This window comes from Calidris pugnax, unplaced genomic scaffold (genome assembly GCF_001431845.1).
Source record: "Calidris pugnax isolate Ruff unplaced genomic scaffold, ASM143184v1 scaffold140, whole genome shotgun sequence".
NCBI classification, from domain to species: domain Eukaryota; kingdom Metazoa; phylum Chordata; class Aves; order Charadriiformes; family Scolopacidae; genus Calidris; species Calidris pugnax.
In genome coordinates this window covers 1,091,129-1,154,051 of record NW_015090896.1, presented here as the reverse complement: position 1 = coordinate 1,154,051, position 62,923 = coordinate 1,091,129, and the positions used below count along the sequence as shown (strand labels likewise).

General features: G+C 49.6%; 3 protein-coding genes across 3 annotated transcripts; 2 read left to right on the top strand and 1 right to left on the bottom strand.

Annotated features, from left to right (window-relative positions):
* Positions 1-3,690: 3,690 nt before the first annotated feature.
* PAQR8 (progestin and adipoQ receptor family member VIII) lies at positions 3,691-6,925 on the top strand. Its single transcript, XM_014948394.1, has 2 exons — positions 3,691-5,729; positions 5,769-6,925. The coding sequence occupies exon 1, from the start codon at positions 3,767-3,769 to the stop codon at positions 4,823-4,825; it is 1,059 nt and encodes a 352-aa protein (XP_014803880.1). The 5' UTR covers positions 3,691-3,766; the 3' UTR covers positions 4,826-5,729; positions 5,769-6,925.
* An 8,858-nt stretch (positions 6,926-15,783) lies between these two features.
* Positions 15,784-38,058, top strand: EFHC1 (EF-hand domain (C-terminal) containing 1). Its single transcript, XM_014948382.1, has 11 exons — positions 15,784-15,861; positions 22,473-22,694; positions 23,965-24,252; positions 26,957-27,106; positions 29,198-29,390; positions 29,646-29,866; positions 30,763-30,903; positions 32,104-32,317; positions 33,308-33,455; positions 34,302-34,518; positions 37,429-38,058. Exons 1-11 carry the CDS (start codon positions 15,799-15,801, stop codon positions 37,498-37,500), a joined length of 1,929 nt encoding a protein of 642 aa, XP_014803868.1. The 5' UTR covers positions 15,784-15,798; the 3' UTR covers positions 37,501-38,058.
* Positions 38,059-39,397: 1,339 nt separating this feature from the next.
* Positions 39,398-57,280, bottom strand: TRAM2 (translocation associated membrane protein 2). The gene is made up of 11 exons (XM_014948377.1): positions 57,131-57,280; positions 53,259-53,322; positions 50,513-50,622; positions 50,166-50,282; positions 48,232-48,290; positions 47,584-47,668; positions 47,388-47,458; positions 46,189-46,293; positions 45,893-46,051; positions 44,286-44,449; positions 39,398-43,757 (listed from the first exon to the last, which is right to left on the bottom strand). The coding sequence occupies exons 1-11, from the start codon at positions 57,278-57,280 to the stop codon at positions 43,684-43,686; spliced, it is 1,158 nt and encodes a 385-aa protein (XP_014803863.1). The 3' UTR covers positions 39,398-43,683.
* Between the last annotated feature and the right edge of the window lie 5,643 nt (positions 57,281-62,923).

Here is a 62,923-nt window from a genome sequence, read left to right as displayed (position 1 = left end):
AAAGAGTGGTCGGGCATTGGAACAGGCTGCCCAGGGAGGGGGTGGAGTCCCCATCCCTGGCTGTGTTTAAGGGCCGTTTAGATGCAGTACTGAGGGACATGGTGTAGGGGAGGACTTTGTAGAGTAGGGGAGATGGTTGGACTCGATGATCCCAAGGGTCTCTTCCAACCTGAATGATTCTATGAGTCTATGATTCTATACACTGAGCTCTGGGGATGCAAGACCCTGGCAAAATCCTGGCGCCGGCACACACAAGCCGGAGCCAGCCTGTGCCTGGTACAGAAGCTGCCTGTCTCTCTGGTGTCCCTGTCAGCATGCAAAGCAGGCAGGCCAGGGATGGTGGAAGGGGTGAGGTGCCCCCTCTCTGCCAGGCATCTGTACACCCAGGCTTTATCGCCGTCTTTCCGGGTGTCTTCTGGTCGCCTTTGCTCTTTACGGACAGGTTTCAGCGTATTTCTGCCTCTCTGTAGGAGGTGAGCACTCCAACCCTGCTCCTGTGCAGCTCACCTGCCCAGTCTGTGCCATATCCGAGCTGGTTTTTGGTTCCTAATGTCCTGAGGTCCACATTGTCTTACCCTGTGTTCTCCAAGAGGTGGGAAGCTTCCGCATGCCTTTTCTCCTTATACCTTGCCACTGTGATCCCTGTCTCCAACATAGAATCATAGAATGGTCTAGGTTGGAAGAGACCCTTGGGATCATCGAGTCCAACCATCTCCCCTACTCTACAAAGTCCTCCCCTACACCATGTCCCTCAGCACTGCATCTAAACGTCCCTTAAACACAGCCAGGGATGGTGACTCAACCCCCTCCCTGGGCAGCCTGTTCCAATGCCCGACCACTCTTTCAGTGAAAAATTCCTTCCTAATGTTCAATCTAAACCTCCCCTGTTGGAGCTTGAAGCCGTTCCCTCTCGTTCTGTCACTAATTACCTGTGAGAAGAGACCAGCACCAACCTCTCTACAGTGTCCTTTCACGAAGTTGTAGAGAGTGATGAGGTCTCCCCTCAGCCTCCTCTTCCTCATACTAAACAGCCCCAGCTCCTTCAGCCGCTCCTCATACGATTTGTTTTCCAGCCCCCTCACCAGCTTCGTCGCCCTCCTCTGCACTTGCTCCAGCACCTCGAGATCTCTCTTGTATTGAGGTGCCCAACATCAGCACCTAAAAACCTTTCTGGAGGGTTTTCCAGCATCCTGCTGGGATGAATTGGGATGAAGATGCAGCACTGAGCCCGCTGCAGCAGGCCCAAATCCTTGGACCACACTTAGTTAAAGGGAGATGGTGAGTGGGGGTCCAAACCCTCTTGCTTGGGTTTTATCACAGCGAACGCTGGAATTGGTGTAAAACACATTATGGCAGGTTAATGGACAGGGCAGAGGAGCTTAGGACACACAAAGCACTTTAGATTCTGTACTCACACCTCTGCCAGGGCAAAACTTGTAGGTAAGGCCTGGAGATCATCAGCTGGAGATGGCAGATGTCCTGGCATTGCAGTGAGGGAGATGCAGTCAGTGTGGGAAGGGAGCTCTTCGTGCATCTAGACCAGGAAATCAAACACTGTCTTAGTACAGACACATCCATAAAACCTCCCTGTCCTTCCCACCCCAACGTGCTTAGACTCCAGCCAAGTTCTGGCCAGATCACCCAAAGGAGATACAGGACAATACAGGGTGAATACTGCAGTGCTGCAAAGACAGGGATGGTCTCCTTGCCTGGCCTTTGCCTTATCCTGAAGCTGAGGTCTAGAGTAAGTTGGATGAATGAGCTTTTCTTTCTCTGTTGGCTACAAGGAGCCAGAATAAATGGGCTGTTGCCCCTTTTTCACACCATCTCCTCATAGGAGTACCCCAGAGTCAAAATTTGCCTTTCCTTCCTAAATTTTGGCATTTATCCCCAGAGATCTGCAAGCTGCTCAATGAACTGTGTCCCCCCATCACAGATCTGAGCCCCACAGACTCTTAGGAAAGAAAAACAAAGTCTTTGTGAACGTGCACAACGTCAGTCCCCCCAGCAAGGGTGCTATCTTTGGGCTTAGGCATCTGCAAAACTGAAATACCATTTGCAGAGACCATCTTCTGCCTTTTGTTGCTAAGGCAGCTCCATCAAACTCAGCAGGCAGATTCCCCTGGGGCAAACAAGGTGAAAAAACAAAGCCCAACCCTGAGAGGTGCTGAAGGAGAAAGCCTGGGAAGCGCAGGGAGAAAAAGAACTGGCTGGAAAATGTATTTCTAGGTTATGACAACTGCCATCTGCTAGAAAACGGAAGCGACGTGAAAACATTTTGTCTGTTATCAGAGGCTTTGGGTTGTGAGAGGAAGTGGGATTTGCAACCTGGTGCAGAGTCTGCTCTGACTTTGCTCTTTGTGCTGCCTCACCCTGGGATGGTTTGGTCGGTCCCATCTCTCTGCTTTCACTCTCTCTCTCTCTGGGTGTTTAACAACCCTCCCATCCTCTGTATCTCCAGCCTAGTGTGCCTGTCTCCCATCGTGTGCCTGTGCAAAACTATTCCTCTGTCTCCCCTCTGGCAGCAGCTGGTACCTGATGCAATGGAAGAAAAATAAGCCATTTCCCACACTCAGGCAAAATACTCATTTGCATGTACTTTTTTTTGGCCACCTTCATCCACCGCAGCTCTTATTGGGCACATATAAGCTTAAGGAGGCAGGCTCTGCTCCTGCAAACGTCTGTGTTGGCTGCACAAGGGTAACCACAGCCCTACAGAAACTGGTGGGGCTCCATCAGCATCAATTTCAGTTCCAGCATGAGCATCTGTGCGACGAGTTCTCCTCTTTTTTTTTTTGTTTGTGTGGCAGCAGGGAAGAGAAATATCTAGGGTAGAAGGGAAAGGGAGGGTATTGGGAGTGAATTCAATGCTCTGAGGTGGCCTCCAGGATCCTGCTGTGCCCTGAATCTGAATCTTTCCAAGCAGAGCTTAGCAACTCTGGAGGTTGCCAAGGAGCAGAGCAGGCAGAGGAGTGCCCAGTGCTGGGGTTTGGCTGCTCTGAGCATCCAGGCACATCTCGTCCTTGCAGCCCCTCAGCACGGCTCCACGGATGCTCCCAAGGCTTCCATGCTGTACCCAACCTGCAGCCTCTTGTTTCTCCATCACCTCCCAGTCCTGCTGCTTCTTACACGTGGAGGGAGGAAGGCTGCAGGTTGGGGACTGGGGACTTTTCCCCTTCTCCCTCTGCCCCAGGCGTGCAACCCGTGTGGGAGCTGTGTGGCAGGAAGCCCAGCTTATTTGCAACCTCCACGATTTGGTTGGGACCCTCTTCACGCCGGTGCAGAAAGGCAGGTTGTCCCTTAGACAAGTAATGACACCCCAGTTTTTATCCCTGAGCAGTTTGTTCTGGGGAAAAGGGGTGAAAAATCCCCTCTGGAAATCATCAGGTGCCTTCTTGACGTCTGACTGCTCCTTGCACCCCCTTATTGGCAGCTCCTGGCTACTCCTGAACGTGCTCCAAGCTGAGTGGCCAAGGAAGCGGGGAAGAAGGGCAGGCTTGTGACATGGCTGTGCCATCCTTCCCCAGGCTGAATTTAGGTCTGCTGAGTCAAGAAAAGCCCCTTTCCCCCAAGAGCAAGGCCAACATCTCAATAGCACCACGGCTTATCCCACCCAGGAACGGCAACACGTTCTTCTCCTTGAGGCATCACTGTTAATGTCTCTTTTTTTCTCCCCTCCCTGCAGGACAACGAAGAGGACATTTCCCCAGAGCTTGGGAGCTCCCCTCCCTGCAGGACAACGAAGAGGACATCTCCCCACAGCGAGATGACAGCCATCCTGGAGCGGATCAGCACGTTGTCCCTCAGTGGGCAGCATCTCAGCCGCCTCCCCAGGCTGCTGGAGGATGGTTTCCCCAAAATGCCTTGTACGGTCAAAGAGTGCGAGGTACCACAGCTCTTCCGTGAGCCCTACATCCACACCGGCTACCGTCCCACCGGCCAGGACTGGAGGTACTACTTCTTCAGCCTCTTCCAGAAGCACAATGAGGTGGTCAACGTGTGGACTCACCTCCTGGCAGCGCTGGCCGTGCTGCTGAGATTCAAGACGTTTGTGGAGGCTGAGGAGCTACCCGTGGACGCGTGGTCCTTGCCTTTGCTCATCTTTGTCCTCTCCTCCGTCACCTACTTGACCTGCAGCCTCTTGGCTCACCTGCTCCAGTCCAAATCGGAGCTGTACCACTACACCTTCTACTTCGTGGACTACGTTGGAGTCGGCATCTACCAGTATGGCAGTGCCCTGGCTCATTTCTACTACAGCTCCGACCAAGCCTGGTATGACAAGTTCTGGCTTTTCTTCCTGCCGGCAGCTGCTTTCTGTGGCTGGTTGTCTTGTGCCGGCTGCTGCTACGCGAAATATCGGTACAGACGGCCTTACCCCATCATGAGGAAGATGTGCCAGGTGATCCCAGCCGGGCTGGCCTTCATCTTGGATATCAGTCCTGTGGCTCACCGGGTGGTTGTGTGCCACCTGGGGGGCTGTGAGGAAGATGCTGCTTGGTACCACACGTACCAGATACTGTTTTTCCTCATTAGCGCTTATTTTTTCTCCTGCCCGGTCCCTGAGAAGTACTTCCCTGGCTCCTGCGATATTGTTGGCCATGCCCATCAGATCTTCCACGCCTTCCTGGCCATCTGCACCCTGTCACAGCTGGAGGCCATTCTTTTGGATTACAAGAACAGGCAGGAGATTTTCCTGAAGAGACACGGGCCTTTCTCCGTTTATCTCGCCTGCATCTCCTTTTTTGGCCTGGTGGCTTGTAGTGCCATCACAGCTTACATCCTGCGATGCAGGATCAAGGCCAGCCTGGCTAAAAAGGACTCCTGAGGAGTCACCAACGTGACAGGTGTGACATCACCAGGGTGGTGAAAATCAAGAAGAGGGGCATAACATATTAGAGACTGTCTTACTTGCCTAACACGCTGTGACTAACCAGGACCCTGGGCTCGGGTGGAGGGCTGGAGACTTCATGCTGGATGCATTTTCACAGCAGGGAGTGCCTTTCGCCATCCAGGGGGGACATGGGGAGTTTGAAGCCAGAACAATTCATTTAACCAAGGATGCTGGAATAGGCAGAGGTTTCTTGTTCGTTCTGGTAAACCTGTGGGTGATAATCTTGCTGAATGTCAGTCAGGGAGGGCAACCTGAAGGCTGTGGGGCTGTAGAAGGGTCTGCCAGGGCTAACAGCACAGTGGAGAACGCACTGTGAGGACCACAGCTGGATGTGATGAGACCTCTCTGGGTTTTGCCATTTCTGGGAAACCTGTTGCTATCAAAGGCAGTAGCAAGGTTTCAGGAGGAGTCTGCATTTCTGGAGTTCAGCTGCAAGGGCATGTGTGACACAGTGGCTGGTATAATCCTTCTCTTGGTCCACCTGGGCTAAGCCTGGTTCTCTCTACTGTCCCCTTGTCAAGTATCTCAACACCAGGTTGCTGAGGTGGCTTTGGCAAAGCATGGTTGAAGACTTAGGCCTGACCTGGGGTCCTCTAGGAGGAAATGGGTCTGAACCTGAGCCCTGTGTCTGCTGGTGACTGGTGTGGGTCCAGCACAGAGATGTTAGGTCAGTTCCATCTTCTCTTTCTGTATGACTGCACCATCTACAGTGGAGCTCCTCAAAACCAAGGAGTCACGCCGTCCCAAGGATTACTAACAGGAGATGGGGTCTTTCTCAGCATGAATTTGATCTAAGGTAATGTTAGTCCTGATGGCTGTTTGATAGCCTACAAGACAGGTCTTCAAAGGTTCCTAATTTTCCTTTTAAGCAAGACAGGTCTTCAAAGGTTCCTAATTTTCATTTTAAGTGCTTAGTTGCCTTTGAGGAGCTGGGTCTGAGTCAGGTTGGAGATGGTTTTGAGCCCTCCTCAGTAGCAGTGGCAGAGGCTGAGCACCCCTGAGGCCATCCTGGCCCTGAGAGGAGACATGCTTTTGATGCTGGGTGCATCATTTTGGCTGTCTGTGTGATGGGTTCATGCATTCCTTCATGGATTGACTCTATCATCTGTCTAAGGAGTCTGACTGCCCTCCAACGCTGTCCATGCAGTGTAGAGCAACTTGGGTGTGACCTGTCTGATACAGGAAAGGTTCGGGGCCGTGGGCCTCCAACAGCCCTATTGTGGTCATGGCCAAAAGGGTACGAAAGTGAAAGGGTGTGAAAGGGTATGAAAGTGTGAAAGTCTTTATTCCCCTCTCAGTGGTGCTTTTCGGGACACCAAGAAGTCCTTGGTGGGCCTTGTGGGAAAGCTGACCTTGAAGCTGCAGGGTTACTTTTCTCTGACCAATGGGGTTGTGAATCTGGCATGTTTTTATCAGCATTAGAAGAAGGTAGAATGGCTAAAGGCAGGAGCAGGGTGATGGTATTAGGGTCCTATGCAACCTGGGGACGGGTTTGTCCTTGAGACTTGGTGATTCCTGTGTGAAGTAGCAAAAATATTGGTCAGGGACACTTAATGTCCATGGGTCAGTCCTGCCCAAGGTATAGAAAGGGTTGGTTTACTGCGGCCCCCGCTAGATGAGTCTCTTCTGTGCTTGTTTGTGGGGGAACATCAGATGCTGAGCCACACTGTTGCACTGAAGTTGGCAGCACTTGCAGGTCAGGATGCTCAGAGCCAATGCAGAGATATGGTCCGTGCAGCCCAGACACCTTCTGCTTCACCCACTGCTTGCTTTCCACGGTAAATCCTGGCATGGCTCCTTCCAGCTATAAAGACCCGCAACCTCAAAGGCCTTGACATCTGGCAAATTCCTGAGAGGTATAAATTTTTGTGGAAAGCAGGGAAGCCATGGGATCTATTCCAGCCACAGATTTGTCTCGCTGAATCCAAGGGCAGGCAGGTGAATTGTGGTCGCTGGTCTGAGCAGGCAGAGTTTAGAGTTGGGGATATGATTCGTCACGATAAGCACTGATTTCTGCACTTGATCTGTTTGTTTTTTTTACTGAGCAGGCAGAGTTTAGAGTTGGGGATATGATTTGTCACGACAAGCACTGATTTCTGCACTTGATCTGTTTTTTTTTTTTAAACTTTTGAGGTGTGTGTTTGTGTATCTGTGTGCGTGCACATGGTTTATTATCCAGAAAGGCTTTCCCTTTGGCTTTTCCATCTGTGGAGACTTCTAGTTGGGTCAAAATTAGCCTGAAGGAGACCGTAATGTGGTGCTGGAGGAGCAAGGTTGGCCAGACAGTGGCATCTCTGCAAACAGATCTGTTAATAGGTGGTTTGCTGTGTCAAATTTGAAACTCATGACCCTATTGATAAATATTAAAGATAAGGGGGAGGGAAGTAAGTTTTTAGTACAGGAGAAGAAACCATAGGAACACCTTCAGGAGGTCATCTAGTCCATCCTTTCACATCACTCTAGGCCTCCTGGTTTACATCCAGTCCAGCTCAGTAATTAATTACTTCATTTCCTGCAGTGTATTTTGATGGTACAGCCATGCTGACCTAGCAGCAAATTTGCTTCGGGGGAGTGGCAAGTGGGGATAGTCCCACTTCCAGCTCCTCATTCCCCTTGCCTTGCACAGAAGGTCATCTCACCACAGAGCGAGCCAGTGCCGGGCACTGGACCAGCAGAAAACCAATCCTACTGAAAAAAAAATGTCAGTAATTTTCTGCTGGTTTTAGCTTTCAGCCAGCTTGGACAACGCTGCTGCCTGCAGGGAAGGGCTGGAGCAGAGGCCAGCACTGCTGCCAATAGCAAACCCTGCTCTGCTGCTCCCTAGAGTTCCACTGGTACCAAAGGAAGAGATCACCCAGCTGTTTCCTTCTCCAAGGGTTTGAAAATAGATTACATGTCCTGCCCTTGTCAAAGGAGGATGAGTACAGTAATGCCATCTAGTACAGGGAAAGGGAGAGGACGTGCCCACATGGTTCTTCTGAGGTATTTCTGGTCATGGGTCTTCTCCTCCCTGGTCTGGCAGAAGTGAAACTTCTCCTTCTGGAGCAGTTGTGTGATAGTGGTGGTCAGTTTTTACATATTCTCACATTGCACCTCAGGTGATGCCACTCACATCCCCGCGTGGCCCTGCACTCAGACCTGGAGCTGACCTCCTGGTTACTATGATGGGTTGGTTTAACAGGGAATTTCAATGCAGATCACTGCTGCTGTGAGGATGCACCCTTGTGTCACAAGGGGCTCACCAACACTGGAGCTTTCTTCATCCCTCTCTCCATCCTCCTCCTCCTCTTCCTCCAACCAGCTTATTTCTTTCCCTCATTCCCAGACTTTATCCATTGTGCCTTATGCACCTGGCTGCCAACCTGGGTGCTGTGCACCTCAACCAGTCCAAGACTGGAAAGATGCCCTCCTGAAAGCCCCGCCGTTGATCTAGAGGAGACCAGGGCTGTGTCCCAAGAGAGTCAAAGTGCCTCTGTGATAAATGCTCAGCTTGTCTGAGAGCTTCTCAGGGCCTTCTCCTTGGACTCACTGCTTGGAACATACCTCCTTCCATCCTGGTATTCCTCTAAGGAGGCATGGCTTGGTAGGGGTGTACCTGTGGCAGGGTTGGTGAAGAGCTGACCACCAAAGGTCGAACACATCTGAGATCCTGAGGGGACAGAGGTCCTAACCCTCTCCCTCAAGAATCTCTGGTCCCGAAATAGGATTTTTGCAGATCTTGCAACTTGGATCTGAGCAGGACAGCTCCTGAAAATTCATCCCGATGTGCCTTATGCTATTCCTTTTTTGGGATTCATGCTGAAGGAGCCTGAGGCTCAGAGGCAGCCTCTTTGCCATCTGCTGGTCGATGGTTGCTCTGAACAGCTGATCCCCACCCACAGGATTTGCTTGGTGTCGGGAGCAGAAGGGGAGAATGGAGAGAGGTGCCTTAAAACTTGTATTTATGCCTAATGATTTGTGTAACAAGGCAAGGAAGGGTTCATCATGTGCCTTGCAATTTACATCTTTTACTGACAAGATGATTTTGAAGCACTGTTTGTTACTAAAGAGAAGTACAAAAGAGTTTGTATTTTTTTTTCCCCTGGGAAACAGGGAAGGGTATGAGTGTTACTTATTAACCCTCCCCTTCCCAACTCCCATCTGCTGACTTTGTATTGTTGAAAACATTGACAAAATTTTAAGCTTTGTACTGTACTGATCATTATTTAAAAAAAATAGTGAAAAAAAAAGAAAAAAAAAGAAAACTGTAAAACGATTGGTGTGGTGTGAAATTCCCAAATGCACAACTACAGAAGGTTATGAGTCATTAGGAAGAAAAGCAGATAATAATTATAGAGTGGATAATAATTATAACAATAACGAACACTAGGGTGTGGGTTTATCTGTGCATTTCAAAGAACTTTCCAGGTTTCACAGTAACAGTGATTTTCGTTCCCTTTTCACAAGGGGGGTGCAGAATGGCTGCTCTGACACTGACACATCATCCACAAATCTATTTTGGTGTCCTGTTTTCCTTAATTTCTGTCACAGGTGAGTATGTAGTGATTTGATGGCCTGGCCCAAAGCATTGCAGTTTCAGTAGCCAAGTTGTGAATAGATGTGTCCATTCAAGGACCCTTGTTGGTCAGTATGGTGTCCAGCAAAGCACCTCTCCTTGTTAGCTCCTCTCTCACTTGGAGGAGGAAGTTATCACTGCACTCCAGGAACCTCCTGGCTTGCTTATGCCCTGCTACATTGTCCTTCCAGCAGATACTGGGGTGGTTGAAGTCCCCCATGAAGACCAGAACCTGTAAACGTAAGACTGCTCCTATGTGCCTGGAGAAAACCTCATCCACTTGTTCTTCCTGGTTGGACAGCCTGTAGCAGACACCCACTACAGTGTCACCCATATTGGTGACTTTTGTCACATCATTCCAGGCCCTCTGCTCATCAGCCTTGTCCATCACTCTGACAGGGCTGCTGGTAACTCTCTTCCTCTCCAGTCAACTAGTTTCAAGCCTTCTTTACCAGGAAGATGATCTGTGATCACACACATACCCTGTCCCCCAGGATATACATTCGGTGTGAATTTCAGTCCTCTAAAACCCTGCTCTTTTTCCTTCTATTATCACCACACTAATAACTTTAATTAATATTTCTTAATATGCAGACCAAGGCTTCCATACCGTTATGTTTTTACCCACCAGAGGGCGAGATGTCCTCATCTGTGGCCACAGAGAGGCCTCCAGTGCCACGAAAGCAGAGAAAAAAATGCTCCCTTTCAAGGAGGCAATCGGCCAACTCTGCAAAGAGCTGCATTTCTGAGCGAGGGATGTGCTTTGCTGACGTCTCGCCCTTCGTGCAAGCGACAGGGATTTCACCAAAGGAGTTAGGCCAAAGTTTTAAGTTTCCGTGAAGTAAAAGCTACAGAGGAATGGGAGAAAATAACCAAATATAGAAAACCAGGGCTGTTAACTTTTTAAACTAGAAACAAAAATAGAGACGTGTGGTATGCTGAGAAGAAACCACTTGGTGATAGTCTTTTAGGGAACATATTTACTACAAGCCCGTTGTTATCTAATATACTCACACAGCCTTGATGCACGAAAAGCCAGAGAAGGTCCTTAGCGAAACAGGGAACTGGCCTGTCCAAAGCATGTGAAGCCAAATGCAAGAAGTAAAAGAGCTTCAAAGTCAGAGAAACAAGGTATTTCGTTTTGGTCATTTTGTGTGTCACCAGCCACAGAGGAGAGACTGCGAGAGAAGGTAATGATTTTTACTTCAAGCACCAGATATTGCCTTAGCGAGTTGCCTCAGAAGAGGTTCTTTTTAGCCAACGGCAACCTTTATCTGGTCTTATCCTTGCTGCTCGCTGATAACGTGGGCTGAGGCAGAGCGTTACCAAACAGCTCTAAGTGAGATGGTTCCTTCTTTGTTCTGTTAACCAGCTCTTGAAGATGGTCTCAAGGACTGGGTCAGGGAAAGAGTACTTCCCAGTGTTTCCTGCTGCTCCTGTTGACTTCAGAGAGAGGAGCCTTAGCAGCCCTGGAGAAAAAGAACTGAACATGCCCAAAGTTTAAGGCATGAAGCTGCCTGCTGTGTCTTAAGTTCTGCAGCTGTTCACGGTGATGGCTTATCCGTTATCCTGTAGTTCTTTGCTTTGTTCTGGCTGAAGGTAAGACCTACTCTCAGTCCAAAACCAGTTCCTCTTGCTGGGAAGTGAAGACTGCTAAACTCATTCCTTAGCATTATCCCTTCTAACACACCTGTACTGAGTATTTGGCCCTTGGGTGCCAAGAGATGGAGTGGAAGAAAGGAAAAAATCCATCCTTCATCAGGGTGTCTCGTTGGACAAATGCTGGCTACGATGACAAAGCAGTGCAGAAAGTGGTGTGGAGAGAGTCCCTGAATGTTTCCTGCACATGTGGATACTTGGGTAGCAAATTTGAGCCTACTGCCAACAAGCCTGGGCTTCTAAGTGTTTTTTAAGAGACCTCCCAGACCACAGACGGGGCCTACAGAAGCATCTACTCTTCTTGCACGAGGAGACACAGGCCGGACTTTTTATTGCTGTGTATTACAGTAGCTTCTATACACATAATAGCACAGTCCTTCCTCTAAAATACATAAGCCTTAAACAGATAAGAGATTGGCAATCTTGATAAACAGACTTCCTTTTCCCCTTCACGAATAGAGAGTAGGGATGCAGGAGGTTAAAGAGGCTTGTCTTAACCTCAGCAAGTCGGACTTGTCTGTACAGAAGTTGATGTCAAAAATGATGCTGAATCCATTCCTCTAAAATACATAAGCCTTAAACAGATAAGAGATTGGCAATCTTGATAAACAGACTTCCTTTTCCCCTTCACGAATAGAGAGTAGGGATGCAGGAGGTTAAAGAGGTTTGTCTTAACCTCAGCAAGTCGGACTTGTCTGTACAGAAGTTGATGTCAAAGATGATGCTGAATCCAGATGTTCTGAGTTCCACTTCAGTCCTTATTCCCCGTTCTTCCTCTCTCCTGCTTTGTGGTCACTATTCCTAAGAAAGTACCAGCTTCTGCTATGGCTCTCCTTCATCTTTCTTTCTTCATTCCCATCTCCCTTAAAAGACCCAGGATGAATGCACTGGGGTCACAGTCTTATGATCCTGTCCCTGCTCGTATCCAGAGCCTAAAATCCTACTTTGTGACCCTGGATAAATCCCCTGGCCCTAATTTCCTGCTCATGCAAAGAGGGGGATCGCAGCGCTCCTGCCCCATTGCAAGCTGTGCATGGCCACACACAGCTTTGTTAAAAAGTTGTAGTCACTCTCCTAGAGGATGACCCATGGGCCACAGAGGCAAGTCTCCTTCTCTGAGGAAGGTTCTGGCTGTCACTAAGTTCAAGAAACCTGCTAAAGAGTGCTTGGATGTTAGGAGAAATCAAAGAGAGCGCTTCTGTCCCAGCACCTGCATCTGAGTCAGCAGTCACATTAGCAGCTTGCCGTCTTTCGGATCCGGCTCTTTCAGCCCGGCTTGGCCTTCAATCTGTTATTTTCCTTTCTAAGCTCATCACCAGACTCATTCTTTTATCTCCCACCGCCTGGCTTTCTTCTCTCTCCCACACCGTGCTTAGACAGACGGTCTGGCTGCATTTCTCTCTGCTCGACTTCTGCTTACAAAAACTCTCAGATCCTGCTGCCTGCCCTTGAATCGCAGCCTGGCCTGTCTTGTGTACCTTTGATAAAGAGACCAAGGGAAAGGCATACAAAAAACTTTTTTTTTTTTTTTTTTTCCTTTCTGTGATGATTGGCTTGGCTTTCTTTAATCTCTTAGGTTTGGGAGTGACTTTTGCACAAGCACCTTTTCCTTGATACAACATTCCCCCCCCCAGCTGCTTCTTTTTGCTGCTTTCTTCAGAAAGAGAAAAATTGTGTTTAAAAGAGACGAAGTATGTCAGTGCTACGTATGAGAGAACACACTATTTCACAGCTAATATATATATAGTATATACATAATAAACCAGCAAAATCACTTCTGTTAAAATGCTTTGAGGACTTCAGGTATGGATTTGGAGGGGTTTCCTCTCCCTGGACACACCAGAGGGCAGGCACAACTCTCCAAAAGCGGCCTGGATTGCCACCACCACCCGTTTTGGAAATGTTATTAGCACAGACCCAGCCCAGCTGTGCCGAGGGAGCCAGGCCCCGCCAGAGGCAATGCCGAATTTACGCTGTGGGAAGCTGAACCTCCCTCATTCTGGGCGTGAGGGGGAGGAGGGAGGAAGATGGCGGCGGCCTGTGCCGGAGCAGGCCGAAGAGCGCTCAAATCCCTAAGAAAACAGGATTAATTCTTCCCACTGCTCCCGGGACTGCTTCTTTTCCACACTGTGGGGACAAGGGCATCCTGAAAACCCCCCTTTCCCAGCCCTTCGCCTTAGCAGCCCTGGAGAAAAAGAACTGAACATGCCCAAAGTTTAAGGCATGAAGCTGCCTGCTGTGTCTTAAGTTCTGCAGCTGTTCACGGTGATGGCTTATCCGTTATCCTGTAGTTCTTTGCTTTGTTCTGGCTGAAGGTAAGACCTACTCTCAGTCCAAAACCAGTTCCTCTTGCTGGGAAGTGAAGAGTGCTAAACTCATTCCTTAGCATTATCCCTTCTAACACACCTGTACTGAGTATTTGGCCCTTGGGTGCCAAGAGATGGAGTGGAAGAAAGGAAAAAATCCATCCTTCATCAGGGTGTCTCGTTGGACAAATGCTGGCTACGATGACAAAGCAGTGCAGAAAGTGGTGTGGAGAGAGTCCCTGAATGTTTCCTGCACATGTGGATACTTGGGTAGCAAATTTGAGCCTACTGCCAACAAGCCTGGGCTTCTAAGTGTTTTTTAAGAGACCTCCCAGACCACAGACGGGGCCTACAGAAGCATCTACTCTTCTTGCACGAGGAGACACAGGCCGGACTTTTTATTGCTGTGTATTACAGTAGCTTCTATACACATAATAGCACAGTCCTTCCTCTAAAATACATAAGCCTTAAACAGATAAGAGATTGGCAATCTTGATAAACAGACTTCCTTTTCCCCTTCACGAATAGAGAGTAGGGATGCAGGAGGTTAAAGAGGCTTGTCTTAACCTCAGCAAGTCGGACTTGTCTGTACAGAAGTTGATGTCAAAAATGATGCTGAATCCAGAGTTCCACTTCAGTCCTTATTCCCCGTTCTTCCTCTCTCCTGCTTTGTGGTCACTATTCCTAAGAAAGTACCAGCTTCTGCTATGGCTCTCCTTCATCTTTCTTTCTTCATTCCCATCTCCCTTAAAAGACCCAGGATGAATGCACTGGGGTCACAGTCTTATGATCCTGTCCCTGCTCGTATCCAGAGCCTAAAATCCTACTTTGTGACCCTGGATAAATCCCCTGGCCCTAATTTCCTGCTCATGCAAAGAGGGGGATCGCAGCGCTCCTGCCCCATTGCAAGCTGTGCATGGCCACACACAGCTTTGTTAAAAAGTTGTAGTCACTCTCCTAGAGGATGACCCATGGGCCACAGAGGCAAGTCTCCTTCTCTGAGGAAGGTTCTGGCTGTCACTAAGTTCAAGAAACCTGCTAAAGAGTGCTTGGATGTTAGGAGAAATCAAAGAGAGCGCTTCTGTCCCAGCACCTGCATCTGAGTCAGCAGTCACATTAGCAGCTTGCCGTCTTTCGGATCCGGCTCTTTCAGCCCGGCTTGGCCTTCAATCTGTTATTTTCCTTTCTAAGCTCATCACCAGACTCATTCTTTTATCTCCCACCGCCTGGCTTTCTTCTCTCTCCCACACCGTGCTTAGACAGACGGTCTGGCTGCATTTCTCTCTGCTCGACTTCTGCTTACAAAAACTCTCAGATCCTGCTGCCTGCCCTTGAATCGCAGCCTGGCCTGTCTTGTGTACCCTTGATAAAGAGACCAAGGGAAAGGCATACAAAAAACTTTTTTTTTTTTTTTTTTTCCTTTCTGTGATGATTGGCTTGGCTTTCTTTAATCTCTTAGGTTTGGGAGTGACTTTTGCACAAGCACCTTTTCCTTGATACAACATTCCCCCCCCCAGCTGCTTCTTTTTGCTGCTTTCTTCAGAAAGAGAAAAATTGTGTTTAAAAGAGACGAAGTATGTCAGTGCTACGTATGAGAGAACACACTATTTCACAGCTAATATATATATAGTATATACATAATAAACCAGCAAAATCACTTCTGTTAAAATGTTTTGAGGACTTCAGGTATGGATTTGGAGGGGTTTCCTCTCCCTGGACACACCAGAGGGCAGGCAAAACTCTCCAAAAGCGGCCTGGATTGCCACCACCCGTTTTGGAAATGTTAATAGCACAGACCCAGCCCAGCTGTGCCAAGGGAGCCAGGCCCTGCCAGAGGCAATGCCGAGTTTACTCTGTGGGAAGCTGAACCTCCCTCATTCTAGGCGTGAGGGGGGAGGAGGGAGGAAGATGGCGGCGGCCTGTGCCGGAGCAGGCCGAAGAGCGCTCAAATCCCTAAGAAAACAGGATTAATCCTTCCCACTGCTCCCGGGGCTGCTTCTTTTCCACACTGCGGGGACAAAGAGCGCTCAAATCCCTAAGAAAACAGGATTAATTCTTCCCACTGCTCCCGGGACTGCTTCTTTTCCACACTGTGGGGACAAGGGCATCCTGAAAACCCCCCTTTCCCAGCCCTTCGGGAGTGACCTGGCCGCCCCGGCCCCCTCCCGCCGCTCGGACGGGCCCCACCAAGCGCGTTCCCGCCCTCCCGTTGCCATGGCAACCCCTCCCTGCGCTCACCGCGCATGCGCGGGAGGGGGGGGCTCCGCCCGGCCCAACGCACACGCGCAACCGCCCCGCCGCGCCTGCGCACGGCCCGCGCCGGCCGTTGCCGTGGAGACGGCGTCGCCGGGGCCCGGGGCGGGAGCGCCGCCGCCGCCGCCGCCACCATGAGCTCAGAACCGTGGCCGGGCCTGCCCTTCCTCCCAGGCTACGCCTTCAGGGACCCCATGGTGAGCGCAGCCGTCCTCCCGGGGACTCTCTGCCCCTATTTCCCCGGCCTGGCCCGGCCTGGCCTAGCACAAACCCCTCCGAGAGCCCCCCCTGAGAATCCCCCTTCTACATCCCCCCACCTGCTTCAGGGTCCCATCGGTGACCGACACCCTGTCCAACTCCCCCCTTGAACACACCTCCAGGGAACCCGGTACTCCTTCATCCCCTCCTCTAACTCCTCAGGAGACCTGATATCACTTAATATCCCCCCAGGGGACATGTTACCCCCTAAACCCACCCCGAGGGAACTCAGTACTCCTTCATCCCCTCCTCTAACTCCTCAGGAGACCTGATATCATTTAATATTCCCCCAGGGGACATGTTACCCCCTAAACCCACCCCGAGGGAACCATCTGTTCCCTCACACCGCCGTCTAATTCGCCCAAGAGGTCTGGCACCTCCCAAATTCACTTAATTTCTCTGAGAATCCCCCTTCTACACCCCCCACCTGCTTCAGGGTCCCGTCGGTGACCGACACCCTGTCCAGCTCCCCCCATGAACACACCTCCAGGGAACCTGGTACTCCTTCATCCCCTCTTCTAACTCCTCAGGAGAGCTGATATCACTTAATATTCCCCCAGGGGACATGTTACCCCCTAAACCCACCTTGAGGGAACTATCTGTTCCCTCACACCACCGTCTAATTCGCCCAAGAGGTCTGGCACCTCCCAAATTCACTTAATTTCTCTGAGGGGACTTGGTGTCTTGTGAACCCATATCCTGGGAACCTTCAAATCCTTTAAACTCACACCCTTCAGGGGACCTGGTGCCCTGTGAAGTGACTCCCAAGGAACCTAGTGCCCTGTAAACTCACTTGATGCTCCCCAGCAGACCTAATACCCACTGAACTCTCTCCCAGAGAACTTGAAGTTTCCCAAAGCCAACAAATATCTGCTGAACTCACTTCTGGGTGACCTGAACTCTCCAAACACACCTGATGTCTCCTGACCCCACACACAACAGACCTGATACTCCCTAAGTTCTCCCAGTGTCATTAAAAATCTGCTCCCAGGGGTTCAGGTATCCCTGAGCCCACCCTCCAGGGTACTTGGTACTCTTAATCTTGTCCCCAAGGAACCCATTGCATCTTGCACCCATCTGATAACCCCTGAAAACTGGTAAACTGAGAACTGATAAACCTCCATAGAACTAATACTACCACCACCTCCAGGATCCTGCCAAGGAAATGAGAACCCCTCAGCTTCTCCCAGGTTCCTTGGAAGAAGTAGTGTTACCCTCATCCTCATCCTCCGCACCTGAATTGGCACCTAAATGAGGAAGCAAGCTTTCCTTTTCCCCATTCCCAGTGGCCCACTCACTGAGGATCTGATAACACCGGATCCTTCCAACACCATCTTGAGGAAGCAGTACCACAGATGAGAACTGATACTCCCCGAGTTCCTTCCAGAACTGTTTCAGAGCAGCTGATAGCTCTGCTCTTCCTTCTCCCCAGGGAACTAATATCTTGAGTCTTGAAATCATTGCTCAACTTCAACACAGTGCTACTAATGTCAGTGTGAGAAACCAACACACTGACTGCTCCCCTCAGAAGTGGTGCTCCCAGAATTTTGTAGGGAACAGGCCTGATCTATACCAGGCCATGCCTTACATTTCCCTGGAGTTTAGTATCCTTAAGAACAGGTTCCTCCCTTTCCATAAGGCTCAGTGTTCCAAGTGAGGCCCCCTCTTCCCTCTCCTCCTTCCCAATACCTCCAAGTTGCCTGGTCATTGGGAAAACAGGTCCCCAGTATGCTTTGGTGTTGCAGGATAAGGAACCTCATGTACTTGTACGTTAATATTTGACATGGGACATGCCCTCCTGCAAAAAAAAACAAACAAAAAACCCATATATTGGGACAGTACTTATCCTTGATATTCCCATTGAAAACTGACACCTCCAGAACAAGTACTTCCATGTCTTCCTGATATGTCCTCTAGATTGTGCTCTAGAGAAGAGAATCCAGTTTACCCTTTGGCAAATCTTCTCAAGGGATGGTGAGCCCCACGGCAGGTCATCCCACTCTACTCTTCCCGGATCACGTAACTTCCTGGGACACGGGCTTCATGCTTATTTGATGTTTCAGTGGAAATGCTTATTCTCCCAAAAGAGGAAAGCTCCCCTTCTATCTTCTGCCACCACAATGCTCTTGATATTTCTAGGGGACACTACAATATTTCTGTATCTCTTGATTGCTCCTAAGATGGAGTGGGGAGGAACCTCTAAAAGATCTTAACACCACTGAAGAGATTAGTGCTCCCTTCAGGTGATATTCTCCTCTGTTTCTGAGATCAGTGGTGGTATTGTCACTAATTCCTGTTTGATAGTTGTGCTCTTGACATGATGTGCTCTTGACAAGGGCTGTGTCATGAAGGGCTTTAGAAAACCCAGTCCAGATCACTCTGGATGCTTTTGTGAGAACCCAGTTTTCTCTGTTTTCCTAAATAGGACCCTCTATTTTCTTTATTCTGCTTGTGTGTGGATTAGGATTACCCAAGGATAAATTGTCTCTGTACTGGTCTTACTGGTGCCTTCCAGCATGAGCGGTCAAACTATTTTCTATGTCAGTGCCAGCTGAGTTCTTCAACAGGAAGTGGAGCCATTCACTCATAACGAATACTCTTAATCATGCAGTAATAAAGGTTATCTCAAAATTATTCTCATCTTAATAATATTATTTGCTCGATATCATTTGTAACATCTCAGAAATCTGCAATGCAAATTTCTCCCCCAAGCAAAATATTATTTCCTCTATCAGTAAAATCCTGCCTGCTGTAGTCATGTGAATGCTTCTACTGACTTCAGCAGTGCTGTGTGTATGTAAGAAACACCCATGGGACTTAGCAGAGCAGAGCATTATTTCAGAATAATTTGAAGTGTTAGTAATATTTTAAGGAGATCTGGACGCCAGAAATGGCTTTGCAGTGTTCCTCAAGATGAGTCCTAGTGAGTAGCCCAACTCACTTTGCCTCAATTTTCCAGTCTGTAAAATGGGCATAGCGATACTTGTTTTCCAAGTGAATGCTGAGAAGTGCTGAAGAAAACTCCTGTGTCCAAATAAAATGGTGTTGTTATTGCTTAGTGTTTGTGTGACAGAGGAACAAAGACACTGGGAGGGGGAAAGTCCTTTGTAGGAAATGTTATAGACTTGTTTAAAAGAAGGATTTAATTCAGTGGGATTTCTTCAGATATGGACTGGCAGCAACTGAGATCAGGAGTTTACATTCTGGGGGTTTTCCCTTTTAAATTTGTGTTACTCACCTGATACTGTGAGATGTTATCTGGCATCCATGCTCACTTGGGAGAGCCTATTGACTTTGAGAGTCTTATGAGTTTATGAGGTGCTTTCTTTAGGCCGCTGTGGGCCATAAAAGCCCATGCACTTCTGACAACACTGATATTGCCCAATTTAAAGCCAAACTTCCTGGTTTTCCTTGATTTTTTTTTTCCCCACAGCTTTCCCTTGGTATTTATTTAACAGAAGGAAATAGTAGTTCTGTGGCAGGACTGATGTTTGTAAGACATTCTGTTAACATCTCTTCAGTAAACTCTCTTGTTTTCACCTGAACCTTTTTTCCTCACTGCTCTGTCCACAGCACTGCAAGATCCGTAGTACCAGTTTAATTAGTACCAGGCAATTATGTGAAATTCAAGTGGGGCCTTGAAGGTATAAATAAGATTAGAGGCTTAACCATGAAGGGTGAGAGCAGAGGGGGAGAAGTGGTTCATACGCCTGAGGTTGGACTGATTGCAAGTCTGGGTCTGTAAAAGGAGCTGAAGCTTGTTCCTTCAGCACCAGAAATGCGTACAATTCTGTTTTACTTGGCAAAAGGCAAGGTAAAATCAGGGATTTTATTAGTAGGGACTCACAATTTCTCCTGCTTTCTCTGGAGCGTTAAGTGTTGAAAGCCCAGTGGGATGTGTTATTTTAAATACTTTCAGGGTTGCAGGTGAGGGACCAGGCACAGTGGACTCTCCAAGTTGAGTAGCTTGGTGTCACTCAAGTCTGGTCCTAATCTTGATTATGAGCCGCTGTGGGCCATAAAAGCCCATGCACTTCTGACAACACTGATATTGCCCAATTTAAAGCCAAACTTCCTGGTTTTCCTTGATTTTTTTTTTCCCCACAGCTTTCCCTTGGTATTTATTTAACAGAAGGAAATAGTAGTTCTGTGGCAGGACTGATGTTTGTAAGACATTCTGTTAACATCTCTTCAGTAAACTCTCTTGTTTTCACCTGAACCTTTTTTCCTCACTGCTCTGTCCACAGCACTGCAAGATCCGTAGTACCAGTTTAATTAGTACCAGGCAATTATGTGAAATTCAAGTGGGGCCTTGAAGGTATAAATAAGATTAGAGGCTTAACCATGAAGGGTGAGAGCAGAGGGGGAGAAGTGGTTCATACGCCTGAGGTTGGACTGATTGCAAGTCTGGGTCTGTAAAAGGAGCTGAAGCTTGTTCCTTCAGCACTAGAAATGCGTACAACTCTGTTTTACTTGGCAAAAGGCAAGGTAAAGTCAGGGATTTTATTAGTAGGGACTCAAGATTTCTCCTGCTTTCTCTGGAGCGTTAAGTGTTGAAAGCCCAGTGGGATGTGTATTTTAAATACTTTCAGGGTTGCAGGTGAGGGACCAGGCACAGTGGATTCTACAAGTCGAGTAGCTTGGCGTCACTCAAGTCTGATCCTAATCTTGATTATGTTTCTGTGATTACTTCAGTAGTGAAGAACAGGACTGGGCTGACAGAGATTGGGTCCTATTCGCTGACATTTTCTTGTGGTGTGTCCTTAAGCAAAGCAGGGACCTTCTTGTGCCTGGATGATTATTTAGCTTGAAGAATGGCTCAGTAGCTGGTGTCAGGTAGATAGCAAAGATAGATGAAAGGCTCCGAGAAGCTCCAAACCAAGGTTAAACCAACAAAAGGAAAAAAAAAACAGGTGTGCTTACACAGATAGAATTATTCTTGTCTTATAAGGCTTCTCATTAATGTGCTATAGGGTCTTACACTGTGGTTAGGATATGATGTTTGTAAGACATTCTGTTAACATCTCTTCAGTAAACTCTCTTGTTTTCACCTGAACCTTTTTTCCTCACTGCTCTGTCCACAGCACTGCAAGATCCGTAGTACCAGTTTAATTAGTACCAGGCAATTATGTGAAATTCAAGTGGGGCCTTGAAGGTATAAATAAGATTAGAGGCTTAACCATGAAGGGTGAGAGCAGAGGGGGAGAAGTGGTTCATACGCCTGAGGTTGGACTGATTGCAAGTCTGGGTCTGTAAAAGGAGCTGAAGCTTGTTCCTTCAGCACTAGAAATGCGTACAACTCTGTTTTACTTGGCAAAAGGCAAGGTAAAGTCAGGGATTTTATTAGTAGGGACTCAAGATTTCTCCTGCTTTCTCTGGAGCGTTAAGTGTTGAAAGCCCAGTGGGATGTGTATTTTAAATACTTTCAGGGTTGCAGGTGAGGGACCAGGCACAGTGGATTCTACAAGTCGAGTAGCTTGGCGTCACTCAAGTCTGATCCTAATCTTGATTATGTTTCTGTGATTACTTCAGTAGTGAAGAACAGGACTGGGCTGACAGAGATTGGGTCCTATTCGCTGACATTTTCTTGTGGTGTGTCCTTAAGCAAAGCAGGCACCTTCTTGTACCATCTGGATAATTATTTAGCAGACATTTTCTTGTGGTGTGTCCTTAAGCAAAGCAGGGACCTTCTTGTGCCTGGATGATTATTTAGCTTGAAGAATGGCTCAGTAGCTGGTGTCAGGTAGATAGCAAAGATAGATGAAAGGCTCCGAGAAGCTCCAAACCAAGGTTAAACCAACAAAAGGAAAAAAAAAACAGGTGTGCTTACACAGATAGAATTATTCTTGTCTTATAAGGCTTCTCATTAATGTGCTATAGGGTCTTACACTGTGGTTAGGATAGAATGGAATGGAATAATTTCAGCTGCCTGTGTGACCCTTGCAAAAACTGGAGAGAGGTGGTGAAATGGTGACTGTGCTTTGGTACATTTCATAATCTCCCTTCTGTGAGCACGACACACCTTGGTTTAGCCCAGCAAAGCAAAATCCTGTGGCTGTCATCCCCAGGAGAGGGCTAACAAAATAAATAGTGATGGAAAACACGGACGGTGCACAGGGTGTAAGAGTCAAGGGAGCCCCGTGAGGCAACAACAGAGTGAGGTCCCGTGGTGCTCTGTGCTGTCACAACACAGAGTAGGGAACAAAGAGTTTGTGAGAGAAATACTGGGGCAGAGAAAATGCTGTCACCCCATTCTGTGCACTGAGAATGGTGGCAATAGGGAAATGAAGCAATTAAAGCTCTTGGGGAATCTGTGTCGGTTCTGTGTTCACTCTGATGCTTTATTCCTTCAGCTTCTTACTGTTTTTCTTGATCTAAGTCTAAAATCTGATTGTAAATAACTGCTGCAGTAGGTTGTAATAAAATGGGGGGGGGGAATGGGGGGGGGAGGAGAGCGTTCTGCATATTACACTCTTTTACTGTTTTTCTGTGCTTTCAGTGACTGTACCTACTAAGTGCAGTATTTTAACAGCTGGATTTCCTTCCACAGAAAACGTCTTTCCATCGGTCCCAGACGCTGGGCTACAGAAAAGGATATGCCTTTTTTCGGCTGCCGACGGTGGGGATCGGCGGGGAGCGGTTGTACGTGAATCAGCTTTCTCAAGCTGAATTAGATGAATTATCCAACGTGAGACCCACGCTGACCTACGGGCCGGCCAAGGAGGCTCCACCTTCAGGCTTCGTTCCAGCACACGTGGCTTTTGACAAAAAGGTAGAAAGAAGCTTATTCCAGGAATATCGCCGGCCAAGTCCGGAGACATAAACAGTCAGCTCCAGGGTTGACGGGACAGCGTACAGCAGTTTTCAGATGCCAGAGCCCTTAGTCAGAGACAGCTGAACCCCAGACTGAAAGAGGCTTTCTTTGCTCGGGAGGAGGATTATAATACGTAAACGATGTAAGACATTCCCCACAAGTTACGCTAGAGCTTTTCCAGCAGGCGTTTGGAAAAGAAGTTTGATTAACTCTGAAAAGCTTCAGTTTATAACCGTTGCCCTGTAAACCACAGCCTGGCCCTCTGCCTTTCCAAATCTATATTGAGATGGCAACTGAGCTTAAACTGTAAAGGACGGTCTGCAACGGGGACCTTGTTAGACTGTTAAACTGTGGTCTATTTATGCTCGTGTTTGTCATCACAGCGTGTTACAGTCTGCGTTGCTCCCTTAGTGCTCCCTGTGCTGTATCTTGGTGATTGTATGGGACTCGGAGGTGGCTTTGTGTCTGCTCTGAGCAGTTCCTGAGCTCACCCTCGATTTTCTGAGTGCTGGGACAGGGCAGTCACTGTGGAGAGCGTGAGGCTCAGCAGACCCGAGCGTGTGCAGGGCTTGGAAAAGGCAGCCAACCCTCAGCCCATCTGTGAGACAGTCTGGGGAACAGATGTGCTGTGTTAATTACCGAGGCTATTCCTTTGGAGTAACGTAGATGTTGCCGTTTAATCTGTCAGATACTTCTCTGCCCCTTAATTCAAGCCAAAGGAGCAGCAGGAGCCTCAGTACTGCTGGGGGAAGACCCTTTTTAGAGCACTTTTTGAAGCACCTATGCTGGATAGCAGGGACTTGCTGGCTTTATCATCACTTAATTCCTGAGGTCTGTGGGCTGGTGTAGGCTGAGTATGCAAGGCTTGACTAGTCTGCAAGGCTTGATTAGTCTGCAAAGCTGACAATAGTAAAGAAAGCCGTGCATGTCAGAAAACTAGATTATTGGCAGTAACTGAGCCCTTGGCAGCAGGTGATCAAGGAGGAGTAGGGAAAAGGCTGTATTTGTAACACCTGTACCAAATTTGCAAAATGCAGGTTTTGATAAAAGCCCTCGCCATGTCTCTGCCACCAGTCACAGATTAGGCTACATTTGGCTTTGGGTGATTTTATAGATTACAATCCAGTAAATTTGCATTGCCAAAGCCTATTACAAAGAAATAGTAGACTAATTGTGGTGTTCAAACTGTTTCTCTCTTTCTCCCTTTGGTAAATTCCCCATTTGGCAGGTTTTGAAGTTTGATGCCTATTTCCAGGAAGACGTTCCTCTCTCTGCAGAAGAGCATTACCGGATCCGCCAAGTGCATATCTATTACTTCTTGGAAGATGACAGCATGTCCGTCATAGAGCCTGTTGTGCCCAACTCTGGTCTTCCTCAAGGCAAACTTGTCAGACGCCACCGAGTACCCAAGAATAACCATGGGGATCCTTACCACTGGAAAGATCTGAATCGGGGCATGAACATCACCATCTACGGCAGGACGTATCGCATAGTCGACTGTGACCTCTTCACACAGGTGTGTTTTGCTCACACAGAGAGCACTGACATCAAGAATCCAGGGAGTTATGGCTGGACAGACCTGGTAGAGTCCAGTAATCTGCATCTGTAGCTTTCACAATAGGGTTGTCTGCAGTCTTTCACTTTGCTTTTTGTGAAGACTTCCTTGTGCCCAGCAGTGTGCCCAGGTGGCCAAGAAAGCCAACAGCATCCTGGCCTGTATCAGGAACAGCGTGGCGAGTAGGGCCCGAGAGGTGATTGTCCCCCTGTACTGGGCACTGGTGAGGCCTCACCTTGAGTACTGTGTCCAGTTTTGGGCCCCCTACCATAAAAAAGACATTGAGGTGCTGGAGCTGGTCCAGAGAAGGGCGACAAAGATGGTGAGGGGTCTGGAGAATAAGTCTTATGAGGAGAGGCTGAGGGAGCTAGGGGTGTTCAGCCTGGAGAAGAGGAGGCTGAGGGGAGACCTTATTGCTCTCTACAACTACCTGAAAGGAGGGTGTAGGGAGATGGGGGTCGGTCTCTTTTCTCAAGTCACAGGCAACAGGACAAGAGGAAATGGCCTCAAGTTACACCAGGGGAGGTTCAGGCTGGATATTAGGAAACATTTTTTCACGGAAAGGGTTCTCAGCCATTGGAATGGGCTGCCCAGGGAGGTGGTTGAGGCACCATCCCTGGAGGTGTTCAAAAGACAGGTTGATGTAGTGCTGGGAGGTATGGTTTGGTGATGATGATGCTCCTTGTTTGTTGTGTGGGTGTCTATTTTTGTCAGTTAGGTTGATGGTTGGACAAGATGATCTTTAAGGTCCCTTCCAACCTAGAAGATTCTGTGATTCTGTGATTCTTCAGATCAATGTAGGGTTCAAGGTATGATATTTGCTGAGGGCGTATTAATTGCTCAGTATTTTTGCCCCAGGACCACTGGGAGTCCATCCTCAGGACTTCCCCTTACAACACAAATTCTATACACATTTCTGTAGAGTCTGGATGAAACATTGTGCGTACGTGAGCGGAAAATTACTGATCCTAACTCTTTTCTGACTTCATACTCCTCTGTTAAGAATAGGGGAAGGGAATGCAGTCAGTAACTCTGCACCCATCTACAGCCAAGCCAGAAGAGCAGTCATGATCTGTGGGTTGAGAATCGTGGTATGAACTGACCTTTCTAAGAGAGCTTACTCATTGCCTGTGTTGCTATTTCTGGCTATTTCTGTACCAGTAAATGAAATAATAACAATCCAATAACAAATAATAAAAAAATACCAGTAGAGTGGTATCCTGTTAGGTTGTCCCCAGTATAATCTCAGCCTTGGTCAACTATGATTCTTCCAAGCAATTCCCAGGAGCAGTCCAGCAGTTAGAATGCTCCAGGGACCATTGCCAATAGGTGAGTTACGTGCAGCCAACCTGTCCTGGAGGCTGAGAGGGTTTAGATGCACGTGGTTCCTTCCCCGTTGGCCTCAGTGCCCAGGAATCTTCCCAAGCATGTGTAATATATTGATATATATGGGGCTGTTGAGAACACGTGGGGCCAGCTCTGCTGGTCAGTCAGTTGACATTAAATAAAGAGCTGGTTCTCATGTTAATTTTGGCTGTTTGATGGGGAACACGAAATGAGCTAGATGGGTCTGCATCTCAAAGCCATCATTAACTGGCATCCTCCAGATGAGAAAATAGTGAGTCTGGAAGTGTGAGCCTGCCTTGTGAGTCCTCAGGGTGATCTCACACGCCTGTTGGAGATGTTTGCATAGGTGCTTCCTGGGCTGAATGTTTTCATGGGCCATTTCCCAAGGCCCAAAAGGGAAGAAATCCATTGACTGATCGTTTTGAGTGACTGATGTGAGTACACAAGTAATACCCCAGAGTTTGTTGATGCTTCCGAGGCAAGCAAAAAATCTCTTCATCGACAAACATTGTCCTCTTTCTGAAGGAAAAGTACTCCTCCTGAAAGAAGGACTGGAGCTGCCAGTCTGGCACATATCCCCGTGGTCTGAAGGGCTTTGGTGGGCCTGGTATGGGTACTGCTAACATCCATGGGCTGACATATCACAGAATCACAGAATCTTCTAGGTTGGAAGGGACCTTAAAGATCATCTTGTCCAACCGTCAACCCAACTGACAAAAATAGACACCCACACAACAAACAAAAAGCAACACCATCACTAAACCATACCTCCCAGCACTACATCAACCCATCTTTTGAACACCTCCAGGGATGGGGCCTCAACCACCTCCCTGGGCAGCCCATTCCAATGGCTGATAACCCTTTAGGTGAAAAAATTTTTCCTAATATCCAGCCTGAACCTCCCCTGGCGCAACTTGAGGCCATAAATGCTGAGCCCATTGGGGAGCCCTAGGTCTCTTGCAAATTCAGACTGACTATGTCCACAGTTATGCACTAATTTACTCTTTTTCATTGACAAAAAGGAGATCTACTGACAGTTTTCCTTCATTTAAAGCCCTAAGGCCAAGGAAAACTTGAGATCAAGTAAAATCTGACTTAGGATGCTGAGGACAGGACTGCCCTAAGTAATTAAAGGGCGAGCAAAGCTTAAAGAGAAACATCTTGGTCATCTTTTATAGTATTTGCTATTGCAGTAGAAGCGATACTCCTGCAGCCTGGTGGCCTGTGAGTAGTGTTCTGTCAACGCTCATCTCATCTGGAATCTCTAATTACCTTCAGAACTCAAGGCAGCACTAATACCTTAGATGACTTTTCCTAGGTGTTCCTGGAGAGCCAAGGAATTGAACTGAACCCTCCAGAGGAAATGGTTTTTGATCCTTACACCGAACTGCGGCGAAAGCCCACACGCCAGTTCGTCACACCCTCAGATTTCGACCAGCTCAAACAGTTTCTGACCTACGACAAGCAGGTGAGAGGTCTGGTAGGGATTACCCACAGCACAGACTGTAAGTGTTATTGAAACCCAAGTTTTGTGATTCTAAAAAAATCTCAGTCCACTGAACCGACTCCTGTTCTGCTCCTTTCTTGGCTTTTGTAGGAAAGAAAATATTTTATCTTTTTACTGGGCTTTGGGCCTTGTGAGCAGCTTCTCTTTGGATTGCAGATCCTCCCTCTCTCTCTTGCCTTCTGTTGGGGTGAGATAAGCCACCTGCCTCGGGATGTTAGAAGATAGGGCCAGATGCAGTGCTAAAACAAATGGGCATGCAGCATCCACTCCTCTCTTACACCAAAACACTGATGCCAGGTGCCAGAGTGGACAATTTCAGACAAATACAGGTGCTTCTTCCTCTGACTGAGTTCTCCCTCTGCACACAGTTGACTAATGCTCTCCTCCTTGATCCTCTGGACCCTCTTCATTTAGCAACAAATTAAGAAACCCTATAGACTACATCTATACTAGAGAATAAAACAGAGCCAGGACACAACCTGAGTTCTACGTGTTGTCCCTGGCCAGCTATCGATCAAACAGTTCCTGCCTGTCACCTAGGTGTTTGTTAGCACAGGTCAGGGTCATATCCAGTTGTGGCTTTGGATATGGTCCTCCTGTTTTGAGGGGAGGTGACAGTTTTGCTGTGTGGATGCAAGCTGGGCCATGCCTGCCATTTTACTGCCAGTTTAGCCTTAGTGACTCAAATCTGTGCTGGGCCAACTCTGCCTGCTCTTGGGCTCCCTGTTTAGGAGCTGTACCTGGGGGAACCTATAGAATCAGAGAATCATTGGATGGTTTGGGTTGGATGGGACCTTAAAGATCACCCAGTTCCAACCCCGCTGCCAAGACCAGGGACACCTCCCTCTAGACCAGGTTGTTCTTGAGCATTGCAGTGTGAAGAGTTTTATTTCTGTGGCATTTCTAGATGATATTTCTACTCAGCAGAAATAAAATGGGGTCTGCAGTGAATGTAGCCTCCCCAGGACTGCCAAGTGCCTTCCTTTCTGCCTTCTTCAGCATGACAGTAGTAAAGAATTGGCTTTGAAACCTCTGAGAGGTTTAAGAGTCAAAACAAGATTCTGTCTTGCTGTGTTAAGTTTCATTATAAAAATAACTTCCCTACTTATCCCTTGGCAATTATTTTCTGCTACTCTTTAATCAGTAACTCCTTTCCCATTTTTCTTCATGCTTCCTGAACTAAGTTTCTTGCCTTAGCATAAACTGTTCTCTCTCACTCTCTGATTTCAAGGAAAGCCAGGCCTGTCCAGCTCTCCAGACCCCTGCTGCCCTTCCCACTGCTGCCTCAACCACCCGTTCATCCCAGTACCCACAGTAAAAGGGCTTGGTTCTTCTATACCTGGCAGAGAAGATTGCAGAGATGCCTCCAATCACCCGACTCATTTCAACCCACTTCCTTCAGACAAAGCATTAGTAATTCTAATTACTAATGACTGGTGAGGCACTGGTGAGGCCTCACCTTGAGTACTGTGTCCAGTTTTGGGCCCCCTGCCATAAAAAAGACATTGAGGTGCTGGAGCGGGTCCAGAGAAGGGCGACAAAGATGGTGAGGGGTCTGGAGAATAAGTCTTATGAGGAGAGGCTGAGGGAGCTGGGGTTATTCAGCCTGGAGAAGAGGAGGCTGAGGGGAGACCTCATTGCTCTCTACAACTACCTGAAAGGAGGGTGTAGAGAGGTGGGGGTCGGTCTCTTTTCTCAAGTCACAGGCGACAGGACAAGAGGAAATGGCCTCAAGTTGCACCAGGGGAGGTTCAGGCTGGATATTAGGAAAAATTTTTTCACGGAAAGGGTTCTCAGCCATTGGAATGGGCTGCCCAGGGAGGTGGTTGAGGCACCATCCCTGGAGGTGTTCAAAAGACGGGTTGATGAAGTGCTGGGAGGCATGGTTTAGTGATGATGCTCCTTGTTTGTTGTGTGGGTGTCTATTTTTGTCAGTTAGGTTGACGGTTGGACAAGATGATCTTTAAGGTCCCTTCCAACCTAGAAGATTCTGTGATTCTGTGATTCTGTAATTCATGGTTGTTTTCTCTGGCTCCTTTTTCTTCACCCCAGGTCCTTCGCTTCTACGCCATGTGGGATGACACTCACAACATGTTTGGTGAGAATCGACCTTTCATCATCCATTACTATTTGGCAGATGACACAGTGGAGGTTCGGGAAGTCCACAAGCAAAATGATGGTAGAGACCCGTTCCCAATACTAATAGGACGCCGACGCTTGCCCAAAACCTTAGTGGACAAGAAAAGTAAGTTTAGAGTTGCCAGAAAAATCTGTGCTGAAGTGTCTTGGTGGGTAGATACCACTGAATTGCTGAGAACACTCCAAGCGGTGTTGGGTTTTGGCCAAAGAAAAGTTCTTTAAATGATCACTAAATTCTTTATCTTTTGGGAAACAGTGGCAGGACAGCAGTACCAACAGTTTGCTTTTGTTTCCCTTTTCCCCAGGAAAAGTTAACATTGACCTGATGGATTTATTTTTCCTTTTGCTCCCTTGTCCTTAGAGACCTTCCCGAGCTGTGTGCTGGAGATCTCTGACCACGAGGTACTTGAGTGGTTCACAGCTAAAGATTTTGCTGTTGGCAAATCTACCACCCTCCTTGGACGCACCTTCTTCATCTACGATTGCGATGAGTTCACCCGAAACTTCTATCGTGACAAATTTGGCATCACAGACTTCCAGCCAGTGGAAGTAAACAAGAAACCACTTGAGGAAGTTCCACAGGTACTGCAAACAATTCCTCAAAGGATGGGATGGAAGGAAGCAATCATAAGTTCTTACAGTATAGTTCAGCCTAGTAAGAAACTATAATAAACACGTTCAGCCTATAGAAAAGAGTAGATAACTTAAAAAAGACAAGGCAATAATAGTCATAATGAATATTATGAATATACAGTAGGTTCAGCCTAGTAAGAAACTATAATAAACACGTTCAGCCTATAGAAAAGAGTAGATAACTTAAAAAAGACAAGGCAATAATAGTCATAATGAATATTAAAGTGAAAGTCCTCTGAAACTGTTGATTTCTAATGTTGTAAAGGACAAATCACTTGCTAATGGTGATAGAACTTCGGTTATGTCTACACTAGAAAATTAAACAGTGTCAGGGTTTGTTTTTGGCTGGGAAGCCAACTGGCACAGTCTGGCTGCACTCATACTACGAAACTCTCCCTCACCCTCCAGAACAGGGTTGGCAGGTCCAAACTGCCTACTGGGGACAGTCACAGCCCTTGTTACCTCCCAAATTGATCTTAGGAATGGTTTGAAGAACTAGCTGGCCTATACCATAAACATGCTGGGCATTGGGATAACAGTGTAACCACAGAGATGATTGAGTTCCTGTGCACAGGAAGGTTTTGTTATTAGTAGAGCCATAGTCTCTTTATTCTGAGAAATTACCTGGCTTTCTGAATTTCAGATTTTCTTAAATATTTTCCATAAGCTAGGGATCCAACACATGGCTGGGCTAGTAGTGTCTCTACTGGGCAGGATTTCACAGCTATTGCTACCTGGTGATGGAAGTTTTCTATCCAAACAGATGTTTTCTGACAAGCAACCTTGCAAATATCATCTTGTTGTTAGTTTTGGCTGTTTATGCTTGATATCTCCTCTGGATGCAGGTAATTCCTCCCTATAATGGTTTTGGCTTCGTTGAAGACTCTCTTCAGAACTGCTTTTCACTGTTTCCAAAGCCTCCCCGGAAAAATATAATTAAGATGCTAGAGAATCACCTCAAGGTGCTGCGATACCAGGTGTCCCTGGTAAGTGCTTTCCTTGACCTTATAGGGCCAGCTGATGTTGTGGAGACAAGGGGTGGGAGGAAAAGACAAGGCTGATGGCAAATCCTCCTCTGTGCCACTGAGAAAAGAGAGTTCCCCAAGCCACCACGAGTGACCCTCGAGTGCCGTTGGGTTATTGTGTACTTGCTGTGACAATTAGTAGCACGCAAAGGTTAAAAAAAAAAAACAAACCAAAACCCAAAAACCCAAGGCCAAAAACATACAAAAGAGTCAGACTACAAAACCACAGCCATTTATGGAAAAACTCCCACTGACATCAGCACGTGACAGATGGCCCTAACTGAAACAGCATTGCAACTGGGCACTGTGCCTCTGCCTGCCTTCAGCTGCCACCACCAGCCTGAGCTTGCTGTCCCCCTGCTGCTGGCTCCAGCTCCTTGTCCTTCTCCAGGCTGGTCCTGGGTGCAGCAGCCAGCAAAAGACTGTGTGAGAAGAGCCACCAAGTGCCAACGCAGAAGCTGTGGAGCCCACAGGGATGGTGCTTTCCACCCACGACCACGGCATTCAGGCCCCCTGGCCTTTGTGCCAGCTTTTACAGTTGGTTTATGCAAGGAGCCTCTGGCATTTCCTGCGCTGCCTGCTGCCTGCCCTCTCCAAACACTCAGGGTGAATGAGGGCTGATTTCTTTTCCCTATTGTGCAGGAGCTCCTAAAGGTCACAGCTGACAAGTTGAGATCCACTTAATTTTACACTGAGCAAGTAAACCTGCTGGCGTGTCAGGGGAGTGCCTTCCTGTGACTAAGAGCTGGCACTCTCTCAGGCACCCATTATAATGAAAAATTTAACTTTAATACTGAATTTTACAGCCAATCTCTCTCTGGGATGAATCATTCCATATAGGATATTCCTTTCTCTTGGGTTACTCAGCCTGTGGAAACACTGAATATATTTGTTCGCTGTGGCTCGGAATCTGCTTCTCTTAGCCTGACTAGAGCAAGTAACCTTTGAAATTCAGATACTTAACACTGCCTTAGGGCTTTGTTATGCTATTTCAGCATATCTGTAGCTTTTGGCCTACATCAAGAGCTTCTGTTAGTCAGCTCTAAAAAATGCGATGAACTCTGGGTGCTTATGAGTGGGTTACAAGGTGCTCCAAAACACCCCAGGAAAGAAAAAACCTGGCTGAAATGTTCTTTTCCAAAGCCACTCCCTTTCCTCTAGGAATCACCAAACCCCGAGGACAGAGAGCGTCGTTTCATCCTCTCTTATTTCCTCTCTGATGACATGATCAGCATCTATGAACCCCAAGTCCGCAACTCCGGCATCATTGGAGGAAAATATTTAGGAAAGACCAGAGTTGCCAAACCAGGCTCTTCTGTAGACAACCCCACGTACTATGGGCCCTCTGACTTCACCATCGGTTCTACAATTGAAGGTAAAATCCAGCCTGGATTGATAATACTCCCTGAGCATTGGTTTTTAGTGCCTGCTCTGAGATGTCATTTATTGCACGGACGGGGCATATACTTTTCCTCCCTTGGCGAGTAGGGCCCGAGAGGCTGGGGTTATTCAGCCTGGAGAAGAGGAGGCTGAGGGGAGACCTTATTGCTCTCTACAACTCCCTGAAAGGAGGGTGTAGAGAGGTGGGGGTCGGTCTCTTTTCTCAAGTCACAGGCGACAGGACGAGAGGAAATGGCCTCAAGTTGCACCAGGGGAGGTTCAGGCTGGATATTAGGAAACATTTTTTCACTGAAAGGGTTCTCAGGCATTGGAATGGGCTGCCCAGGGAGGTGGTTGAGGCACCATCCCTGGAGGTGTTCAAAAGACGGGTTGATGTAGTGCTGGGAGGTCTGGTTTAGTGATGATGCTCCTTGTTTGTTGTGTGGGTGTCTATTTTTGTCAGTTGGGTTGACGGTTGGACAAAATGATCTTTAAGGTCCCTTCCAACCTAGAAGATTCTGTGATTCTGTGAAAGATCTGTTCCTTCTGGCTCTCATCACGTTTCAGTTTCCAGATCACCAGCTGGTGTACATGGATAGAACTCTTGTTACTGTCACGCTCGGACCTTTGACATAATTAGGAAAAAGAGCTACATTCTCCATAGTATGTGTTCAGTTTACATTTTTGGGCTGGCCAGGGTTCACAAGGGTTAAAGCTATGACTACCAGCAGCAAAGGCCATAAATCTATCCTGTAAGGAAAACAAATGTAATCCTGAAATATTTAGAAACACACCAGTGCTAATGGGGGAGTCACTGTAGGCCCAAGCACGGGGACTTTGTCCTTTTCAGTCCTTTTCAAGGACTGAAACAAACAGAACTCACTCAAACCTGGAACAGAGGAACCGTGCTCTCTCCTGGATGATGAAGTGACTTACCTGTGCTGAAGGGCAAGTAACACTGTTTTCTTTAATGCCTCTTCCCCAGTGTTTGGCCACAGGTTCGTTATCACTGACGCTGATGAACATGTGCTTAATTATATGGAGAGCAACGCGGAGAGTTTCCCTGCAGCAACACTGCAGTCCCTGAGGGATCATTTTCGCCCACGGCAGATGGCAAAGAAGGCTGCCAACAGGTAGGCTTCAAAGGATGGAGTTGTGGAGCTAAATAAGACTCAGGGTTGACATCTAAGGGCATTTCCAGCAGCCTCCATGGGCCCCAGCCCACGTCTAATGGTTCTAATGGTTGCTCAGCTGGTTATTCAGCTCCAAGAGCCTGTGTCTGGACACATACAGAGGGGTTCAAGTGTGCACAACGTAATGCCGTGGCTGCTGCTGACTCAAAACCCTTGTGGGACAGCTCTGGCTCAGCAGCAGAGATATTTTCAGCTAAAAGTTATCTTTTCCCAAAAGACAGCAGCAGTTAACTGTACCAGATGCTGCTAACAGTATCTGCCTGAGCCACGAGATAGTTGCAGGCTCAGTGAAGGGTTGGTGGAGCCTTTTTTTTTATTTCATTTGCTCTGGCTGTGTTTATCAGCCCATCAGAGTGGAGACCACATCCTCTTTTTCAGCTGTCTGGACACATTTGGGGTGACCCAGTAACAACCCGACTACCTCATGTGACACTTTAGAGTCAGTTACTATCTGCACAAAAGGGAAAACAGTTTCATAGAATCACAGAATGTTTTGGGTTGGAAGGGATTTTAAAGACCATCAAGTTCCAACCCCCCCTGCCATGGGCAGGGACACCTCCCACTAGACCAGGTTGCTCATTGACCATTGTTTACTTAATGCTCCAAGATGAAGACTGAGCTTCATCTCCAAGTCCAACTGGAGGTGGGTTTGCCATAAAAACCAAGCACCCCAGAAGCCTGCTGTCTGTCCAGAAATACAGTCTGGCCAGCCATGCACACAAGTGTCACAGTAAGGCTGCCAGAAGTAGCTTTTACATGAAGTCCTCTTCTTCCTTTCTTCTACAGTGTCAGCTCCACACTTGAGACCGGCAAGCAGGAACTGGATGAATTAATTGGGCAGATTCGGGAAGAGCTGAAGCTCCATAAGTCCTTGGATGGCAAGATCATGCGGGAGGCATTTTGTCAGTGCGATGAGGACGGCTGTGGCATCCTGGACAAAGCCAAATTTTTGGCCCTTTGTGACAGCTTGGGTGTGCCAACCAACGCCTCTCTGGTTCACAAGGTCAGAAGGAAGGGGTGCTGTGCATATTGAATTCCTCTCTTTTATAGTTCTTCCAAAAGTTCTTCTACAAACCAACCCTAGTCAGGCAAGAAAAAAAGCTGCTCTACCCTACAAAGGGGAACAGCTTCAAGAAAAGGGCAAGAGAGTCCCAATTCAGAAAGGCCTCTGAGCTCTTGGACTGAGCCTGTGTCTTAAAGGAGGAGATAATGATTGGTGTAAAGGGAACACATTTTACCCAGGTTGTCCCCAGAATGAGCACCTTAGTGTTTGGCTGTCCTGTTATCATGGAATTGTAGAATGGGTTGGGTTGGAAGGGACCTTAAAGATCATCTAGATCTTCCTGCCATGGGCAGGGACACCTCCCACTAGATGAGGTTGCTCAAAGCCCTGTCCTACCTCGTCTTGAACACCTCCAGGGATGGGGCAGCCACAGCTTCTCTGGGAAACCTGGGCCAGGGTCTCACCACCCTCACAGGAAAGAATTTCTTTCTAATATCTAGGTTAAATCTCCCCTCTTTCACTTCAAAACCCTTCCCCCTCATCCTATGGCTCTAATCCCTGATCAAGAGCCCTCCCCAGCTTTCCTGTAGCCTCTTTAGGGACTGAAAGGCCGTTATAAGATCTCCCTGGAGCCTTTTCTTCTCCAAGGTGAACACCCCCAAGTCTCTCAGCCTGTCCTCACAGCAGAGGGGCTCCAGCCCTCGGAGCATCTTTGTGGCCTCCTCTAGACCTGTTCCAACAGCTCCACATCCTTCTTGTGCTGAGGACTCCAAAGCTGGACACAGTGCTCCAGGTGGGGGTCTCACAAGAGCTGTTCTGTGGAGCCTGAAAATACCAGCTGGCCCAGGTCTCCGAGATGAGCAGAAGAGGTTGTATATCATGATAGACACCAGGCATAGGCTACTGCAGAGCTACTGGGGGTCTATCATGACTTAAGCACACCTGGACTTGAGTTGAGGTGACACTGAGGTGCTGAGGGAATCAGCCTTAGGAAAGCTTAGATGCATTCCGAGTTTAACAGCAACTGAATTGAAGATTTGAGAACTGAGTATTGTACCAAAAAATGATAATAATAAAAAAGAAATTAGAATCGTAACAACTTGGTTAACACAACTAAAACACAGGCTTGCTGGGCACTATGAGCACCAGCACGTGGAGATCACAGAGCAGAAAATGTGAGGGAAACTGAAGAGAAAAACTGAAACGGTGGGGATGGAGGATCCTTTCAGGAATATGACTGGCAAGGATGCTTTCTTAGCATAAGGTGATATGCAGTAGATTAGTGGCCAATAAAGGCAGACTCGGAGTTTAAAAAAATCTAGAAATCAGAGGGAGTATTTCCCTTGCTAAAAAAAACCAAAAAAGCCAAATAAAAACAATTTTCTAAACCAGCCTACAAGTATCTCAAGGGAGGGTTGAAGGAGGAGGGAGCCAGACTCTTTTCAGTGGTTCCCAGTGAGAGGACAAGGGGCAACGGGCACAAGTTGGAACAGAAGAGGTTCCACTCAAATATGAGGAGAAACTTCTTCACAGTGAGGGTGACAGAGCCCTGGAACAGGCTGCCCAGGGAGGGTGTGGAGTCCCCTTCCTTGGAGATTTTCAAGACCCGTCCTGAGTAACATGCTCTAGCTCTAGGCAATCCTGCTTCAGCAGGGGAGTTGGACTAGATGATCTCTATGGTCCCTTCCAACTCTAAAATTCAGTGAAATTCAGTGAAATTCAGCCAACTGCAAGCATGACAGCTGTGGCTAGAAAGGTGCCCAGGCTATTTATGTCTCTGAATGGGCACTGAAAAAAAGCCCTTTGACCAGCACCCTGGGCTTATGCTGTACTAGAATTCACCAGAGACCACTCTGCCCTGAGGAATTCACCGGGGGGTGACAGTCCTTCCTGCTCCCACTCCAAAAATGGGAGATGTGGTGACGTGCCCAAGAGCACGTGGGGAACCTGTGACGACTGAGGCTGAACCCTTGCGTCTGAATGCCCATCTAATTGCTAAAAACATCCCTCTAAAAATGGGAGATGTGGTGACGTGCCCAAGAGCACGTGGGGAACCTGTGACGACTGAGGCTGAACCCTTGCGTCTGAATGCCCATCTAATTGCTAAAAACATCCCTCTACTCTCTTGAAATCTTAATAACGGTGCGGTCAGAGCCCTCAGAAGTGAAACATATGGCAGATGATGGTTAACTACTGCCTGGGTGGAGAGGAGCACAGCTGTCAGTCACACAAGAGCAACCCCAGTAAATCTGTCTCCAGGCGACCAGGGGAAGAGGAATCCTTTCAAGGAGCTGTGATATTAGACCTTTTTTTATCTCCCTGGGTGTCAGAAGGAGATTAGTTATGCAATTAAAGAAACAAAACCCCCTCTTTCTTCCCCTTAAGCATACAAAGGCTATAGCTCTGTAACACAATGCAGGGTCAGGCCTGGATACCAGGACTGGCTCATTAGCATGGCTGGTGCTGAGCTTAATTATCTGCACCTCCACTTTACACCATGTGCACACACCGAAGCGACGCCAGAGACCGGTAACTCTTCTAATATGCTGCCCTCACCCCGCTTTTTGGCAGGGATTTTTATGGGGTTTCTGAAAGATTTCCTGTGCCTATGTCACTCTGCTTTAGGTTTTTTTGTGGATTTATTGCCACTCAGAAGGCAATCGGGGTGAAACTCAAACAAAACACTTCAATTCTTCTCCTGGCATAAATTACTCTCACCTCTAAGCGTTCAATCTTACCTGTGGTTCAAGGCTAATGAGGTGGTAGGCTCTTCCACACAGGGGGATCAGATCTTCTGCTCTGTCACACAAGGGGTACTTCTGGGCACTTTCCCCTAAAAAAAAATATTCGTAGCTTCTTCCAACTCTTTACGGTGTTTGTTTCTTGTTTTTTTTTTTTCTTTTTCCCCAGCTGATTGACCTATGTTCTTGTGGAGAAGACAAGATAAACTACAGTGACTTCCTCAGAGCCTTCGCCTCGTGATCCTTGCCCAGAAGTTGGAGCACAAGACCAGCAATACAATTCTTAGCTGAGTTGACTTGAAGACACCGTACCTCCAAAAGGATGCTCTAATCTTCACCTTTGCTTCACTCACTTTCTCCCTCCCCTCCCCACTGAGCTAATTGCACCCTCACTTCGTTAACCTTTGTTCCTTCCTACCCTCTCCCTGCCTTTTTAGCTGTCACCGAACTTGACCTCACAACTGCTGGATATTGAAATGAAACTCAACAGCAGGAAAAAAAAAACACAGAGAACCAAAGCCAAGTTCTCCTCTTGCTCTCTCAACTTTTGAATGCAGAGCAGCAAGGCTTTGCTAGAGCTAAAGCCTGGAGAGATAATGACTTCAGACTTGTCTTTCAGAGCCAAAAGGGGCCTTTCACCTTCAAGCAGCGCAGACTGCCAGTTTAAATTGTTCTTTGCAATGTGAGAAGATCTAAGAGCCCTGCCCATGGACCACGATAAATGCACCCTTGCTAGTCTGAATGGAAGCAATGCATGGCTGTTATAAAAGTGTTAATAAATCTCCTTTAAATAGAAGTACCTCAATGTCTGGAATAGCTAAGGATTAAAGTGAGGGGAAAAAAAAACAAACCCTCAAAACTGATTTTGTGTTTACTTGAGAGGGAGTGGTGGGTTTAGCTGTCAGGTAGCTGTGGAGACAGCAGGGGTCTGTACCCACATTGCTGACAGCAGCTTTGCATTTGGTTTGGGGGCTGAGATACCATCTAAACCCATCTTAAGCAACCTGTCCTCTCACCAGACAGGTCCAATGAAAAGGAAAAAGCGGCAATTAGCATAGCAATAGAGTTATGACACTCGTGCTCCACTTAAAGAGTCACACTGCTCATCTCCCTGTGAAGGTGAAACCTGGCAGGGACCTTCTCACCCCAGGTGACACCTGCCAGGTCTTGCCATTGAGCGCGCCTGAAAGGCAGCCACCACGCAGACAGCAGAGAGCAAAGCTCTTTGGAACCAAACGCTGATTTAAATCAGCTTTTGTGCTGTGCATTCCCACTTCCCCTCAGACAGCTGAGAGTCTCCTCCACATGACAGCCCCCTCCTGCCTGCTCGGAAAGGTCACCCCTCTTCCCTTCTGGGCCCCGTTTTGTGCTGCTGCTCGCTCCCACCGAGAATCACCACAGCTCTCTCTGGTCCACCTCGGACTTCAAAGCATCTTGGCATCACACGAGGTGCCTTCCGAGCAGCAGCTGACAACAGGCTAACTTCTAAAGGCCACCTTTAATCAGCTTTTCCCAGAGACTAGGAACTTAAGAGATGAAATTAGGCTGTCGAAAAGAAAGTCAGAAGCTGTTTTCTGCACATGCTACGAAGCTGTAAGCCAATACTCAGCCTGGGGCCGGCTGCAGAAAGCATACAATTTAGCTCACCATAAAATATGCACCTAAACCACATCAGATAAATCATATCCTACACATGCCCTCATCCTCCCCTCCCGACGATGAAGGCAGCCACAGATAACTCCCTCAGAAGCAGCTGCCCGTGGTGTGGACACAGGAAAGGCGAGAAGATGAACCCCAGCTGTGGGGAACATGAGGACACCAGAGGCTGCACCAAAGGGACCAGACTGGTCTGGTGTGACGAGAGGGAGAGAGACAAGCCAAACCATCACAGGCTGTTCTGGAAAGGCACAAAGCTCAGCTGGGTGATAAAGCATCAGCAGACAGCAGGGATGGAAGAAATCTATGCCTTTTATTTATTTATTTCAGAAAAATACTTTTGTCGAGTTTATCACAAAAGTCATTTAACAACAAACGACAACAAACAAAAATCCGTACAAAACTTTTAAGTGACAGGGAAGAGTGAAACGAATGGGATAAAATATCAGAGACTGTTACTTCTCCCCACCCCCCACCCCCCTTCCTTCCCAAATTAGGAAATTTGCACTAGAGTATAAATATGGAAGAACATAAATTTTCCTCAAGTTCCTTTGCTGAAGTTTGGTCCATCGAGTTCAACTCTCTTCGAAGAAAAACTACGTGGCCTCTGCCTGGCTTCGACAGCAGCCGCTCTTCCCCGCTGCCAGCAAAACCCCACACGCAGCCCCAGGGCGAAGGAACATGACTTCACGGTTTAAATCCTGCCAAACCCTCTATTACACACTCGTGAAGCTTCCCAGAAGGCTGTAAATCCAACCCCACCATCTCCATCTCCTGCTGACGCGAGTCGGGCTCCGTCTCCCAATCCTTCATCTAAGGCAAGAGGCAGAGGCTGCTGTGAAGCCCCACGTGCTGCATCAAAGGATCTACAGGCTTCGAGACTCACTTGGAGGCATCCTAGAGTAGAAGTTCTTCCCTCCAACTAGGAAGCCCACCAAAAATACATTTTTAAATGGTGAATTCAAGGTAAAGGGGACCTACGGGGGAACTGGAACTTTTCTTCTTGACTGCTAACCCAAACACCATGAGCAAGAAGAAAGAATCCTAAACAAACAAACAAAAAAATCCCAAACAAACAAACAACCGCAACTGTAATAATGCCCCATAACATGAGAGTCACTCAAAAATTATATGTGAAATGCTACATCTGCTCTTCCTCTGCCCCTTTCTCTTCCCAAGCCCGTTGCCCAACTATCTAAGACGAAAAGAGAGAACTACTGCTGGTATTTCACAGCTCTTCTAAGCTAGGGCAGGAAACCCCTAGGTTTCACACCAAAAAATCACAGACTGCTCAATCCCCAACCTTCTTAGGTTGGATAATGGACACAGACTACAAAAGCAGCCTCAAGGCCACAGGAAGGGTGCAAGAAACAGCGTTACAGTGAAAGTAAAGACTTACAGAGTCTCTCTAACGCTTACTGCACTGTGGTAGACAAGAGCTCCTAGTCAGGGTTGGACCTTTTTGGCAGAAGACACTGGGCTTGGCAAGATGGGGCATCAGAAGAGCATCCACTCAAAGACAGTGGACTCACGGCATCTTTGTACGCAGAGCGGTCAAGGAAAGACCGACCACTAAGGGCTTGCTATGAAAATACTCCCAAGTTTGGGAAAGAAAAAGCTCTTTGGGCTGAAGAGAAGGCTTGGTCTGCTGAGAAATGACACGGATGTAGTAGAAGCAGCCAAGGGATGGTGCTGAAACAAACAGACAGAGACAGAAGCAGCCCGTGGCAGCCCCTCCAAGGGAGGGTGGATTGCAGACCTCTGGGATGACAGCGCATATTGCCTTGCAGCAAAGGCTCAGCTCAAAAAAAAAACAAACTCAAAAAACCTGCCACGTTTGGGCACAACAGGAGAAGGATGGGGATTTCTGAGAACTAAGAATAGGGGAGGGCAAAAAAAAAAAGCCCCATCATCTATAGGTTAAAATAAAAAAAACAAAGAACACATGGAAATGCTTCTAAAACAAACTGTCCCTTTTACTCTATCAAAAAGAAAAGCAACAAAACCCACTCCATATAAATGTAGCATATGTTGTAGATACCTTGTAAAGAGGGAGGGCGTTCAGCTACTGATACAGAACACAGAACATGAGAGACTACGTGGCAACATAAGGCACTTGGGATAACGAAGTGTAATTAGCTACTTTACGGAGACGCACAAGGGTTGTGCAAGTGGAAAAGCTGCCTGAAGCGAAGCAGGCAGGAGGAGGAATCATTCAGCAGCCAGTTTTGTTGTTTTGTTGGTTTTTTTTGGGGGGGGACACTGTATGTGTCACCCGTTAAAGGACTGGCCGAGGCTCTGGAGAGATGCCGACCAGCAGTCGCTCTCGGAGGGCACGTGGCAGTGGATGGCTGGGGATGAGAAAAGGCAGCAGAAAGGAAAAAACCTCTCAAACTAGACCTTTTCCACATCCTCCCTAACGTAAAGCTCTTTTCCCCCCCCACCTCTCATCACATTGCACTGCCTCTGAGCCAAAAGGTGTATTATTTACCCAGCAAAAGGGTGATGAGGAGCAATGGAAGATACCACCAAGGGCTCTGCTCCAAAGTCTCCTTCCTCAGTTTCCCTGAAAAAGGGGAAATCCCTCTCCCGGAGTCCTGCTGACATCTCTTGCTTGGGACTCGGAGATCGTGGGGATGGAGGAACAAATAGAATTTGATCAACTGTCCTCATGTCCCTGTGCATTTTCCTCCTTTGGGTGCCCAGTGTGAGCTGGGGCTCAACAAAGAGAGGAAGGGAGGAAAGACACCTATGGAAGGAGTTAAAAAAACCCACCTGACCCAACTCAAAGAAGGGCAGAAAAATCAACTGTCACCCGTTCCTCAAAACAGGAACAATGCGAAGGGCGACTGCGCCAGCCTCAAGCTAGAATTGCACTCGGAGAGAGCCAGGGCTGAACAGGAGGCACATGAAGGACCACCTGCAAGGAAGGTGGCCCTCAATCCTGGCTTGCACATCCAAGAGCATCCAAGCTCCCCATAACCCTCTGCACCCCCTCTTCTCGCCCAGAGAAGGGACAACACCGCTCGCCTGCTGCCGCCGCGGCGAAGAACGAAAGCTACAGCCAGGCTTTGCTGCACAAGAGGCACCAACAGCAAAGCCCAGCTAGAGAAACAGCCCCGGAGGAGAGCTGTGGGGTGAGAGATGCCCACCAAACCTATAGACTGGTGCATGGCACCCCAAAGAAGCTCAGCGAGCTGGCACTGACCCACAGAACCTTGGGCAGGAGATGCTGCTCCCCAGCAAAGAGGTGGCAAGGGAGTGGACTGGTGGGATCCGGGGTTCCCAACGGATCTCCCCCCACCACGTGGAGGTGGCAGCGGGCAGGAGCAAGAGGGGAAAGTGGTCTGCAGCAACAGATGGCCTCTGAGGTAGATTTGAGACAACTCCATCTGCCAACGGCTACGCGTCACAGGTCAGGCTTTTCCTAATACACAAGCTGCTCCTCGCAGCCCCCGGCTTCCTTCCCCTTCCCTGCCATCTCATTCACAGCTCAGAAAGGGATGAAGGGGCTGGGTTTTTTTTTTTTTTTGGAAGAAACCCTGCATTTGATAGCACCTTGGGTGGATACAAGCTCTGTATCCTTTGGAAACAAAGAGTGAAGCTGGTGGCTGCCGATGGCACGGCCGGACTGGTATGGGTAGGGATGAGGAAGGCTAAGGCGACAGTCCCATGGATGCAAAAGTCTTTGTAGCAGCCAGTTTGTCATCTGGACGTGGTCACAAGGCATGAGAACACCAGGTCCACGAGGCACAAAGCAAGCTGGCAAAGGGTCTGGGCTGACAGGAGGCCGACCAGTGCTCAGAGCGGGGCAGGACTCAAGGTTTCATGAGGACCTGAGGATGCTACTGCCCCACAACAAGGCACTGAGAGCTGTGGAGCCTCAAGCCCCGCTCCTGGGGCTGGGAGGTCCAGAACAACTATGGGGCAGCTCACCTCCCGCAGCCAAGAGGGTAAGAAGGACCCAGCTGTACCAGAAGGGCTGGGGCAAGCAAAGGCTAGGACATGAGTCCTATATGAAAAGGGAAATTCTCTCCCTTCTCTGCTGCCCAGCTCTCCAAAATTAGCTCAAAACCAGGGGTCAGAAAAACCCCTCTTGACCAGAGGTCCACCATGAGGCGAGACACGCTTGAGGTTCCTCACTCGGACCCTGGTTTCTATTTGCAGCATCACCATCCTGTGGCACTTGCCAAGCACTGGCCAAACGTGCCCCAGGAGAGGCCACCCTCGCCCGAGAGCACCCCTGAGCCTCGGGGTCACAGACCCCCAGCGCATTCCCCCAGGAGCCTGTTCCCGTAACAGACACATGGTGCCTTCAAGCCACCGTGGGCCCTGACCCCGGGGCTCAGGGAAGTACCACGGAGAGAGGGGAGGAACATGCTGTAGAAGGAAAAAAAAAAAAAAAAAGGATTGTTCGGAACCATCTACGATGCATTTGTAACAATAAACCCCAAAATAACCAAACCCTAAAATAGAAAAGAAAAAAAAAATAAAATTGCACGCTGATTTACGATGAAATGGAGGAAGGCAAAACCAGGAAGGATGGAAAAGGCTCCTAACGAGGGGAAGGGAGCAGGGGAAAGGGACCTTTTTGGTTTTATTGCAAATGGTTCAAGAGAGCAGGAAAGGAAGGGAGGAGAGCGAGAGACACCTTGGGAAGATGACAGGTTTCCAAGCTGTTCAAGGCGACGCTCGCGAGGACCAGGAGGAGGGGCTGCTTCGTAGTCCTGGTATCTTGCCCTCCTCCCCAGGAGACAAACCTTTGCTTCTATGGCGATTTCAGCTTCTTGGTTCGTGGCGAGGTGCCATTCTCTGCTTTCACCACTCCGTTTTCATGGTAACCTGGGGATGGAGAGAGAAAACTTTGTCCCTTGCACAGGCTAAAACCTTAACCTTCTTGGGGCTGGCCTATAAACATGGGGGAACCCCCCAACCACAGCACAACCCTGCTCCACTGGGTTCAGCACAGAGCAGGAGGCATCACCACAGCATCACCTGACGAGGGGATGCTGTAGGAGAGACGTGGGTTCAGTCTCTTCTCCCAAGGAACAGGCGATGGGACAAGAGGAAACAGCCTCAAGTTGCACCAAGGGAGATTTAGGATGGATATTAGGAAAAATTTCTTCACTGAAAGGGTTGTCAAGCATTGGAACAGGCTGCCCAGGGAAGTGGTGGAGTCACCATCCCTGGAGTTACTTCAAAGCCAGGCAGACGTGGTGCTGAGGGACATGGTTTAATGATGGTTTTGTCATTGTTAGGGTGATGGTTGCACTTGATGATCTGCAAGGTCCTTTCCAACCTCGAGGACTCTATGATTCTATGCTGAACCACAGGACTGATGCCTCCCATGGTGTCACCCCTGGCACTCACCCGAGTCCCTCTTGAGTGGCTTGGCTGGCTGCTTGGCGCCGGCAGCGGCTCGCTTCCGACTGCTCTGCTCGTTCCAGTACTCCCGCCAGCGCCGCAGCTGGAAGTGGATGAAGCGCCACATCACCGAGGCCTGGAAGAGGCACACCAACAGCAGCACACTCATTCTGGCAAGGGTGGAGAAGAGGCAGGCTGAGAACAGAGGAGGGAAGCCACCACCAGCCCAGCTTTCCACCCACACCAGGGCTGGTGGCCAAGGTCTCCCTGGGTAGGAGGCACCATCTCTCCAGCCACCATCTCCGCTTTCTGCCATCTCGAGGCAGCCACTTTCCTTTCCCTCCTTGCTACAAAGCTCTCAGGTGCTCAGGGCTCTTAAGACTTTAGGGCAGGGATGGACAAGTAGGATCATCCCAAGCAGCACTGCCCAAACCACAGTCTAGGTTGATGGTTGGACTAGATGATCTTTAAGGTCCCTTCCAACCTAGACGATTCTATGATTCTATAAGATAAGACGTCCCCAGCTGTTGTGTACAACTAAAAGGTGGATGTGGTTGGAAGGGAGCTAAAAATGTCCCCCAAATCCTCAGGCCTCCCCACAGTCCATAGCACCAAAAAGCTTTGGAATGACCAAGCGTGTGCCCTAGCAACTTCTGAACTGAACCTACAGCTGCTGTGCCTGTGAGAAAGGCTCCCAGTCTTGATAGAGAGACTGCAAGGCACGAGGAACCCATTCCATCCCCTGCTTCCCACGTCAACAGGCAGCAAAACACGTCCTTTTCATTGACCACATCCCTGTACCCGCAGCTACAGGTGCAGAAAGAGAAAAGCTTGCAGGCTTTCTGAAGATAGACTTGTGCTTTATAACATCACTCAATGAACAACTTATTTGCTGGCTTTTCCCTCTTGTTGTGGCTCCGCAGCCTTTAACCTCTCCTCGCTCCTTCCACACCCTCCCAGCTCGGCTACAGGTGCAGAAAGAGAAAAGCTTGCAGACTTTCCCAAGATAAACTCATGCTTTATAATGTCACTCAATGAACAACTTATTTGCTGGCTTTTCCCTCTTGTTGTGGCTCCGCAGCCTTTAACCTCTCCTCGCTCCTTCCACACCCTCCCAGCTCGCTAGGACCTTCCCTAAAGGGAACCTAGATCAGATCCCCACTGGAGTTTCCAAACTCAGCAAAAACCACCCTGGGATAACCCAACCAAAGAACATACCGAGAGGTTTCCACAATTTCACAAAAATAAAGAGGGACTCCTGATCAGGGAGGGGAGCCACAGGACGAAGGGGAATGGTTTTAAACTGAAAAAGGGGAGATTAAGATGAGATATTAGGAAGAACTACTTTTTTGTGAGGGTGGTGAGAGCCTGGCCCAGGTTGCCCAGAGAAGCTGTGGCTGCCCCATCCCTGGAGGGGTTCAAGACCAGGTTGGAGGGGGCTTTGAGCAACCTGGTGTGGTGGGAGGTGTCCCTGCCCAGGGCAGGGGGGTTGGAGCTCCATGATCTTTGAGGTCACTTCTAACCCAAACCATTCTATGACTCTAATTCAGTCTTCATGTGAAAAGATGCACAAAAAAAGCCCAGGCAGTAGATACGATAGGGAATTTTCCTACCTGAAGAGGATATTGTTGAAGAGAAAGCTGAAGAAGTTCCCTCTCTCGGGGTCTAGGGCCTGGTTCTCCACCCGTGGCAGCCCGAAGCCGATGACCAGGATGTACAAGGTGAGGGTGAAGAGCCTGGTGACCACGAACACGACGGCCCAGACGTTAAACCTGCAGGAGGGCAAGCAGAGGTGTCAGCAGGAGCAGCCTCCAGCGCTGAGCTGGAAGGTGAGAGCAAGCCCCACATCACGCTGACGGCTCTCCTTGGGCACTGGAGGATGGAAGCCGTGGCCACCTCGCCTGCTTACAGCTTCTCGTTGTTCTCATCTGTGAAGTAGACCAGCCGGGCCATGTGGAAGAAGAATTCTGCCAAGTACTGCAACAGCAAGAGGATCAGCCCCAAGCGAGTTAAGCTAGAAGGTAAGAGAAGGAAAAAAAAACCATCACTGGGCTGGTCAACTTTGGTCCCTCATATCCAGCAACAGCATCTCCCCTGCCATCCCTGAGCTGCAGCAAGCACCAGCCCAGAGGTGGACCTCTCTGCAGCAGCAGAGGTGGGATTTTGATGGGGGAATCCCTGTCTCCAAAACATCAAAGCAGCCCAAACCAGTAGCAGAGCTGGGATGGGTCTGACACGAAGCCCCAGCCGGTGGCATTGCTGCTCTGTGCAGCCACTCAGAGGAAGGATAAAAGGGATTCCAGGCCCTAAAGGCACTACAGGAGAGATGGGGAGGGACCCTTGATCGGGGAGTGGACCAATAGGATGAGGGGGAACAGTTTTAAACTGAAAGAGAGGAGATTTAGGTGAGATATTAGGAAGAAATTCTTTGCTGTGAGGGTGATGAGAGCCTGGCCCAGGTTGCCCAGAGAAGCTGTGGCTGCCCCATCTCTGGAGGGGTTCAAGGCCAGGTTGGAGGGGGCTTGGAGCAACCTGGTCTGGTGGGAGATGTCACTGCCCGGGGCAGGGGGTTGGAACTGGATGGTCTTTAAGGTCCCTTCCAACCTGAACCATTCTATGATTCTGTGATTCCCATGCCATGCTAGGAGAGCACCCAGGGTGCTTCCCACAGCCAGGGGAGATGACCCCATCGGCCTTGAACCTTGGATAACATTTGCTTTGCAACACCCTGTGAACAGAGGACCGCTTGTGGGCTCCTGTAACATCACTGAACTTCAAAAATCAGGTCTGTGGGTCTGTCAAGACTGCCCATGGGTCTACTTCAAGGCCAGGCTGGATGTGGCCTTGAGCAACCTGCTCTAGTGGGAGGTGTCCCTGCCCATGGCAGGGGGGTTGGAACTAGATGATCTTTGAGGTCCCTTCCAACCCAAACCATTCTATGATTCTATGATTGTGGAACTTCAAGACCATCTCCTTTTCACACACTCGCTTTTATTCCCCTTAAGCCCCGAGAGCCCTGCTGAGGTGTCCTGGGTGATTTACACAGCGAAAGGACCCTCTCAGCCCCCATGGGTGGCATGGGACGGGGTGCTGAGGCAGCCCACTCACTTGAGGAGGTACGCGCCGGCGATGTGTACCAGGTAGAGCGCGATGCACCGCAGCTGGCGAGGAATCTCCTCCTAGATGGGGCAGAAAGTCTCATTAAACCCCTCCCTCCAAGCTTGCTTGCCCCAAAGCCCAGTGGACAAACCACCTGGAGCATCCCCAAGGCACGGGGCAGGCAGCAACCCACCCAAGCTCTCACCTTGCGAACTTTTTGGAAGTAGAGCTCGGGCAGGGCGTGCAGCCAGTAGGCCAGCTGGCACAGGTAGAAAAACTTCACCTGGAACCTGAAACGCAGGGATGAGCCGGGTGAGCCAGCCCAAGGGCACGGGCAGAACCCCCGGGGGGAAGTGCCAGGCCATCCCTCCACCGTTTTGAAGGCACGGGATTTTAGGAGGCCATCACTTCTGGGCTGAAATTAGAAGTTGAGCCAAGCGAGACATGCCTGGAGTTTCTCCAGATGCTTGCGCTGCGGTCTCCGTGCTCTCAGCAAAACCTCACTCTTGCAAAGACCCAAGAAGGGAGGATCATCCCCCCCAACCCCACTTCGTGTCTACTAACAGAAAACGAACAGCAACGAGACTTCCCCGAGGTGATGCAGGCAAGAAGCAGCCAGGATGAGTAAATCAAGCCCACAGGACCTTCCTGATGGAGGAGGAAACCCTCTGGGAACGCCCTCCCCCGGGGGCCACAAAGATGCCCACCACCCCCTGGGATCTCTACCGCCGTGTTCCTGGCAGCAGGGTGCCTGCAAAGGGTGCTGCACTGTCAGGGGAAACCCTAGGAAAACCCTAGAGAGGAAGGAAGCAGTCAGCCAGCCCGAGAAGAAAATGCCCTCGCGAGTGCTTACGGAAGATAAACATGCGGGTAGTTCTCCCACAAGCTCCGGGGGTTTGATAGGTATCCTTCCTGCCAAAGAGAAAAGATGCAAGCCTTCAGCAAAAGAAACCAGCAGGGCACGGTGACGACGGGGGCAAGGTCCAGCTAGAGCAGGAGGAGGAACTGGAGATGACACCCGAGTCCTTTCAGCCCGCCCTACAAAAACGACGTGGCCCCCGCACAAGTCAGGTCTCCAAAGCTCGCCCGCGTCCACGGCTCTCCAGCACCCAGCTCAAGTTTTATGTTTGGGGGTTCCTCGGTGGCACAGAGGGTCCCAAGTGGAGGACAGGATGTTTTGGGGTCTGGGCTATGCAAGAGGGATGCTCTGGAGCTGTGGGGGTGAGATGCTGGTAGCGTGGCTATGAGCCACCGTGTGAATCATGGTCCAGGGATGCTTCTTCCCCACCAGCATTTCCAACCCAAATATCACTTAAACAAAAAGAAGTACTTCTGAAGAGAAATGGGAACAGAAAACACCCACAAAAGTAATTGAATATGCACTGCATAGTTTAATTTTCCACTTGCCTGCATTCCCCTATAGCCTCTTGCCTTATGCTTGTAGGGCAGAGCACAGGATGGGGCTCTCTTCTCATCCTGCCCTGGCACAGCTCCTGCCACAGGGGTGATGCACTGGGCTTTGCAAAGAGATGCTGGCATGGAGAACTCCTCCTGCCCAGGAACTGTCTGTCACCATCGCCCATGCTCTGTCTGCCCTAAGCCCTTTTATAGGTTGGGGGAGCCCTGGGGAAGTGCAAGTGCTGCAAAGAGTGACCTACTCTTCACGTGTGGAGGGCCATGGAGATGCTGGGAGGGCTGGAGCCCCTCTGCTGGGAGGAGAGGCTGAGAGAGCTGGGGGTCAGCCTGGAGAAGAGAAGGCTCTGAGGAGACCTTAGAGCCCCTTCCAGTCCCCCAAGGGGCTCCAGGAAAGCTGGAGCCAGGAGCAGTGCCACTAGATCCCCAGAAATGCTGGCCTGGAGGGGGGATAGTAGTCCTCCAAGAAGGGCTGGCGGGACCCCCAAGCAGTAGGAAGGGGACCTGCCCCCGAGCATCCATCCCCAGGGCCACCAGGGACCACAGCTGGACCACAGCCACTGGTAGCGAAGCATCAGCATCATTTCACACTGCCAAAATAGTTGTATCTCTCCACCACTGCCTGTTCTTCCCTCTTCATTTCCTCCCCAAAATGAAACATTTCCACTTCCAATTTTTCTCCCAGCGGTTATGGGTTGAAACATCCTCAATGCAACCCAAAGCACAAGTGAAGCATCAGCATCATTTCACACTGCCAAAATAGTTGTATCTCTCCACCACTGCCTGTTCTTCCCTCTCTATTTCCTCCCCAAAATGAAACATTTTCACTTCCAATTTTTCTCCCAGCAGTTATGGGTTGAAACATCCTCAACCCAACGCAAAGCACGGCGTGGGTTCCCTGCTCCCAGCACTCCCCTCACCACCAGCTCACCAAGAGAGGGATCACAGACAGAAGGAGCACAAACATCTGCCCGTTCACCCCACATCTCTGTAAAGGGCATCTGAAAATCCCTACTCAAATAAGGAAGAAAATAAGACTGAGAAAGAAAGCAGGTCCCAGAGCAGCAGATGGAGATGATGGGGACAGGCAGGACTTCTGGAGTCCAGCTCTGAAAATTTTTTCCAGCCCATTTACTTCTACCTCGCAGAAGGATGCTCTGAATCTACCCTCATTCCATGGCTGGAAAGACCCATCACATTTGTAAACTAAATTTGCTGAAACGTGCTCCATCTTGGCCCACTGGGGCCAAGGGGACAGGCTGGGGATGCACCAAGGACCTCATTGAGGACTCTCCACTGCCACTGGGATTTTGTGCTCCAGAAACCCCAAATCCCACCCAGAGAAGCCAAAGCCCAGCCAGCCCCGTGCCTTACCGTCACCACGACGTACAAGCACCAGACCAAGGAGGTGAGGTGGAAGGCAACCAGCTGACCTGATTCATTGAACTTGCTGTGTTTGACCTTGGAGAGATGGAGACGCCTGTTGATTTTCTGGGAAGGAGCAGAGGGAGAGAAAAGGAAGAAGAAAACATGAGCCACCGGGTCAACAACCTTCCCTCCTTCTCTTCCTCCTCCCCACCCCAAGCAGCTCCCAGAGATGAAGGCTCATCATCACCCCAACCCCCAGACCACCCCCAGAGTGGCATTAAATTGCAGCAGGACTACGTCCCCCCAAGGTATTTAAGATCTTTTGGTGGCTCCAGACGCCAAACAGCACTCACGTCCAGGGCATACTCCTGCACCACCGCATGCAGGATGATGGCGATGAAGATGTAGAAGAGGATGGTGACCAGATCCTTCAGCCCATAGTGATACTGGACCAGCTCCCCGTCTGCAAAGAGACCAAACGGTGGGTCAACACCCCAGGACCCAAACAATTTCCAGGCAAGGGCTTAAGGGTTAGTGGAAGGAAGTTCAGGGGGGAATTATTCCCAACACGCAGCTTGGATGGGGCCACCAGGGAGGTGGAGGCAGAAAGAGGTCATGGCTGTGCCAGTGGCTGCAGGGCTGGGAAAGAAGGGCTCCAGCCTGGGTGGATGGCTTCCCCTCTACTAGTGACACACCTCAGGGGAGGTGACAACTGGGACACTTCAAGCTTCTCCTGCTGTAGGTGAGGGGCTGGGGACAGCCTGGATGAGGAGATGGGGATTTATCAGGGATGAAGACATGGAGGCAGCACTGAAGCAAGTGATGGGCAGGTGGAGCTTGCTCCCATCTTCAGGGCTTGGGATGGGATTTTCACCCCTCCCAGGTTATCATCCAACACCCTTCTCTCCCACCCACCCCCGAAAGCCGCTGGAGCAGGACTCAGCTCCCTAAATCAGGGGATTTCAGAAATTTAGTTTCAGCCGTCAGCTGGTAATTTGCTTTTCCGTTTTCTTGTGTTTTCTGGGTTTATTTAGTGATGGTTTTTTATCAGTTAGGTTGATGGTTGGACTAGATGATCTTAAAGGTCCCTTCCAACCTAGAAAATTCTGTGATTCTGTGAAATACAGATGCCTGGTGCTATGAAGAGATCCGAGACAGTGCCACAGGGCTGGCGGATGAGAAATAGGACCCATGGGTCTTTGAGAGACCCAACAGCACCCAAAATACCCCAGATGTCTGCCTTGAGGTGACTATTTGCAGCCCTGCAGCTTCTGGGGAAGAAGGAGAGTTGGGGAAGCTGCTGTCCTTGTGGCACGAGGGAGAAAGCATCATGATGAGGAGTTCAACCCACTCCTGCTGCTCTCCTTCACCCTGATCCCATCCATCCTCTCCTAATGTCAATGCTGAGAAGAGACCCCGTTATCCCTCGAACAAAGCTTTAGTCCAGATTTCTAAGACTTGAGGTACATGAATAAGGTTTGAATGGGATTTATGAAAAGACCTGGTCCTCAGGAGCCCCTCGGCTGGGTGAAAACCCAGAGGTACCAACCTTGCCTGGATCCCAGAGCTCATAACCCCAGTATAAAAGAATTACAAGACTGAAGAAAATAACATTATGCCGTGTGTGACTGCTCTGCCTCCTCTCCTCTCTCCAGGGCGTTTCAGAAGCTGCTCTAACAGGAGACCTGTGTGCGCTGAGCGAGCTCTGCTGACCATCAGGCCATGGCATCCTTGTTGTGAGGGATGTGAAACAGCCTTGGAAAAATCCAGGTGAGCAACACCCCTTCCTGCCAACCAGCTCCCCACACCAAGGTCCCCCTCCCCACCGCCTCAGTTAACTCCTTCCCTATATTGATACCCCGATACCTGGTCCTGGCGAGATGGTTATGAGCCCCCCCCCCCAACCCCAGCCCCGAGATTTCTGGTAGCAGGAAAGAATAAATCACTTAAGACAAAGGCAGCGGAAGTCGTCTGGACTGTGCCACAGAGGAGCACGGACCACAATTTAATTTGGATGATTTCTTCAACCGTGACATTCGAGGATCTTAAGGGCAGACCTTTTATCTTCCGCTTGTCCGCCTCCTCCTAGTTTCGCTAATCCCAACAACCCTGGCTCTTCCCTTGGATGATTACTCAAACACTGCTAATTAGCTGCAGTTTTCTGCCACCCAGCCAAGCTCCTGGGCGTTTGGCTCATCCTGAGCCCAGGGCTTTATCCAAATCACCTCCTGCTGCCCCCAGCCCGGTGCCCGGATCGCTGCCAGCCCCGGAGGGGCTCTTTGCCAGGAAGGTAACAACCAGCAGCCAAAATACAAACAGGGACTGAGCCTCCAGCCACCTCCTCCTGGCTGGGAGCTGGGCCACGTCCTCTGGTCCATGGGGCTCAGACCTGCACCAGCTCAAAGCCTCCTTGAATTACTCCCCATGTGCACCAGGTCCATCAGCTGCCTGCAGCAAGGGATGCTGTTGCACCACGTGCATCTCCGCACCCTCACCTTGTGCCATATCCCAAAAAATAAAGCCAGAAGGGAATTATCTGCACAGCCCCTGGCGCTCAGCGAAGAGCTAAATCCCTCCTGCTCCTAGGCAGGGCACAGAGCTACTCCAGGCATGCAGTCAGGCAATTTAATCTCTCCTGACCAGGCTTGGAGGTGGATCCTCACCCTGCAGAGCGCACAAAGCAGCCTGGCTATGGCAGAAATAGGAGAAGAATCACAGAATCACAGAATCTTCTAGGTTGGAAGGGACCTTAAAGATCATCTTGTCCAACCATCAACCTAACTGACAAAAATAGACACCCACACAACAAACAAGGAACATCATCACTAAACCATACCTCCCAACACTACAGAAGAAGCCCTAACCCTTCCTGGAAAGCATCTCTTCCCGAGCCCAACCAGCAGCAAGACACAATCAGTGCACTCTGAGCCACTCAAACTTTGGTTTTCCCCCCATATTTCTTATTTTTAAGGTCTCCTTTACCACCAGACAAGGGCCTGTGCCTTGTGCATCAGTAGAGGGTGAGTCCCAGCAAGGCTTTTGGGGCAGACCATGACTTGACCCTCCCTTTGGGGTGTCCACAGCAGAAGCATCTCTTACCTGTTGTAGGCACGCTGACGTTATACTGAGGTAAGATAAACAGGAAGGCAGTCTTGGCTGTAACCTGTCAGAGACACACAGAGAGGGGGGGGAAAAAAACAAATCAGTTGTTGAATCCATTCCCGTGCCACCATTTACTCTCCTTCCCTACCACACTGGGAAAGACACATCGTCCAGGGAGAGGTGGAGGCACCAGCACAGGAACACCTTTCAGCAAGGAGATTGTTAATGAAGAGGTTTGTCAATTAACCTGTCAGAGACACACAGAGAGGGGGGGAAAAAAGCTAATTAGTTGTTGAATCTATTCCCATGCCACCATTTACTCCCCTTCCCTACCACGCTGGGAAAGGCACATCATCCAGGGAGAGGTGGAGGCACCGGCTTCACTCGCAGGAACGCCTTTCAGCAAGGAGATTGCTAATTTAAGAGGTTTGTCAACAGGGACTTTTGGGATCTGGGAAGGAGAAAGGAGTGGATGGATGAGGGAGAAACCTGGAAAAGCAATGCAGTTGTAAAAGCCACCAGCCAGCCTGATGGGAGAAGCTCCCCACTCTCCCTCCTGGAGCATGGACCACCGTCACGTGTGACCTGCTGCTCAGGGGACACCAGGAACCTGACCCAGTGGGCCATTTGCGTTAATTAAAACCATCCCTCATTCCCATCTCCTCCAGGAAGCCACGGTGGGAGACTGGCCTGGGTAGGGATGGCAGCACCCAGCATCCGAGCAAGCTCAGAGGCTGCAAAGTCCCACAGGCTACACGTGGATTTAGCCCCTGCATCTTTGTGGAGACTTTTCTAATAACATCAGCCATGAGACTGGTGAGGCTGGACTCCTTTAGAGACCCCACAGGTCCTCAGGAGGCTTCCGTAAGGCAGGGGAAAAGCAGCTTTGGCAGCCATTTGCGTTAATTAAAACCATCCCTCATTCCCATCTCCTCCAGGAAGCCACGGTGGGAGACTGGCCTGGGTAGGGATGGCAGCACCCAGCATCCGAGCAAGCTCAGAGGCTGCAAAGTCCCACAGGCTACACGTGGATTTAGCCCCTGCATCTTTGTGGAGACTTTTCTAATAACATCAGCCATGAGACTGGTGAGGCTGGACTCCTTTAGAGACCCCACAGGTCCTCAGGAGGCTTCCGTAAGGCAGGGGAAAAGCAGCTTTGGCAAAAGAGCTGAACCTTGTGCTTGCCATGCATGCGATTCCAGCTGCATGTCCAGCATCACAGGCTGGTCCATAAAGGCCACAAAAAAGGGATAAGACATCAGCCCCCCTCCAAACCAGGGCTGTGCTGCTCCCTCTTCATTTATTGCTTTTAATTAGAGGGGATGATCCTCCCCAGCAGTGAAGCAGGAGGCTTTGTGGGGATGGGGGAGAGCATCCCATCCCAGAGCATCCACAGGACGTCCCAAAGCGGCATCTCCAAGACCAACGCACCCTCGAGGTTTGAAAAAAGAGCTGAACCTTGTGCTTGCCATGCACGAGGTTCCAGCTGCATGTCCACATGTGGTCCACAAAGGCCACAAAAAAGCCTGGGATAAGACATCAGCCCCCCTCCAAACCAGGGCTGTGCTGCTCCCTCTTCATTTATTGCTTTTAATTAGAGGGGATGATCCTCCCCAGCAGTGAAGCAGGAGGCTTTGTGGGGACAGGGGAGAGCATCCCATCCCAGAGCATCCGCAGGACGCTCCAAAGCGGCATCTCCAAGACCAACACACCCTCGAGCTGGGGCCACAGACATCCCACACCAAAAATGCCTTCATCCCATCCAACCCCACGCCAGCAGCAGATCACCAGAGATTTTTACCTTCTCAGTAGCTCCTCAGCCACCTCTCCATGGCTTCACAAACACCCAAAAAAACATCCCACACCCTTCAAACTCCGATGGAGACGAGCTGCATTTCACACGGACATCGCTTCAACCGTTTGGGAGCTGCAGGCTATTCAAAAACCCGGCTGGAAATATTGCTTCACGTCTTGTGGGATGTATCCCACATGGTTGGGGAGGGGGGGGGAGATACGTGGGGGCTTTGCCAAGCGTTCTCATCCCGCCCCCACGAGCGTTGAGCAACCAGCTTCGGCTCCGCTGCCCATCCATCCCCGTGCAGCCTCGGCTGGGGGAAAGCAAACTCTGCAGAGTGTTTTCACGATGTTTGGGGATTGCTATTGCTTTTTTTCTGCTTAAAAATAAACAAACAAACAAAAAAAGGAATCCCACACGTTGTGCTCTGCTTGTAGAGGAGTAGAGGGAGACCACGGGCAGAGTTTGGGGTGGTAATGGAAAAAGCGTGTCGCCTGGCCTCACGCTGGCTTAAGGAGACATTTCTGGCTCTTGGAAACCTTCCTGGCCAGGAAAGCAAAGTTGCTTCATCCCAGAGCGGTACAGCACAACCAGGACCTAGACTTTACATCCAAACCTCATCACAAGCCAGCGCAGGGCATGAATCATAGAATGGTTAGAGTTGGAAGGGACCTTAAAGATCATTGAGTTCCAACCCCCTGCCCTGGGCAGGGACATCTCCCACCACATGAGGTTGCTCAAACCCCCATTCAACCTGGCCTTGAACCCCTCCAGGGATGGGGCAACCACAACTTCCCTGGGCAACCTGTTCCAGTGTCTCACCACCCTCATGCATGAAACAAATGCATGAACCCAGTGGTGGCCATGATGCTGCAGGGATGGGTGGCCTTGTCATGGATGTGCTGATGGCAGCAGACAGTGAAGGTTTTGCAACCCACCTGAGCACCTGGCTGATACGCAGAGGTGTAAACAGCTAGAAACAAGGCATCATCTCCAGATGAAGTCTCCTAATCTGCTGGAGCCAGACTTGTGGGTGCAAGAAAACAACCTTGGAGCGTCTCCAGGCTGGGAAGCAATGCCCACATGGTGCTCAGCCCCAACTCTGTTTGCAAGGGTTCTCCTAATCTTCCATTCTAGAGGGTCTGGTAGGAAGGTTTCCCCCATCCACTCAAGGATCAACTAATGCTTTGTCCCATCTCCACACCTGCCTTTGCTTCCTGCAGGCCAGAGGACCACCAGCAGTTTCAAGGGCCATGTCTGCACTCCTTCACCCTTCCACCTTTTGTTACAGAGAGGTAGTGGATTGCTTGCTAAATGCATAAAATGTTTTACAGCCTAAGACAAATGTAACCTCCTGGATGTAGGCAGGCTCCTGACTGATTTCCAAAGATGAACTGCCTCTCTTCTCCATCTAATGGATGTGGAAGCCCAGGCACACACATGCAGTCACTCACTAAGGGCCACCGCAAGAGCTCCAGCAGCCAAATTTGAACCTTCAGATATCCAACCTCCCCATCCACCTCTCGGCATCTCACAGACCTTATGTGGATGGAAGGTCTCCTCTTGGACTGTAAAAGGCATTCCTTTCTCCTGCAACCAGTTGGGGAGTGTTCTCACTGCCCATGGAAATATCTGAACAGGTTTTCACCCTGGAAATGCTCCCCTGTGGGCACCAGCAGGACTTTAATGGCAGCACTTTCAGAGGTGGGTCCTGGGACTTTCCAAGGCCTCAAAAGACTGGTCACATCTCCTTTTGTGAGCGCTTATACCTCCACACAGCACAAGAAATCCAGAACAACACACTTACCATCCAGCTTAGCTCCATCCTCCAGGACCTACAAAGCCACCAGGGACCTGATCACACCCCACACCCTTGGCCAGGTCACCTCCACCCCCTCGCCACCACAGTTCAGATAGGGAAAGAGCTGTGGTTTCCAACAGATGAGGAGATGGAGCATGAAACACATGGGATGAACCACCTTGAGCAAGACACCGGTGACACCCCTCCAGCCTTGAAGGTGAAGGACACCCTGCGTGTCCACAGAGGGACCCGTGTCTTTTTGCTATTGCTCACAACATGCTCCTTACTGGCTATCATGGAGGGAAAAGTGACCTGACTGAGGTCGTAACTGAGCTCCATCAGGTCATCAGGCTCCAGAATCCCAAGCTGGAGCCGTAGCATCTCTTCCACCACATCAACTGGGAGGACACGTAGGGCACCCATCCCCACACAGCCCTGTGTAGCGTACAGAGACAGGAACACCACCAAGCAACTGAAGCCTCCTGGAAAAAGGGAGAACACTTGAACCATGACCTCCAGCAAGGCCACCTCCAGTTCCCCTGTCAGGCAGAAACCAGCTTGGGAAGGAGCACCAGGGATGGCAAAGCTTTAGACCCCATGTCGAGCCTTTTGCAGGCAGCGAAGAGAAAGGAGAAGTTCGTAAGGGGAAGAGCAACATGAGGATTATTCAGAGGCACAAGACGCCCTGTTTACTGGGAAACAAGATGCTGGTATGGGAAAGGAAGCACCAGGCACGCTCCTGCCTCGCAGGACAACCAGCAGAGCTGGAGCTGCCACAAAACTGCCCCAGGCAGGGGCAGAATTGGGCCTCTCCAGGTATTATTATATATTTTTTTGGTTACATTGTGAGGCCACCTCCTCAGCCTGCTTGTTTGGTTTTCCCTTCTTATCTCCAGCCTTTTCTCAAGGCAGCAAATCCTACAGAGCATCACCGTGACTCAGGTAGGGATTTTTAGAGGGTGGAGGGGGGATTTCAGAGAATCACAGAATCAGAGAATCACATGGGGTTGGAAGGGACCTCTGGAGATCATCTAGTCCAAGCCCCTGCCAGAGCAGGTCCACCCAGAGCAGGTTGCACAGGGACATGTCCAGGTGGGTTTGGAATGTCTCCAGAGAAGGAGACTCCACCACCTCTCCGGGCAGCCTCTTCCAGGGCTCTGCCACCCTCACAGGAAAGAAGTTCCTCCTCATGTTGAGATGGAACTTCTTATATTCAAGTTTGTGCCCATTTCCTCTTGTCTTATCCCTGGGCACCACTGAAAAAAGACTGGCCTCATCCTCTTGACACCCACCCTTGAAGTATTTATGAGCATTGATCAGATCTCCCCTCAGCCTTCTCTTTTCAACTCTAAAAAGACCCAAGCCCTCAGATTTGTCTGCATAGCGTGAGGCCTCCCCTCAGCCTTCTCTTTTCCACACTAAAAATACCCAAGCCCTCAGATTTGTCTGCATAGCATGAGGTGAGCAGGGACCATATAGAAAAGGCTGTATATTCTTCTTTTGCTCTTTCCCTTGCATGAAGGGCACCTCTACACAACCCACCACCGCCCGAGGGGGTGAGGGAGATGCTCCTCATCCTGCCTGGCATGACAGATGTGCCTCAACCAGCTAAATTTGGGAAAGAGTTGCCCTGGGGGCTCTCTACAGCCACGCAGAGGGAACGGCATCTTCAGCGGTGAGCGGGTTTCTGGTGATTGATGACACCAACCCGAGGCCCAAAGGGCAGCCGGATGACGAAGAGGCAAAACCCATCGTATCCATCAAGACCACAGTTCCCCGCGATGCTCGGAGCAGCTGGGACAGGGTTTGGGCTGTTTTTCATGGAATAATGCAGCCAGACATCAAATCAGCGCATCCCTCTCGTATCCCCCGATGGCCGGGTGATGGATAATGAAATAATGAATGCCCAAACAATCCCACCAGGTTAATGCACCCATTCCTTGATCATTCAGCAACTGGAAAAATCCACCCCTCTGCTAGCACAGAGTTTGCTGTAAATACAAAGCAGCAAAGCTCCAACTCCTTCCTTTTTAGAAGATGCTGTACTTCTCCCCACCACAAAACACTGTCACAGTCCGAAAAAAATCCGAATTCCCCTTTGGCAGGCACACAAGCTTAGCACCTCTCCCAAAATTTACCCGCTGAGACTCTCAAGCCCTGATATTTTCAGGAGCGTGGGGGTAATTCTTGAGCATCCTTCGCAGGGAGGTACCAGGTCACCCTCTGAAACCCAGTTCCCTTCCCAAAAGCTTCAGCTCGGTGGGATTGGCAGGGTCCCTGGTGTCTTCACCCCGGGCTGGGATCCCCCAGACACGGAGCCATCCCCGTGGTCCTGCCTGGGTTAAAACAGCTTGGGAGGAAGGAAGAGGCTCCGAACCTCTGGCTGGGGGAGGCTGGGGGAGTTTCTGCAGCCCGAGCCGGGAAAATATTTCCAGGGCTTGAAAAACAACTCAAACTAATTACAGATAAAATTCTCTCCCAAGGCTTTTCGCACAACTTAGGGCTTGTTTTTCACCACCACCACCTGGAGCGTGTGTTGAGAAAATACCTCGTGGATCCACGGTATGGATTTGTCACAAGCCCTATATGTAAACTCCAGCACAAACTTTGGACCAAAGCCTTTCAAAGTAAACAGCCAGCTTCCACAAAAAAAATCCCTTCCCCAGGGCTGCACAGCCCCCTCTGCTCCCTCAGATACGCTCGTCCCCCAGCACGACACCATTACCACTGCCTCGTTTATTCCATTTTTCAAAACAAACCTAAAAATCTGCTTTTTTTTTTTCTTCTTTTTTCCACCCCCCCACAACTATTCAGCCTTTAAGCCGCAGTTCCCACATCTGGCAAAGACCCCGGGGAGGGTGGGGGGGAGTGGAAGAGGCAGAAACATGGTTTGTTATCCCTCGTTAACGACGGGAAGGCCTTAATTTTTTGCGGAGTACTACGGAGGGGAGCGGGGAGGGGAAAAGTATATTTAGCAGGAAGCCTGGAAATAGCAGCTCGTTTGTCAGCCGCCTTCGTTTGAGGGTGTCACAACCCGGCGTTTGGGAGCCCGTGACTCACTGCCACGGCCCCCTGCACGAGGGGGAAACCCAGCAAGGGCACGGCATCTCTTAGAATATCACGTTTTTATAACTTTATTACCCTCACTCCACGCATAAGCATCGGGTCCTGCCCTCTGCTTTGGCCCTGAGCTCCTGGCAGCCAGTTCTGGGTGTGAAGGAGAAAGAAGATTGAGCCTCAGTTTCCCCATCTTACAGCAAATATGACTGCAGCCCCCATCTCATATAAAATCCCCCCCAAAAACCAGCAAGGTTTACCCCAAACTCAACCCCAAACCACGTGGAGGAGCTGTCCTAGATGGGACACAGGCCACTGGGCACCTGCAGGTCAAACCCAAGCTTGGCCTTGGCTTCAGTTTTCTGCAAAGCAGGGTGGAAAAAGATATGCAAAGTCCCCCCAAAAACCAGCGAGGTTTACCCCAAACTCAACCCCAAACCACGTGGAGGAGCCGTCCCAGACGGGACAGAGGCCACTGGGCACCTGCAGGTCAAACCCAAGCCTGGCCCTGGCTTCATTTTTCTGCAAAGCAGGGTGAAAAAAGATATGCAAAGCGATTTCTGCGCAAGGATGGAGAGCACCTGTTTCACGTTTCTAAATGCAGTCACTTAAAATGGGGTTTGACCTTAAAAAAGGGGGAGATTTTTCTGTATGGGCTCCAGCTCGCTCTTGGATGAAGTGGCCACAAACACGCACCAAAATCCCTCCCTGGCACCACACAGATGTGCACCGGGTGTGTTTTCACACCCTGAAGGCTTAGGACTGGGTGGGAAGACAGAAAACCCCACAGCTCCCAGCTCAGGGCAGCTCTTTTTAGGGGAGACCCCCTCCAAACCCTGGGCTTCCCTCCCTGAGCAACGCTATTATCACCTAAATCGCACCCAAGACTGGAATAATCAAGTCCAACACACCCGTATCACCGGTGAGCAGCCTCGTGTGCACATCTGGATGCCCACCTGCATCTTGCACACACCTCTTGTGCACATCTGGATGCCCACCCACGTCTCCAGCTGCGGAGAAATTACCAGGGTGGGGGAGCCCATTGATCCGTTTGGACAAGGATGAGGTTGTGCATCCAAAAGGATGCTCGAGACGTTATCTCACGCCACTTTTTGGGATGGGGAGACCCCCGGCAGCCCTGGAGCATCACCCCAAGCACGGTATGGGAGCAAGCAAGCACTCAACTCTTGGGGGCCGCCTGGGAAAAGGTTAAAAATCCCGTTTGTGCCTCCCCAAAGAAACCTCCCCTGCAGGAAACGGCCTATTGTGAGCAGGATTTGGCCATTTCCGCTGAGCCCGAGCTCGGCCGTGGCCACCAGCATCAGGGAAGGTGGAAGCCCAGCAGTGGGGTGGGATGCAGGAGGAGGAGGAGAAGGGATGGGGACATGTCCTGCCCACCGTCAGCACTGAAAAGGCATCGAAAGGCAGAAGCATCTGAGGTGCCACCAAAACTCACTGTAGAGATGGTGTAAATGGGAACGGAGGGTTTGGAGGGGTGGGAAAGAGCCCGAGTTCTCCTCCAGGGGAGAAGCAGAATGAAGAAATGAAATGAAATCACAGAATCACAGAGTCTTCTAGGTTGGAAGGGACCTTAAAGATCATCTTGTCCAACCGTCAACCCAACTGACAAAAATAGACACCCGCACAACAAACAAGGAGCATCATCACTAAACCATACCTCCCAGCACTACATCAACCCGGCTTTTGAACACCTCCAGGGATGGGGCCTCAACCACCTCCCTGGGCAGCCCATTCCAATGCCTGAGAACCCTTTCAGTGAAAAAATTTTTCCTAATATCCAGCCTGAACCTCCCCTGGTGCAACTTGAGGCCATTTCCTCTTGTCCTGTCGCCTGTGACTTGAGAAAAGAGACCGACCCCCACCTCTCTACACCCTCCTTTCAGGGAGTTGGAGAGAGTGATATGGTCTCCCCTCAGCCTCCTCTTCCCCAGGCTGAAATGAAATGAAATGACCACAAGGACCAAAAGAGCTGTCCCAAACCTCACGGCCAAGGAGAAGATGAGGGCAGATGCTACGGAGTGGGGATGCAGAGGAGAGCTGAAAGCCACCCCAGCACAGTGAGCATCATCTCCCTGAGGTTTGCCGGGAGAGCTGCCTCTCCATTAGGGGAGATTTAATTAAAAGACATTAATAAAAATAAAAAAATAAATCAGAAATGCCACAAAACTCTTCCTGCCACCACCTCCACTGGGGGTTTCATTTCAACACCACCCTTGGAGCAACACGTCAACCAGAAGCCACAGCAGCAGCGAGCCCAGGAACCTCCTCTCCGGGATGGGGACACAAACCCACAGGCACCAGCACCCCCGAAAAAACCAGCTGTGGGGACAAACCCTGATGGAGATGCAACCTCGGTGACTTTTTTTTTTTAGAAGTACAACTACAAAACTTGCAGCCCAACTTTGCAGCATTTGCATGTGGGTTTTTGGAATCCAGCTGGCTCTCTTGGGTTAGTTTTGAAACCTCCCTGATCCTTAAATAAATAAATATATATATAAAACATCGAAAGGTTTTGTGCAACTGGAAGCCACTTGCTCATTCAATCCGTTCGCAGGGATTAAAAAAAAAATAATAAATAAATAAAGGGGAAGGGGGGTGGAGGAAAGAAAAAAAAAAGAAGGGGGCTGCTGTGGGGAGGGTATTAAGGAAATGGATTTCCTCCTCCTGCCATTTGCTACAGAAGGAGCCTTTCCTCCTCCGCCAGGCCCCCCGGCCACCCCTTTCCCGTCCGGATTTGCTTTGAAACGTGGCACTTGAGCCGAAGGGGAGGGTTTGAGCGGGGGAAGAGGGGAGGGAAGGGAAGGGGAGGTGGAGAAAGGGGGGTGTGGGGGTGTCCGATCCCGCCGAGTGGATGCCCATGGCTGGTAGCCACCCGAGGTGCCTCGGTGTAGGGTGGTGAGAGCCAGGGTGAAGCTGTAGGGTGGTGGTGGTGGCCTCCAAGCCCTCCCTTGTCTCCTCCCCGAAAGAGGAGAGAGGAAGGGAAGGGAG

What these genes read in the sequence shown, in the direction of transcription:
- TRAM2 (XM_014948377.1), bottom strand. Translation starts at nt 57,280, where the DNA reads ATGGGTGCCCTACGTGTCCTCCCAGTTGATGTGGTGGAAGAGATGCTA. An exon ending in ACTTCCAAAAAGTTCGCAAG is followed by an intron (nt 47,459 to 47,583) that starts GTGAGAGCTTGG and finishes TGCCCCATCTAG; the next exon opens with GAGGAGATTCCTCGCCAGCT. An exon ending in TTCAACAATATCCTCTTCAG is followed by an intron (nt 44,450 to 45,892) that starts GTAGGAAAATTC and finishes CACCCTTGCCAG; the next exon opens with AATGAGTGTGCTGCTGTTGG.
- PAQR8 (XM_014948394.1), top strand. Translation starts at nt 3,767, where the DNA reads ATGACAGCCATCCTGGAGCGGATCAGCACGTTGTCCCTCAGTGGGCAG.
- EFHC1 (XM_014948382.1), top strand. Translation starts at nt 15,799, where the DNA reads ATGAGCTCAGAACCGTGGCCGGGCCTGCCCTTCCTCCCAGGCTACGCC. An exon ending in ACGTGGCTTTTGACAAAAAG is followed by an intron (nt 22,695 to 23,964) that starts GTAGAAAGAAGC and finishes CCCATTTGGCAG; the next exon opens with GTTTTGAAGTTTGATGCCTA. An exon ending in ACTGTGACCTCTTCACACAG is followed by an intron (nt 24,253 to 26,956) that starts GTGTGTTTTGCT and finishes GACTTTTCCTAG; the next exon opens with GTGTTCCTGGAGAGCCAAGG.